This window comes from Scleropages formosus, chromosome 22, assembly GCF_900964775.1.
Source record: "Scleropages formosus chromosome 22, fSclFor1.1, whole genome shotgun sequence".
Taxonomy (NCBI): domain Eukaryota; kingdom Metazoa; phylum Chordata; class Actinopteri; order Osteoglossiformes; family Osteoglossidae; genus Scleropages; species Scleropages formosus.
Genome location: NC_041827.1, coordinates 2,616,398 through 2,688,486, shown reverse-complemented (window position 1 = coordinate 2,688,486; position 72,089 = coordinate 2,616,398). Strand labels below are relative to the sequence as shown.

Sequence of the window (72,089 nt, the reverse complement as noted above, 5' to 3'; positions counted from 1 at the left end):
TTACCTGAGTGTTGGGCAGTATATGGTTTGTGCCAAACATAGAACTTTGCTACCCAGGCCAAAGGGCTCAACTTTAGTCTAATCAGACCACAAGATTTTCTTCCAAATGGTTTCAGGTTTTGTTACATTGCTTTGAGCAAACTCCAGCCATGATTTAATATTGGCCTTTTTAAGAAATGGCTTCTTTCTAGCCACTTACATAAACATATTACATTTACATTTATTCATTTAGCTGATGCTTTTCTCCAAAGCGACTTACACTGATTCTTTCTGAAAGAAGCCAAATCTGTGGAGTGCTGAAGAGATTGTTGATGTCTGGAGAGGTCCTTTCATTTTAGCTAAAGATGTCTAAAACTCAGTCAGTGTTGCACCTGGCCTCTTGGCTAGTTCTGCGACAACTGCCTTTCTCGCCTGGTTGTTCAACTTGGCAGGATGACGTGATCTTGGAAATGCCTGGGTTGTGTCATGTTTTTTCAATTTTGTTAGAATGGACTTCACAGTACATGTAGCAACGTTCAAAGCTTTGCCAATATTTGCCATTCAGTGCATGTAAACACCCAAGGAGCACCCAATGGACGATCATTTAACCTGCCAGGTGTCTGAAGGCATTAAAACCATGACTCCATGTAAGGACAATCAAAATATACAAAAACCCACTCTCAACAGGGTTTACATTATATACTTCTGTCAGTGAACTTTTAGAAGAGGGCTTTTATTAATGCAGCCTTTAATCCCACCATGAGCTTTACTGCCTTTGTTTTCAATGGCTTACAGCTGATTAACCTTCTCCCTCTGGCCACTGCACAGGATATATCAAGAAAAAAGCTTGCTTCCACCCTTAGTAAAAGCCAGCCTACACCTTTGGTCGCTGCTGAAATGATGCCAATACCAATTTAGAATTTTGGTTACCTGTATTGTTCCATTGTACCCTTTGTAGGGTATTGTCGTTCACTCAGTATTTTCAGTTTATTTTACTTATCTCTCAGATTTCTTCATTAAAAGTAACAAGTTGAGCTTTCAGTTTACTAATTTATTTAGCTTTGAACTTTTGCTGAAGCAGTTCGGATGAAGTACTTTGTTGGAGAGAACAGCAGCAAGGCCTGTTCTGGGATTTTAACCAGAAGCTTTTTGCCCAAATTTAGTTCCTTAATCACTAAGCTGCCTGCTAGTCATTGTTTTCCTCATCATTAACAGAGACAATGAACTACATAGCTACTGAGAACCTGAATCCTCCATACAACTAACAAACAAGGGAGGCTCCAGGCTATCAGTGATCATCGTTGTTAATCATTAATATGGCCCCCGTTGTAGGTGGGCTGGGTGAGCTGTGTCGAGTATCGCCGGCCACGTGGTCTAAGCACACACGACCCAGCACATGTGCTGCACTGCACAGCGTGTCAGGTTATACCTGTTGCTCAGATTATCCCACCAGGAGTCCTAGAAGTGCTGCCACAGAAGGAGCTAAATCAGAGTTCCATTTCTGCAAGACCAATGGGCTTGAGTCTGGAAAGTCTCCAGTGGAGGCAGACTCAAATGAAACAAACAGGCCACAGAAAACTGTTGTGTGCTTTCCAGTAAAATGAATAATTTCAGCACTTGCCACTCAGGTAGTTAGGCTGCCATAAATCAGTGTCACACAAGGATGGGCTAACTAGAAGTCAGAGGCACCATTGCATGTGGGTGGCATGGTGGCACAGCAAGTAGGGCTGCTGTCTCATGGCACCTGAGTGGTGTGAGAGAATGTGGGTTTGATCCCTGCTCAGTCTGTGTGGTGTTTGCATATTCTTCCCCCCTGTCTGCATGGGTTTCCTCCCATAGTCCAAAGACATGCTGTTCAGGTTTCTCCTTTGTGTGTGAGTGACACAGAGAGAGTGTGTTTCACTGATACATGGATGAGTGACACATTGTAAGTTGTGTCTCTAGCAGTGTAAGTTACCTTGGTGAATAAGGTGTGCAGGCTAGTAACACTATATAGTGTCAATTGTGAGCCTTCTTTGGAGAAAAGTGTCTGCTAAGTGAATAAATGCATGTAGTTCTGCACTTCATTTGTAAAAGAATAGTACCAAAAATCAGAGTAACTCATGTTGCTACATAAAAACCTCTCATGGAGCAATACTATGCATTACAAAGAAGTGTTCATATTTTAAATATATTTGTTTGACATTTGTGTGGTGGTGTGGCGGGTTCAGCCAGCGCCCATTGTGTGGCACGTCCAGGGTTTGAGCCCTGGTTGGGTTGCATTCTGATGGACTGGCATGCTGTCCTGGGTGTGATCCCTCCCCCTTGTACCACGTGTTTCTGGGATAGGCTCCGGCTTGCCGTGACCCTGCTTGGGACAAGTGGTTGTTGACATCGGTTGTAGAACATACAGGTTTAAAGAAGTAGGAAATGAGTAAATTTTCAAGCAAACAAAGGAAAAACTGGTTTGGCTGGTCATCAGATCAGTGGAGTCATACCATCAAGTTCCGCATGCTTTGTTTTTTTCTTCTTTTTTTAGTCTTCAATAGAAGAAATCTGATTCACAGCTGAAGCATCTCCAGTAACAATGTGAACCAAGCTGCCTCATCTTACATCAGAAACTCCCTGGCAACCAGTCACCCATGTCACATAAACCCTCTTTTACATAATTAGAAATTTAACAGCAAAATTTCTTTGAACATTTTAATAGCAACCATTAAAAACAATAATACTCAAACAGTTGAATGGTAATTGATGATCGACTTCTTTAATTGAGTCAAGGCCTAAAATCATTGTTGCAGAATTAATCCTTTTTCCAGAGGAATGTAAAAAGAAAAAAAACACCTGCAAATACAGCAAAATATCTGCCTTCTGCACTGTGAGCAGATTTTTCCTGGACTCTGAAAAGACTGTTGCCAGTGGTTGATCAGAAATACAGATTCCTTACATATTTCAAGCATTAAGATAGATTGAGACATTGATTGTCTAAATGAACAAGCACTCAAAGAGAATATTATATTATAAGTCACACAAATTGACAGAAAAACAGGAGGTACCTTGGATTTGACAGGATCTGTAAATGTTAAATATTAACACTGCTAGTCCCTCAGTGTTATTTCTATCAGCTTCTTTTATTTTGTAATGGCTGGAATTACTCATGCATTAAACACAGAAGTCTTTCCTTTCACATTTCAAATTTAGATATAAAGCTGGGTTTTAGAAACCCCTTTCACCAAAAAAATGCAGATGGATCCAGCTGTAACTGGAGTAATGGGGGGGGAATAAGCTTAGATTATATAATGTGAGAGGGGCGCGGGGCCACGGTGGGTTGGACCAGGTCCTGCCCTCCGGTGGGTCTGGGGTTCGAGTCCCGCTTGGGGTGCCTTGTGACGGACTGGTGTCCCGTCCTGGGTGTGTCCCCTCCCCCTCCAGCCTTACGCCCTGAGTTGCCGGGTTTGGCTCTGGTTCCCCGCGACCCTGTATGGGACAAGCAGTTCAGAAAGTGTGTGTGTGTGTGTGTGTGTGTTATATAATGTGGTACAATTGTATTTATGTTTACAAGCAAACCAGCTTAGTGCAGTATCCTGATCTAGAGTAACCTTGCTATCGAATTTCCCTTATCAGTTGTAATCTGCATTTTTTTCCTTTTTAATAGTTCACAGAAGCATTAAAAGGTGACAGAAAATTCTTATGAATTTTAGAACTATAACAATGTTATTATGAATGGGCAATGGAAAAAAAACACATCTGATACAAGCATACACAAGTATAGAATAGTAAAACAGTAAAATTTAGAATTGAGGAGGCTGGGTATTTCCCTTCACACCAGCCTCCTCAACCTCAGATGTAATTACCCTCTTCCCAAAATGAATGATAGCAGCCGCAACAGATGAAACCTTGAAATGTTTACTCCATCAAATGGTGATATGCTTTCTTCCCACTGTTCCTCCATTTGTTTAAAGATGAATGACAGTAAATATTTATGACGACTAATTTCAGCATCAGTTTTAATTGCTGTATTTTCTCTGGTAAATAGCTCATATAATGGAGGATGCTCATACCTACCATAAGGAGGATTTCCATGAAATGCACATGGAGATGCTAGTTGTGTGTGGTGTCACACTGGTTTCTTCATTATGGGAAATGTTTGCGCATTCAACCAGCTGGAGAATCCAGTTAGTTTTGGCCTATAATGAGCTTTTGTTGCCCTGTTGTTCACTCTTTGTTTATATCATGCATAAACTGCACAATCACAGAAGCTAATGTGTGTGATTAGAAGACACCTGAAATGTACTATGACACAATATGACATTGAATCAACTTGAACGAATATTGAAATTCAGTGAACAATGAAGAACATCAGTGTGGACCACAAACACCAGTCTAGTGCTCCAGAGTGGGATTATTACCTTGATAAGGTATGAACCCAGTCAGTAATCCAAAAGGAAATGCTTTGCTAACCCTTCGGGCTTCTCCCTGGGTGATGATTCCTATCCCTGAGCCCGATGGAGAGAGGAACAAGGCCCCAGCCCTGCACCCAAACCCATCCAAATTAGCACCCTCCCATAGATACAGTGACAAACAGCAGACAACAGCTGCCCTGTTGCTAATGGAACTGTACAACTTCTGTTCAGGCCGTGGAAGTATAATATTTCATGCAGTAACCTAACTGCTGATTTTGTGACAACCACAGTGGAACCTTATGTCAAAGTTAATCCTAGGGTAGCCATACACACACGTGAAAGATATATGAATGAAAATACATATAGAAATACACAGCATAATAATTAAAATAAGGGGTTAACAAGGCTCGGCAGTTTTCACAAAGGACTGCGGGGCTCTGGGAAGTGGTCCACCATTTAAAGCAGTTCCAGGGTATTGTTTCCTCGGATGCAGATTACCGCGCCAGAGTGCAGAAAAGCATGGCTTTGCCATTAATTACACAGGGCTGATTGCTTGGTAGTCCTGGGAAAAGCTGTAAATTACACTAATCAGAGTACAGGAGAGCGAGGTTGTGATTGAAACAGCAGACCTGACAGTACGAGCACATTACCAGCAGAGGTAGCAAGCAGGGCGAGATCTGGTTACTGGGCAAAAGCAGCAACAACAGTTTTTAAGAGGATATCTCATTTTCTGTAACTCTATTGTTCACTCTGAAAATAAAAGAGCTTCCTTGTCTGCCTTGGTTGTTTGGCTCACAGACATTATAGTTTCTTGGATTACGAGCACAGATTCAGGGTGCATGAGATCCCAGGAAATGTCTATTTTACTCTAAAGCATTCAAAATCACTCAGAATCACTAAAGCAGCATATGTTCACTCCAAAGAAGGATATTTTTGGACAAGATAATTTCTACATTAATAAAAACACATATTTCAAACAGCATTCATTCTCTCTGCAGTTGTGTGCTTTCCTCACAGAAATTAAATAAACATGCAGTATGCAGTTAAGACATACAAAGACTGTAATTTAAAGGGGGGGTGCGGTAGCGCACTGGGTTGGACCAGGTCCTGCTCTCCCGTGGGTCTGGGGTTCAAATCCCGCTTGGGGTGTCTTGCGACGGACTGGTGGCCCGTCATGGGTGTGCCCCCTCTCCCTCCAGCCCCACACCCTGTGGGACAAGTGATTCAGACAGTGTGCGTGTGCATAATTTAAGGTGGCAAAGTGGTCACTCCATTTCCCATATTGAACTTAGTTCATCAGAAATTGCTGACCTGTTTTCATGTGAAATTTTGGAACACCAATTTTAGCACATGTTGAAATTCTGTTTCTAACTGACAATGACCTTTCCAGTTCCCCAGATTCTAGAATGAGGCACCGTAGAACAGATCCTCCTTTACCTTCTTTACCTTCTGTTACCTCAATCCTGTTACCTCCATTCTCACATCAGGGCTGTGAAATCCCAGCTCTGTGCAGGATATGTAAACTCCTCTTAAAATGGGAACCTTCACCGTAAACTGTTGAGAAGCAAGGTGGTTCTTACTTACTTTAAGACTTTTAAATTAGCAAAGAAGCTCCAATAAGAAGTTTTATTTGCTCGTTCTGCTATTGAGAAACTTATTTGTGGAGGGGATCTTGTTGTGGCCAGCAGTGAGAATCCTACAACACAGTACCTCACTATGTGCAGTGCTTGCTCCTCTCAGCTGGGCTGATAGAGGGAAAAGTACAACAGTTTAGCACCTCATGGAAACATGGTACAAGATAAATTTTATGGGAAATCTGATGTGAGGTAGTCCAGGACTGGCCCATGTTTGTTTCATGTTGATAAGTCACACGGCATGTCAAGTCGGGTTTGTATATTAAGCCACTTAGAATTATTTACCCATTTGGGGAAGGCTGGGCAATTAGTACTGGAGCAAGTCAAGGTAAATACCTTACTTTAGGGCATTCTAATGGGAGCAGAGATTTTGAACCTAGAATCTTTGGTTGTAAAGAGCTCCAACCATTACACTACTGGTACTGTATGAATTGACATTTATTAATTTAGCTAACAATTTTCTCCAAAGCAACTTACAATTATTAACCCATTTGTAAAGCTGGGCCTTTTTTATTGGAAGAATTTAAACCTTACTCAAGGGCATTACAGCTTGAGGTGGGATTTAAACCTGCAACCTTGGAGTTGGAAGGCAGCAGCTCTAACCACTATGCTACCAGCTGCCCCCCTTTTAGTCCATTTGGTGAACCTAGACAGACTTTTTGATGTCAAAATGGCTTAGCAGGGTGGTTAAGGATATGTAAAATATCATCAGTTATTGCCACGCCCACACCTTCGGACCAACACGGAACACCTGTGACTCAACGCAGACCGCAGCATAAAAGGCTGCGTCGGACAACCAGCTGATGCGGAACCTTGATCTGCCTCCTCATTAGCGACCTTCTCCAGCCATTTCCTGTTCCTGAACGCCTTCCCCGAACCCGTCCCTTGTTCCCCCGATCTACTGCCTCCTTCGGATTATCGACCTCTTGCCTGAACACTGACCTCGCCTTTTGGATCCTCCCTGTTACGACGTTCGCACCTCGAAGACCCTTTGCCCGTCCTCTGACCTCCTCTCTTGGATTTCCCCGAAGACACCACGATTATCGCTCTGCACTTGGGTCCGCCGCTTCCCTCTGACACGACCATGACAGTTATGGGATAAAAGCTTTGGCTCGGCTTCCGCTGAGCAGCAAAATTTTCTACTGCAAAACTTATAACGGAGGGGTCCCTCACATGATCTGTCAACAGCCAGTCCGAGAAGTTATTAAACGTGTGAGACAGAACTGACCCCTAGCCAATTCAGCTTTTCTTTCAGTTAGGAGTTACCTCGGCACTGTGGACGAATGAAGAAAATCCAGCACCACGTTTTGCTAGTTTTCACAGTTCATCAGCACTTATCTTGGTCCAGTTAGGATGGATTTCTATAAATTGCCCAGGTAAACTCAGTCTTTAAAAGTGGCTCCTCTGGGCACTACAAAAACCGTTCAGTAAATGTGCTCTCATCTTCCTGCCTTCCTTGCTCTGCTGTAACCTCAGCTCAAACTGCATTTTGAAGCCTGTAAATTTCTACTTGGAGCCCATCAGGTGCAAATTCCACTTTATCCCATTGTACGTTTTCAGGGAAATGCCTGAAGTTCTTGTTCCTGTTCCTTCCCATGTGCAGAGACCTGCTCTGCAGCCACAAAAGATCAAACCTCGAGATGTTTACGCGTTATCAAGCAGCTGACTGGTTCAGCAGTAAAGTGGTTTCGGGCCGCAGTGGAAACAAACATGTCTGTGGTCCCATTATCTGGGAGTCGGTGTGCTCTTTGACACTCAGAGCCCCCAGTGCTGGACACTTTTATCTCCTGAGGCCCACAGCAGGACAGAGAGCTGGGAGGAGAGCAGAGCACCCAGCATACCAAAGACGCTTACGCACACTGACGTGGAGCGCCGGACCTCCTGAATAAAAAGAACCTTTGAAGCATTTGTGTTCTTCGACTTTCGCCCCCCCCCCAAACTCTGAAGTCTCCGACTCGGGTCTCCGCTCTCGACTTGCGGAAAGGGCCCCAGTTATTTGTTTCTCCAGTCGATGGCGTGGGACACTTCCCATTGTTTGCCTTCCTCTGATATAACAATGGCTACTGTCTCCCCACTATGGTCGCTCAGGATAACACAGTGCCGAGATTAGAAGAGCACAAGGCCTAAGTGCGAAAAGCCTCCGGGAAAGCAGAAGTTGAATGGAAACATCATGGCTGTCTAATGACAGCACTCCATGTGCAGTTTTACACTGCTTACTCTGCCAGTTTGCTCACCTGCTGCTGATTCATGATGTGATCAGTTGTACAGCGGCCCTCGCCTAAATGACTCAACAGACTTCAAAGTTCTGTTAAAAAAAGCACAACCACATAACTGTGCTCTCACATATGGGGCTGTAAATCGGAGCTTTATTTTACATAATGTTCCTTGTTCTAAAGCGTTAGGTGAAAAATTGAATGGAGAGTGTCAGTGCTAAACAGAAAAGGTTTAGGATTTCTAGACATGGTTATGAGGTTTCCCTGTTTGCATTAGTCCCGGCCAACACTTGAGCCACAAAACAGCTTGTAATCTCCCTGCATCTCTCCTAATGCTGAATACAAGCTGTGATTTATTCTCAGAGGCCAGCATCTTTTTTAGCAATATTGCTAAAATGCCTTTTTTTGTAAGATAATCTTGGTCGGTGTTACTTGTCACGCTTCTGTGTTTGTTTGTATTACGTAAAAAAATGAGCTGCCCCCGATCAAGTCTTTCACCTCCATCTAAAATGGGAGTATTGTCCTTTGACAGGAAAAGTGCTTAAATAATTACTGATCCAACAGATGGCAAGTGGACAAGTAGCACTGGGCGTTTGCCCGTTTCCGTGTTGTGTATCTTGAGCATTACTGCTGACTTGCCACAATGCTTTGCATATCGTCTTTCACAACTCCGTTTGACTGCGAGCAGAGGAATAAAAAATACTTCTGCTGTTAAACATCTTGACCTACAACGTTGTAAACGCCATCAAGTGCATATTCTGAAACCTCACTGGGCATAATATTTTTAAATTGACCAACCGGGGTATAAACTAAAGGAAAACTGGCTAAATTGAGAGGTTAAGGACACCACATAGAACTTTCAGCCTGAAGTTCTCGCCTACGAATCAAAGTGCAGTTCTAGACTGAATTAAAAATGTCCACTCTTGTTTCACCTTGACACTCCATAAAGATTTATCGTTTATTTTGCCGTAACGTTCGGCTCCCATTGAATTAAGGTCCCCTGGCACAGACGGATTGCCTGAGTGGCTATATGGAGACCTGCTCCACTAACCTCCGATCTTGGGGCCAGGGTCACGTGGTCAGGGTATTAAGAAGATTGTCCAGCATGGGGATGGTGTGACACTGTAAAGCGTATTGTAGTAGATTTGTCATGCACTTTAAAATCAGCACTATGTTCTTTGGGTCAGTTTGCTTTTGAAAGTCCCAGGACTGGTATAGGTGTCTCACAGCTCTTGGACTTTGGCTTTGGAAGCGGGTTGGAATCCAGCTCAGTCTGTGCGCAATTTTGTTTCCTCGAGATGCTCCACAGACACATTTTTCAGGTTCATCAGTGACTCTAAACTGCCCACAGCGTGCAACTACATGTTACATTGTCCTATTTTGTGGGTGTGTAGATAATTGGAAGTAGCTAAGGGTACACACACACACATTTTCAGAACCGCTTGTCCCAGACAGGGTCGCGGGGAACCGGAGCCTAACCCGGTAACACAGGGCGTAAGGCCGGAGGGGGAGGGGACACACCCAGGACGGGACGCCAGTCCGTCGCAAGGCACCCCAAGCGGGACTCAAACCCCAGACCCACCGGAGAGCAGGACCGTGGTCCAACCCACTGCGCCACCGCATCCCTCCAAAATAAAGAATAAGCACTATGAAAAGCTAAGGGTAGTATATCCAAAACTGTAACATTCTTTGGACAAAGGCAACAGCTAAATAGAAATGAATAATAGCAACATAAATAAATAAATAGCATATTTTGCTCTGTTCCATATAAATGCAAAGTTTTAATGCTCATAGACTACAGCCCAACGACTACACAGGAAGTAGGTACCCATGGAGAATGTACACAACAGAAGGACTGAAATGGCCTTCATTGCCACCAGGACATTTATTCAGCTGTGCCACTGAATAATTAACCCTGTAATTATATCTCAATGCAGAATGTAACCACTTTCAAGGGAGATTAATTCTGGTATTTGCTATCACCAAACTGGTATGAGCAGTTCTTTGTGTATTTTGTTCATATGAATTTACCTTTTATTGAATCACCAATGGTGGGGGGTGCGGTGGCGCAGTGGGTTGGACCACAGTCCTTCTCTCTGGTGGGTCTGGGGTTCGAGTCCCGCTTGGGGTGCCTTGCGACGGCCTGGCGTCCCGTCCTGGGTGTGTCCCCTCCCCCTCCGGCCTTCCGCCCTGTGTTACCGGGTAGGCTCCGGTTCCCCATGACCCCATATGGGACAAGCGGTTCAGAAAATGTGTGTGTGTGAATCACCAATGTACAAAAGTTCACATATCTTTCTAAACATGGCACTTTCATACCTAGAATAAAGAGAAAAAGAGATGGGTGCTTTCATGATCACATAATATTCAGACTTAAAAAAAAAAAAAAAAAACTGTACCAGTTAAGGCAGCATAAACTTCTTAGTTTACTGAAATTAAGTTTAAACGAACGTAGATTCTTAAAAGCCAAAAGGCCCAAAATCAAGTTAAGAAGCTCATCTCAAGGTGAGCCTGTTCTTCATCATAATACAATCCTTGGCTTACCATGAAAAATAGCAGGTGGTTCATCCACTATGAACAAACATGGCTTTATGTTTCATTTCCTGTGCCACATCACTACAGGTGAAATCTCTGCAATCCCAGCATTCCTTAGATTCCCAGCCAAGCTGCTGCTCTTGTAGCACTTTGGAGTTCATATTACTGCACTGTATCCTTTTTTGTGTTTACACTGTTTATTAACCAAACACAGTATGTTTGTAAAATCCTGATGGTAGTGGTAAGCTAAGGTGCACAATGTATAAATCATAAAAAAGCTGAAAAAGGCAATGATTTTTGCTAAATGTTGTCTGTGTTATCAGCATGTTTAAGCATAGGTTTGATCAGGGCTCAGTTTGTATGTTCTCTCTCTTCTGTGTGGGTTTCGTCTTAAGGCTCTGGTTTCCTCCCACATTCAAGAGGGACAGCTGGTAGCATAGTGGTTAAAACAACTGCCTTTGGACCCAAAGGGTGCAGGTTTCAGCTTCACCTCTGGCTGTAGTACCCTTGAGCAAGGTACTTACCCTGAATTGCTTCAGTAAAATTACCCAGCTGTATAAATGGGTAAATAATTGTATCCTTAACATTGTAAGTTGCTTTGGAGAAAAGCATCAGCTAAATGAATAAATGTAAATGTAAGAGAAATGCATCTTAGGATAACTGGTGCTTGCTAAAGTGTGTAGTTACTCTATGATGGACTGGCATCCTGTCAAGGATGTATCCCTCCTAACTCAGCACCCAGTGATTCTAGAAGAGGTTCTGGATTGCTGCAACAAGGTCAGTAAGAGCAGAGGTTTTAACACTGACTTACAAACAAATCAGCTTAAGAAGGGAATATTGGCCCCTATCATTTTTGTAAGTTGAGGACCTACTGAAACTCAGATGACTCATTCTTTGACATTTGAGTTTTAAGAACTTTTTTAGCACAATACATGCGTTCTAAGAAGAGGCCTGGACCAGCATAGTATTCTTTATATAGTAGAGGCACCGCAGGTGAAGATATTAGAAAAGGAAAGTGACTATTAGCTTGGAAAAATTGATAAAGTGACAAAGAGTATTCTAGAACCAATTAGTATGAAGCAAAATTTCTTACCAAAAATACATTATTTTTTTACTATTTGGCTGAGGCTTTCATCCAAAACATCCATTACTTACCCATTCATATTTGATCCATTTATACAAATAGGAGTTTCACAGGCAATTCAGTGCACACTTGTGACTAAAATGTTACAAGGTATGACCTTAAGAAATAAAAATGCTCTGGTACCATTACACAAGGACTACAACTAGTGTTCACTAAATGCCTGGTGGCAAAAATAGCACAAACTGACTAGCCATGATCGGCTACTTTAGTTTAACATATTGATTGAAAAAACAATGTAATGTCATTAGGTGGAGATAAATGTGGTGTAGAAATGTACTTTGGAAGCTGACTCACCAGCTCTACCACATGTATACACTGCATACCTCTTGCTGAATAAATAGTGGCTGATACATACTCCTTAGAAGGAGCAATTCCTTATTTAAGAGGGAAATCCACAAATCTCAGAGGCCTTGATGAAGAGGCATAAGAACTTGTTTGGTCTTGGGAGACTACAGACACCCCTTAGATCCATCCCTTGTTGTAAAAATGTTTCAGTTACAATCTTGGGAGTCTGCTCCTTCTATGTTCAATCAACATTTACTTTGCATGCAGTTCAAGGAGTAAGATTTTATTTTGAAAATATATATCAGCATGAAATTATGTTTGAAATATGAAAATATACATGTGTTAGGCTAGGAAAGAATACATAAACAGAGGTATTCCCATTAATCAAACTGATTTAAGAAAAAAAAAAAAAACTTTTATATACAGAAAACTTTGCCATACAAAATAGTTTATACCTGTTTCACTGTTAAATTATACAGTGAGACAAAAGACTTGATTCATGTTGTCCCAGAGGACAATGTTTCCCTTGCGTCAACAGTGGCTCCATCGTTTGAACGCCAAGTATTGGGCATGCTTATTTTTCAGCTAGATGCACAATGCTGGCGCTCTCTGGACACCACCTACTCTTTGTTTTGGAATTTGTCTGTTTTTGTTTTTATTAGCTTTCAAAGGTATTGTAAGAATTTTAAGAGAAAAGAAACAAATTGCGGTTCCTCAATGTATGTCAGTTTATGCCAATTTCCCTCGCATTCATTTTGATTCCACAAAAGTAGCCCTTCCTGTTCTAATCTGCTGATTATTTTCTTTATTGTGGAGTGCTTCTCCAATCGGACGCTCCCCCGCAATCTCAAACAAAAGGTAAAGACACCTACCATCTACACTGGGGTCAAGTTAATAGAGTCCTGTTACTCCATTACAGCTCCCTCCTCTCCTTCCAGTCACAGGATTCACAGGACTGCCAAAAGAAACTCTACACTATTTGACATCTAGTATGCTACACCATTTCTGTTTGAGCCACGGTTTGTGATTCAGGTACACCACTAATCTGGGGCTCTCAGCTGTACCATTCTACAACTGGTCTTTGTGACAGTCAGCATTTAGGGTAAGTCCAACTAACCACCTGATGAATTTTCCCAGCAAGAATACCAACCAACCAACACTTGCCATGAGCAGGATTGCAGCAAGCCAGAGCCTTACCTGGCAACACAGGGTACAAGGGCAAAGGGACAAATCCTGGATGGGATGTCAGTCCACCGCAAGGCACCCCAAGCAGGGCTTGAACCCCAGACCTGCTACACAGCAGGAACCAGCTGAACCCACTATGCCACAGCACCCCCCACCCAGCAAGCACAGAGTTGACTATATTGCTTCTTCTGTGTCAAAACCCAACTGCGTGATTCCGTGGATAAAAGTCTCTATGCGAAGTCTTTCATCCCTTAATTAATCATAACAAGCAATATTAAGTATTGCGGGGACAGTGAATGATGTGTAAGAAAACTGAAGGAACTGCATAAAAAAATCTTCATATGTGTGCACAAATACACACCCAGTATTAAAAACCCAAATTATCAGTGCAGTTAATAATGAATTAACCTGGAAACAAGTGACCATTAAAAGCTTTTTAACTCATTTTCTATAGTCTTAAAAACATGGAATATATTAAGGTGTCAGTAAATAAGCTGAGCTTTCACCCAGCCATGCTGTTACAAAAATGTACTTTCCACATTCTTACATGTGGGCCAGAATGTAATAATCTTCATCCATACTTTTCAGTTAGTACCTCAGAATCCTGCTGCATAAAAGTTGACTTACCACACTACATGATTCCTCTCTTTGCATGCAATGTAGATAATTGGTAACAACCTCCAAAGTCTTCAGCAAGCTGATATAATATGGTGTTCCTGGTCTGCTTTCTTCTCCCCATCTTTCTCTGCTGCCCAATGATTTCCTTTCCTTGAATTATTTTGAATTATCCTTGAATCATTCCTCCCTCTTATAAAACAGGCCATGCTACTTCTGAGGAGCTACAAAACTCCTTTGGGTGAAGAGACCATGAATCATGTGTTGGGGTTTACTCCAGTCCTACAACAGACAAAAAATCCCTACTAAAAGCAGTGCTTAAGACTTTCCACATCTTGTCTACATACAGAAGAGCTCATTGAGTCATGCATTCTTGTTGAGATGCTGAAGATCTCGAATAAAGATAAAATAGGTGACTTATTTTCATGTTGACAAATATTTACATTACTAATATAGCAGATAAAAGAGCACTTTTACCCCAAAATATTAAAACATGGTACTGGTTCATGGTACTAATGCCACTGTAAGTAACTTAACATAAGTTGCCCTGGAGAAATGTGTCAGCTGAATGAATAAATGTAACTCCTACTTTGCTTTCACATTTATTCACTTACCTCTTTTCTCCAAAGTGACTTACAATTATTTACCCATTTATACAGCAGGGTAATTTTACAGGAGCAAGTCAGGGTAAGTACCCTGTTCAAGTGTATGTTTGCTGGTGGTGGAATCCAAACCTGTGACCTTTGGATCCAGAAGCAGCAGCTTTAACCACAACTAGTAATTTTAACTTCTGATGTAAATACAGGCAGCAAACTGAATGGCACACAATGCAACTCAAGCACACCTAGGCTTTTCAGAGCTAGAGCTAAGTGACAAACATACATTTTATGTACATTTTAGGATCCCTTCTGATTATGAGAAATAAGCCAACCTTCTCAAAATTCTCTTGATATAATTTCCTGTTAATGTTGCATAGCAAAAAGTGTGTCAGGCAGTCCTCTGTTATTGGCAGACAGAAGCAAATATGGCTTCTACATCATATACAGTAGCAGCAAGTACTGGTACGTGTTCTTATGATGTGTTGAGGGACATGTGGAGCATGACCTTGTCTAAATTTGATTATTTAGGCTAATTCACAGAACTGACCTTATTCCAATACTCCTTCAGGGGATATTTCTAGGGACATCTCAGTTATGTTTTCAAAAAGGTAAGGCCATTCCTGACATTTTGGTAAATTTTTTTTAGAAATGTGATGGGATACAAACTTACATAATAGACTATCCTATAACGATCATGTACATAAGTCATATGTTCTTCTGTCATTGTTCTGGCTACCCTGCGATGAACTTGTGTCCCATCCAGGGTGTCCCCTACTCAGCCTTGTGCCCAATAATTCCGGGACAGGCTGCAGACTCCTGCAACGCGGATCAGGACAAGCAGCTGTTGAAAACAAAAAAAAAAATTGCCCTGTCACTCGTTTCATTTCATTTAGATATATTAAAAGCGACCCTCCAAACATGATCACTTACAGTGTATCCTTCTGTAAGAACATCTGGCGCATGATCATATTATTTCTCTAAAGTATATTCGAGTGTTCCCAGGGACCACTCTCACTACCGTATTGATGGAAGGGTGCGGCACGAGAACAAGTCTTCTCAAGAGAAAGGGACAGGTGCCCAATTTGCTCCATTTGCCCCAGTGCAGGTCAGCCTGCATGGCACATCTCCCAGGTCTTTGTTTGGTTGTCTGGCTGTTATTGTTTTTATTAGCTTTCAAAGAGATTTCATAATAGAAGCAAAGAATCCTGCATAATTTCCGGAGACTTTTTAAAGTCATCCTCATCTCCATTTGAACCATACACAAGCATTCTTTTTCCTTTTCCCTGTCGATAATTATTTTCTTTTCTGACACGTGTACTTGGACCGGACACCTCCCTGCCGGCTCAAACAAAAGGCAGGAACATAGCTTAATTTATTTTCTTGTTAACAAATATTTATTTTACCAGGTTACCACAATAAACATTGATGAGCACATTTACTTTTTCTGTATTTGAATGCAAGGTACCATAAGGGCAGTTATTGTGCTACAGTTTGCTTTTATACCTGAAACTTTTAAATAATGTCTTAATTTTATTTACAGTGGATCTGAAGGTCTGAATTTCTTTCTGCAAAGAAATTGTGTTCAAGGTTATGGTGTCCAGTATCTCGTGACAGAATTTCTGATAAACGATATAATTCAAGTGAAAGACAAATAAAACAAATTTCTGAAATGGATGCTTTTCTGAAGATTTTCACTGATAAAACAAGAGGAACAACAGGAGGAAAACAAGAAAATGTACCTCATTAATTCTACATCATTGCACAACGAAAATAAGAAATGGCTATGAAATCTTTTTTTCCAGTCTTGCCATGTACATACAGTACATTGAAACTAATTAAAATACAATAAGCATGGAGCAATTATGAAACAATATCTTGGTTGTAGAAAGAAAAGTATTTGTTACTTTGTTGGTGAACTTTGTTTTGATGAACATCAAAAGTACAATGTACCATGATGAGGCTTGTGGAGTCTTTTAAGACCAGAACTACACAAACAACAAGTCTAAGAATTTAGTCTATTGTGTTGATCAGTCCTAATTCAGTGTCTTTCGGGTTATGTCCATCTGTCTGCATCTCTAAAAAGTCCATTGTAGCATCGTTTCACCCATCAGAGTGCTCATACTCATTCCGTGTTTCAGTACAAAGTACTAAAGAACACTGTTAATCCAAGGTTAGGGCCATTGTGACCTTGCTGTGATCTGTTTGCAGTCCAAACGTATCTTAATCTATGGAAATGCACCAATTAACTTCAAAAACAAGAAAACCAAGAAAAAATATTAACAGAGAAATATGCTTTTGGCCACAGAGGTCACATCATGCCCCAGTACCCAGTAGGGTTAATTCTCAAATAATTTCATAATCATAAACAAAGAGAAGGTTAATAAAAGAAACCGACCATAATCAGAAGCTTGGTTTGAGCGTGAACCCAGGATACAATGCAAAATATTCAGGATGCCTTCTGACCTTCTCGCACCGCATTTATGGGAATTTCTCTCTGGAATTTTATATTAGGAAAACAAAATAATACGTCAGGATTTGAGAGATCAGGCTCGACATTAAGTTATTGAAGTTTATTAAAATTAAATGCAGGTGGTTTCAGTGCCTGTAGCAAAATGATCATATTAATATTGTTAGACAAGGAGTGCTCTCGCTACGAAATGGCTGAAAGGGTCCACCACAGGTACAGGGGTCCACTGGAGAAAGAAAGGTGTCCCTTGTTCCAGGGCCAGGGGGCAAGTCAGCCCACATCTCCCACTTCTCTCATTACTCTTACTCGCTTTCAAAGATATTTCATAACAGAGGCAAAGAATCCTGCACAATTTCCGGAGGCTTATTAAAGATTAATGAGCGTAGCTAAGCATAATCTGGGAAAAGTATGTTTTGAAGAGCCCTGCCTGGGAAAGAAGTGCGGACTGGACGTGCGCGAGAGAAGATGCGCGCGCGCGCGGTACGTACGGTTCTGACCTCCCCAGGAGGAGCTGGTATGCGTCTCTTACGAGCCCTTCCGTCATTAGCTCGCATTTTTTTACGGAAACTTGTGCTTGGCCTTTATGCAAGGAAAACAACGAAATTTCAAAATCTCGGAGAGGGTTTAGTCTGTTAAGTTACTCAAGTTTATTAACGCGAGACCGACCCTGGCGGTTCATACTCAGTATGATACTGGTCGGGCGCCCCCTTCTGAACACCGCGCATCGTCACTGGTTATTTTCTCAAAGGTAAAAATGACAACTTTGCAAAAGCTGCAGCGTTTCAGTTTAACCCATATCATATGAGTGGATACACTGTTCGGAACACTTGAAAACAAAACATTATAGTGCATAAAATGAGTATTGAAATGAACCGAGGCTTTTTTGGGACCTTTTTCCATGGAACCGTATTCAAGGCACGCAGTTGCGTCATTCTCCTCTTAGGTCCAGCCCCATTAACGTCATGTCCAATAGGAACTCGACAAAGGCAGCAGGCCCCCGTACACACCTCCGAGAGAACCGCCCCGGCCACTCAGGAGCCAATCAGGAGAGACCAGGCAAACCTATATTCACCGGTTTCTCGCCGTCTCCAACTAGCATTTGAGCGGTGTGCTACACGACAATTTTTTAGTTCGGATAAGGCGCGAAACTGCTGAGAGACTTTCAGGTTTAGTCGGAAAGTTGATTTCGATGAGCTGTGGACTGTCAAGGCGTTTTTAGTATAACCGTATTTTATTAATAACTCGTTATTTTTAATTTGTACTTTTAGGCTCTATATTTTATATTTATATCCTCAAGACAAGACAGAGAGATATTTTAGTACTCAGAGCGGAGCAGCACTTTGAGCGGAAGAAGCCTGAAGGCATCTTAACTTCGAGCTTGATCATCATCATGGATTCGAGCGGCAAGGTAAGATGGTCTATCGCTACTAAAAAGGAAATGCGTGTCACTCACTGTGTCACACGGCGCCTTTAGAATTACTCTGTTAGTGAAGAAATCTGAATGAACGTGATCTCCTTTAGTGGGGCAGTCGGTGCCGTAACGTCGTTGTGTAACCTTGGCTACCAGGCACCACATTCTCCTGGCTTCGCGTTTCCGGCGAATTGCGGGCGAGGGGGCGGAGCCACGACGCGCACGTATCTCACGTCTCTGCCTTTGTCACGTCACCTATGGCGTTAGTGCGGAGTGGCACGTGAACGAGCTCTACTTCACACCGCTGGTGACTGAGTCCTGTCGGAGATCGGGGGGGGGAAGTCTTCATAGCCTGAGAATTACTTGATGATTTAATAGTATTAATGGGGAAGAAGTTCTTGGTTACACATTCCACCCAACTTTCCCCCCCACAGTGTTGGATCTCTTGACTTTACTGCATTAAAGTAATGTGGCCTGCAGGAATGTGAACTATGACACAGAAAATAGACTTGTCTAGGGCGATGCATTTCCTTCAACCGTGCCAAGATTTTTGTGACATCTCGCGACAGTCTCTTGCGATAACCGGTTCTGTCGGTCACATATTACCCAGAATGCTTGAGTACGGTCAATGATTGTGATGTCCTTGCTGCTGCGGTAGATGGAAGAACCCCATGCTGGGCTGTTGGCCACCAGAGACCACCTTGCCTTTGTCCAAGACAATTTACATTTGTTAAGACAGGTTCAGAAGTGTTCTGTAGGATATTCTAGCAGGAGTGGGATTGAGAGCAGGAACCTTGACAGGAGCACTATCAATCCCTACCCTACCAACTTGTCCATTGATCCCTGTGTGTCATTCTGGCAGGCGTGGGCTTCAAAAAAAAGTCTTGGTGTGTGGTTCTGAAGGATAAGGCCCAGGCTTTGGCTTTGCCTTGTACATCGGTCCACTGCGCTCTTGCGTGGCGCTCTACTGATCAGTGTCGTGAGATCATGACTGGTCTGCCTGTCCAACACCATTAACCTGTTTATATGGGCCATATTGTCATAGAAGTGTTTTACAACCCATCACACCCACATGAAGAATCCTACTCCAGTCCCCATTGACAAAGTCTAGGTTTTTGCGTGTCTGTGTGCCTGTGGGTGTGTCACAAGTATGGTACCTGTGTGCACATGTGTAAGGTCACATGAAGGTTTTTATCCCCTGCAGCCCTGCAAGAGAGTACAGTGGTTGGCAGTGCTTCCAACCACTGTGACTATACTAAAGTAAATACAAATGTATTTCTTACTCATTCTCTTTGAATGTGTAATGTTGCCCACAGCTTTAAGCAAAATGATCTCTCTTGAATTGTTAATATTAGCTTTAGCCCTGCCAAAAGCACCTGTTGTTTCCACAGGGCACTGCCCTGATGACTCACTATGAAGAAGCTGGTATGGGCATGGCTGTAAACTGAATTAAGCTTCAAGCCTGACTTAAAGGCCTTATTTTAATTTCATTACAATAATTGTTGTAAGTGCAGAATAAATCAGGCTTACACAGAAGCTTGTTCAGTACAAAGTTACATTTTACTCTACCTATCTAACAGGATGTTTTCTTTTTACTAAAGGAATTTGCGGTACTCTGTTTTAAAAGTGCAGTAAGTGTTTTGTCTGTCTGACATGTAGCCTTTTGGTCCCAAATATAGTCATCAGTTGCATTACTATTGTCCTCTGCTTCTTAACCAACGCAATGAAGGTTCTGGCGGTCGCTGTGTCTTTTCACTGTTGTGTCTGAAGGAGGGTGTTGTTGGTGAGGACCCACCTGAGTAAACAGAACTGATTAAAATTCTTGTGAGACATGACGCATTTGTGAGGGGTCTGTCTCCATCTTTCCCCCTCTGCCAAATCTTTTTTTTTTTTTTTTTTAAAAGTAGCAAGAAGGAAGTAATTGAGCAGCAGTGGAATCCCCCCCCCCCCCCCCCACTCATGTACAGCGGCATTAATCCGATTTCACCTTGGTTTTGTAAAAGCTTGGCACTTCGTCCTTCTGACAAATCTTAAATCTCTGACTATTCCAATTTTTCCCCCTTCGAGAGCCTTCATTTTATTATGTACAAGGCGGTGCAGCAGTAATGGCTGCTCTTTTCCACATGACTTCGCCATGGCTGTATGTCTTTTTGTGTAACTGTCAGTCTTGCCTAATGAGGTCTAATGACATTTATGTGAAAGTAAAAACTGAAGGGGATTAGGAATTGTGGGGAGAGCATAATTGAAAAGGGCAGATTAATTATGAAAAATACAGTACATCATTGCAAAGCAGCGGGAATGGCCTTCTGCTGGCTCGGGTCACTTGGCTTAGTTATTCGCATCCAATCGATGTGCTTAATGAGAGCCCTGTTTTTTCAGATGTCCTCTGAAGCAAAACAAGTTCTTCATTCTCCATCCAATGGGCTCAAATACCAGTGAAAGGATCCAGTGTGTATCTTTAACACATTTCTTACACGTTCAAGACTCATAGTGCATCTGCTTTCAGAGTTTACCTGTACAGTGACGATATGGGAACAGAAAAGCAGCTGTCCTCCAGGGGTTTGAACCTGTCACCCGTGGTTTTATACAAATACTGCAGGGTTTTTTTTTTTTTTTTTTTTTTTTTTTTTTTTTTTTTTTTTTCCCCCCCTCCCTTTTCCCCCCCCCACCAGCTGCATCCGTAGCACCATTGTGTACACAGCTAAGGTGGGATGATTAGCATCTCTGCAGGAAGTCACTGGCACACCTACTGCCAGCTCACAACCTTGTACTATGACCATAGCAGTAAAATCCAAGCCCTCTGCACTGGACTTCCAGGATTTCTAGGCTAGGAAGAAAGCTTCTGTAGGCGAAGACAATGAACAGTGCAGGTTCATGGAGACGACTCGTCGGAGAGCGTTAATTCAGAGATTGATTGTATTTCTGGTGGACAATAAATTTCCTCTGGGAACAATAAAGACATCCACCCTGATTGGTTGTATAGAGTCAGGCGAGGGGGGGAGCGTCAGACCACATCAAGTTTCCTGGTGAAATTCGAGGCAGGGAGCGAAGTGACGGTCTACTCCTGGCGCAGTTTGGCGCACAGATGGGGTGGGGTGTTAAACTGGATTTAGTTTTATGGCACCATGTTTTTTCCTGTTAATCTGCTGAGCTTGGGTTCCAAAAAAAAAAAAAAAAAGGGGAAGGTGCCCATAACTGGCTGTAAACACCTTTTAAAGAATAAAGTAAGTCAATGTTGGTATCTTCCAAAGAATATGATCCCTCATCAGTTTTGATGAAGAAATGGAGAAGAATCTCAGGAATCATCCAGCAGAGAAGTTTGGTACTTGTATAAATGACCAAATACCACACATAGTTGAGAACAGGAAAGACTTTTGTGTAAACATCCTGCCTGGCTTTAAGAACTTTTTTAAAACAACTACTCGGAGCATCTTGAACATGGGACGCTCCAGTTTGTTCACAGCGTCTTGCCCCATGGTTTCGTACAGCCTGACGCACAAGTGTTTCCTCTTCTGATCCTGGAAGTTGACGCTCCACTGAAGCTCATGTAACAGTCCCTTCACCGAAAAGCAACTGCTGACTCTTTCAGCAGCATTGCACCCAACCCTTTGAGACGGCACACAAAGGCCCCTTTCCCCTTAATTTCATCACAAATTCATAGTCTCTGTGCTCCCTGCTGATCAACGAGACAAAACAAAGCTCACGGTGACTCTGCACATCGCCTTGTTATATAAGCAGAGATTGTACAGCTAATTTACTTTACACAAGAGTTGCAGGGACAATGGCGCTGAGGTGTGAGCTGTCTTGGACAGGTGTTTGATGGCTTATTTTGGTGTTGCCACTGCTATCACCTATCTCGCTATGCTGTGGACCTCAGCTAGCCACGCGGCGCTGTCATTGTGACTCGGCAAAAAGTCACGCGCTCGCAAGCCGCAATGGAAAGAATGCAGGCCGTCGAAGCGTACGCGATATCTTTCACTTAGATGTAACTTGGATCCAGAGAAGTAAATAAAAAAAAAAAAAAAAAGCTTCACTTTAAAGGTGACCCACTACTGTAGAAACTAACTGCATTTTTTTTTATTGTTTTGACCATTAAAACGCATTACTACCCATCGTTAGCATACAGGTTTAGAGGCATTTAATACGAGATCAATTTTAAATCGACCCAAGGCCTCAAAATGTGTTCGGCACATTCAGTTCCGCATAGTGCTCGATTCTCGAGTAGCGCTGTGTTGCTCCAAGCTGGGACATGTCCACAGCCACACGATATGGATGTTCCAGCCTTTGGCAGGACTCCTGTTTCCAAGATTCGGGAGAGCCTCCAAAGTGTTGCGGAGGATGGAAGAACTGCTCCATGTGTACAATCGCACTTGGCTCACAGCCCCGGCGGGTAGGGTAGAGTTTAAAGTGTTGCTTACATCTGGTGCAGCGGTGTCTCGCGAAGCCCACCGATGTGGACAAACTAAACGTTTCTCGTCAAGGCTTCATGAGTCCGACCGAAGGTGGCCACCCTTGCGTATCCTTTTTTGGACAAAGGTAGCTGCTAAATAAAGGTCAATAAAGTTGGTTTTAAGGAAGCTGCCACTGCCAAACAGGATGGGTGTTGGATGTAGACGAGTTTGAGGTTGGGCAGGTTGTAAACTCGGAGATTGCTTTATTGGAATGCCTGCATTGCCCCCAATAAAGTAATTTTACTGAAACTGTATGACTGGTTTTCATGTGCCTTTTTGATTTTTCTCCATGTTTGCCGTAAGGATGTTTTCTAGCTGTTGCGATGCATGCTGGAGTGTACGGGTTGGGCTCCTTTAAGGACCTTCCCCGTGGCGCTTCGAAATCCCTGAGCGAACGCTGCGCGCACGCTGTTCTCGGACTTGTTAAACAACCCTGCTGCGGACCCAATGACCCCAGCTGTGCGCGCTCTCATTGGCCCGACAAGAGTCGCACGCTTGTACCAGGAAAACGCCCGTCTTCACACACATCTGCTCTTCCCCTCCCCCGACTGAGTGCAGAACAAAATCCACCTTCCGCTCCGTGCTGGAGCTGAGATGCAAAGGAAATCTGTGCCGAAATATCTACATCTGTCTGCATCTCTGCGTTCGTTCTTAATTCACTTGCTTCCAACGATGTTTCTTTTCAGGGCTCACGTGAACTGAATCGGAGCTCGGCATCAGTACTGGGGGGGGGGGGGTGTTATTTCACTCTGATCATCTCAGTAGGAAATGGGACAATTGCTGGGTTTGGGTTTGCTGTTGGACTTGTTCCTAAAGTGCCAGGATTCCGTTCAGGGATGTTTTCAAGGACAGCTGGCGTCGTCCCTCCGTGAGCCGTCTTTACCGGCTGCCGGGGAAGGGAAATCCACATTCCTCCCCCTCCACAGAATAAAAGGGTTCTCAGTGCCTTGTTTATATGAGCCCTCCCCCCGCACAAGATTGTGCTAGCAGTGCCCTGCGAGCTGGGCCCTGGGCGCGTGCGCGCACACCACCCACCCCCATTTATCGTCACTCCTAAACACGCCCCTCCTCAGTCTAAATGTGTAGCTCAGTGTGGCCCCATCCCCCATTTCCTTGCCACACACAGGGGTTCATTCCGTTCAGTCAGGAGTCGGGACCAGCCGACCAGCAAAGGAATGGGACTTCTGTAGGAGCAATAAAAGCACATCACGCTAGGTGATGGGCACACTACCTTTAAAGCCCCCCACCATGCATGGCATAATGGTGTGAGGAACTGTAGGTCGCTAAACATTGGAAATCACTGGAGGAAAGTGTCAGCTAAATGACTGCATGTAAAGTAGCGCAACCACAGCAGCATGAGCATGGACATCAAGGAAAGGCTCAGTGATGGAGGCACCAAAGCTTGGGGGGGGCGGGGGGTCAGTGAGTTCTACTGCTTTTCCCAGACCGTATTCAGTACAGTCTATGTGAAAGGAATATTTTCCACATGCTCCAAGTCCTCCAGCGCACTGGCGCCAAAGGTTTTGCGCAAGATGCTGTCTCTTTAAGAGAGAAACTGGATGCTTTAACCATATTTGGATGCTTTTGCCCGGAAGAGTATGATGTGTTCTAAGTGTGCCAATTTTTCAAACAAAACAATGGGTTTGCCCCTCACTGGTTACGGAACCAGGGATCACATGAAACGGTTACAGAACTGCAGAGATCCCCTCTGCACACCCAACTCCTTGGTGTGACGTAGCTTGTAGAAATGCGTGTGCCTTGGCGTCATTGCAGCCTGTTCCGCGTATTTCTGGAAACTGGCGATCAAGTTCGAGATGTGCAGAATCTGAGCCAGAATACTTTGAACAAGACCATAACCTCAAGCAGCTTCTTCCTTTACTCTTTGTGGCCTGTCTCCCAGATAAAGGGTCAGATCCTGAAAGGCCAATGGGTGTCCTGTTTCTAGTATGGGTCACTAGCGAGTTCAAAGTGCTCACTCCCGCCATGGAAGCTGCCAATGTGCAAGGTGATGAGGAGGGTTTCAGGCCCAGAGAATACAGAGTATTCTTAGCCATCTTGTCTGCCAGGACCCCCTTTTCTGGGACTGAATCGAGCGCAGAGGAACACGCATGGTGACTGACCGCAGGGGCAGTTTGGCTTGAGCCCCTTCCCCCCCTCCCAATGATAAGGTTTTGCTCATATTCAAATTTTGATTGACAGTTCTGAATTAAGTCAGCTGGTAACACGGTGGTTCGCGCTGCTGCCTGTCGACCAGAGGTCATAGGTTTGAATCTCACCTCCGGCTGTAGTACCTTTGTGCCAGGTACTTATCCTAAATAGCTCTGGTAAAATTACCCAGCTGTATAAATGGGTAAATAATTGTAAGGCACTTTGGAGAATAGCATCAGCTAAATGAAGAAATCAGTCAACTTGCTAATCTGTTTCAGGTTGTTCATAGATGCAAACATTTTAAAATGCAAAGAAATTGCAAACAATCCATTTTAACCACCTGTTTTTGTGTTTTGCAGCAAGTGACATGTCAGCTGATGCTGGCGGTGGGCACGGCCGTCATCGGCTCGCTGCAGTTCGGGTACAACACTGGGGTCATCAACGCACCTCAAAAGGTAAGGACGCTTGCAATGTTACGGGAAATGGGTGGATGGATTTACCCCTGTAGACATTTCCACCGTGAAGCCTGACCTGCTTGGGTCAGCCAAGGCACTCGGAGCTACACAGGAGAACAGCCTAATAATAGTTCTGGGGATCTTTTCCAAGTGCCCATGTGCTCCGAGACCATGTCAAATGTCTGAAGGCCATCAGATGTGCCTTCAACGTCATTCGAAAGGCCAGAGAAGTGACAAGAGTGCTTATTTTGAAGCATGTCAAAAAGAAACTAGTCATTAAGTTCTGCAGGGTTTTGATCTGGGTGTTATGTATTTATCCATTTATTATTACATAGCGTATGTGTCTCTCCAAAGTACATTACTATATCTGACACACTTATACACTTGAGAAATTTAGGGTATTTTGCAAAAGTTTACTGTAGCAGTTGTGCGGGGCTTGAACTGCTGAACTTGAGGTTCCAAGCCTACATCCTTTACTAATGGATATACAAATAAAGCCACATTCCAGACACCGGAACTAGGGGCAGTTCCAGTCTCTCACTAACTGTGCTGTGATCCGGTCGCACCTCGGTAGAGATTCGGGGAGGTCAGGGTCAACACTTCCTTCAGTGGGTGAGATGGATGTGTTGCTTCGGTTCATCTCATCACAGCAAGAAGTCATGAAGGTAGAAGTGGACTCTGATGTGCTGATTGGAAGAGCCATCTTTTTTGGGGGGCTGAGGGATTTGGATCTGCTGTTTCCCTCTAGTGGCACTCCCCTTGTTGGAGGCTGAGTAGTTCTTCAGACACCTCGCAGAGCCTTTTATTGACAAGGAGGAAGTTCCTCCAGTGTTCCTGGCCTTTAAATGTGAGGAAGTCCAGAACTGGGATTAGATGTTAAAATGGGATTAGATTGTGCAACCACGACTAACACGGATTAGGAAAGGAAAGGGCTGCACGTAAACATCTGACAGGTCTCCATCATGTGCTCCGTCTTATGTGAGCCACAGTTTGCCGAAACACAAATACAACTAAATCCGCCCTGTTTAAACCCCGGACTTCAACTCTGAACTATTATTCCCCACCAGCCTGCAGTGAAGGACGGTGTATCAGCTGGTGCAGGACTCAAAAGTAAAGACTTTGTCCATGTGTACATTCGGTGCTCAGAATGGTACAAACTTATTTCTCCTTGGAAGAGTTACGGGATGGGAGGTGTGTGCCCACCATGGTGAAACACTGTGCGTTGGGCCTGTATTAATTTGTTCTATACTTTTATATAATCGATGGAACCTGAGAAGGGCAATTAAAGGTATGTTTGATATGGAGGTGACGGGAACAAGCTTGGTGGGGGGAGTGGTTGGGACGACAGTGTTAAGTGGCACACTAATGCCACAGGGCTGCGGAGGCGCGTGACCTTGGGGAAGAGCGGCTGGGACACATTGTGCATTCCACAGGGAGCAGCCAGTCCACAGCCGTCCTGCTACTTGTTTGTCAACACCGGATCACGAGCTGGAGCTGGGGGCGGGAACTCGGCACTTGCCGAGCAGCTCACGGGACGTATAACAAAGTGCTGTGCTTCCCCCTACCGGCCAGGCATGGACCTGAAGGCATTGCACCACAGGAACTTGTGAAATATTTACATGTATTTCAGTCGAGCTGATGCTTTGCTCCAAAGCAGTTTAGTGTTTGGTTATTTACCTTTCTCAAGGGTACAGCTGTAGGTGACGTTCGAAACTGCAACCTTTTGGATCCGAAGGCATCAGCTTCCCCTGCTGTATTATGACTAGAGAGGAATTCTTGCAACAAGGAATGCCCCCCTCCACCCCAACCACTTCCACCTTTAAGCTGATATCCAGTGGGGTTTTTCAAACCTGTCTTCATGTTTGCTGAATCACGGTCTTTCTTCTCCCTTAGATTATTGAGATGTTCTACAATGAGACCTGGTTTGACCGCTACCAGGAGCCCATCACTGAAAATCAGCTCACCACCTTGTGGGCCATCTCAGTTGCCATCTTCTCCATCGGGGGCATGCTTGGGTCCTTCTCCGTGGGCCTCTTTGTCAATCGCTTTGGCAGGTATGGTGAGCCGTCGACCTTGCGCCCCATTCTTTCCTCCCAGATTTAGCCCTCTTTGTGCCTCCAAGTGAGAGTGATGTTGACTAAAGGAGCATATCTGATGGCCCAACTTCTTTACCCCACTGCAGGAGAAACTCCATGCTCTTGGCCAACTCCCTGGCTTTCATCTCTGCTGCCCTCATGGGCTTCTCCAAGATGGGAGCCTCCTGGGAGATGCTCATAATTGGCCGTTTTGTGGTGGGGCTCTACTCGGGACTGTCCACTGGCTTCGTGCCCATGTATGTGGGGGAGGTCTCACCCACCGCACTCCGCGGGGCCCTGGGAACCCTCCACCAACTGGGCGTTGTCATTGGCATCCTTCTGGCTCAGGTAAGGGTAACAACTATGACATCCTACCTCCCATAACTTTCCTCTTGAACAGCTTCTTTGGAATATCATTTATGCAGTTCCTAAAACCCACTGTTTACATAGCAGTGGGAGCACCTGCATGGCTAAAGACACCTCAGCAAAGGGGCTCTCATTCTTCTAAAAGTTTCTTTCTCTGAGATGTACATTGCTTTGGAGAAAAGCGTCTAAATGAATAGATGTAAATGTAAAAGCTACCCCGGGGGGCGGTGCAGTGGTGCAGTGGGTTGGACCAGGTCCTGCTCTCCAGGGGGTCTGGAGTTCAAGTCCCATTTGGGGTGCCTTGCGATGGACTGGTGTCCTGTCCTGGGTGTATCCCCTCTCCCTCCAGCCTTACGCCTTGTGTTGCCAGGTTAGGCTCCGGCTCCCTGTGACCCTGTATGGGACAAGTGGTTTCAGACTGTGTGTGTGTGTGTGTGTGTGTGTGTGTGTGTGTGTGTGTGTGTGTGTGTGTGTGTGTGTGTGTGTGTGTGTGTGTGTAAAAGCTACCCTGCTTCCAGTGGTCTAACAAACCTTTGCAATGTACTCCCTTCCCATCAGGTGTTTGGCATTGAGAGCATCATGGGCAATGCCACCTGGTGGCCCTTGTTACTGGGCTTTACCTTCATCCCAGCCCTGATTCAATGTGGCCTTTTGCCGCTGTGTCCTGAGAGCCCGCGCTTCCTGCTCATCAACCGCAACGAGGAGAACAAGGCCAAAAGCGGTAAGTCTTAGCCTTAAGTCAGCAGCGCACATGGCCACAAACTACAGAACCAATGTGTGCCAGGCACACGCAGTATTCATAACGTACACCAAAGGTATGTGGAATAGGACTCTTTCACACTCCTCAGAGTTTACCACAATCACTGACTGGTTGCACCCTCCCGTACCTCCCCAGTGCTGAAGAAGCTGCGTGGCGCCACGGATGTGAGCGCTGATATGCAGGAGATGAAAGAGGAAAGTCGGCAGATGATGCGGGAGAAGAAGGTGACCATCCCGGAGCTGTTCCGCTCGCCATTGTACCGCCAGCCTATTCTGATCGCCATCGTTCTGCAACTCTCCCAGCAGCTGTCAGGCATCAATGCTGTGAGTGTCACTCTGGTCCTCAGTTCCCAAACATGCATGCACGCAGTTCACACATCACTCGCATATAGTGAGTGATTCCCTACATAGCTCAAAAACTAGACAAATGTCCATATTTTAAGAATTTAAAATGCTATCTGGTTTACAGTCTATGGGATCAGTGTTTCTACAAGCTTAGTGAAAAACTGATACTTGCATGCAGACAGAACAACCATGTATTTGGCACACAGTTTACCCTGGTATATGTCATTCCTGCTAAATGTGACACCTAGTCTTTCTCTCTCCATCTTTCAGGTGTTCTACTACTCCACAGACATCTTTACCAAGGCTGGGGTGGCACAGCCGGTCTACGCCACCATCGGTGCCGGGGCAGTCAACACAGCCTTCACTGTGGTCTCGGTAAGTCGCAGGAAGGAAGTCTGTTGCAAATGCCTAACCGTCCAAGGCCTTAAGTGTCTTTACATAGTTGTTGACTTCAGTGATCCAGCTGGGGTTTCATGGAATGGTCCTGTGTCCATTACTACTGGATTAATTCTGCAATTTGATATGTTGGGCAACTATAACATGGAGGGGGTGTTGGCTGGACAACAGCTTTTTGTAAATGACAAAAGTTCCTTCAAGGACTGTTTGACTGTGGAAGTGACCTCTAACTCCTGCTCTCTTCCAGCTGTTTGTAGTTGAGCGTGCCGGGAGACGATCCCTTCATCTCCTGGGGCTGCTAGGAATGGCTGGCTCTGCTGTCCTGATGACCATTGCGTTGGCACTGCTGGTACGGGCCTCTAATCTGTCCATTAATTTACAAAAAAAAGAGGTCAAAGGCTTGATTTTCATTCCTTAATGACAAGCAGTATTCATAAATTTGGTTTATTTCCTCCACAGGAAACATTAACGTGGATGTCATACGTGAGCATCGTGGCCATCTTCTGCTTCGTGGCCTTCTTTGAGATGGGCCCGGGGCCCATCCCGTGGTTCATTGTGGCCGAGCTGTTCAGTCAGGGTCCCAGACCTGCGGCGATCGCCGTGGCTGGGTGCTCTAACTGGACGGCCAACTTCATTGTGGGCATGTGCTTCCCATACGTTGCGGTGAGGACCTTCATCTACATCAAACTGGCGATCCAAACTGAAGGGGGTCTGAGGTTCAGACTGATAAAGGGCTAGAGGCATTGACACAGGCTGTATTTCAAAGCATGCACTGATACTGTTTTGTACACAAGCTACATGTTTTCCAAAATGACCAAAGCAGTTCCACAGAACTTGGATACATTGCATGGTGGTGCAGCAGGTAGTGCTGGTGCCTTAATGCTTCTGGGCATAGTCATCTCACTGTGGAGTTTCCATATTCTCCCCATGTGCATGTGGGTTTCTTCCATGTGCTCTAGTCTTGCCCCACAGTCCAAAGATGTGTTTCATGGGAACTGATGAGTGTGAATTGCCTGTTCTACATTAACGAATGTGTGACTGCCCTGCAATGTGACTGCCCACCAGGGTGTACCCTTGCTCACACATGCTGCTTCTAGGGTAGGCTAGGATATATTGCCCACCATGACAGATAGCAGGGTGTGCTTGAGTCTCCTGAGTTGAGGGGCCTTGCAAAATTCCCAGGGTTTAAATTTGAATGAAGGCATATTCATAGTTTAACATGTAACGTGTAATCAAGTTACCATACAGCAACAATCCCATTATTACTTCTAAAACTGGCTTAGACATCTTATTTAATGTAGAATGCCTAGAGAGGTGGGCAGCCACTGGCCCTTGGACCCCCGGAGGTTTTTTCCCCCTCAGTTTTCAGGTTGGGAGTTTTTGCTCCTTTCCTCTGAGGACAGTAGGCATACTTATAGCACTATAAAACTACTATATTATGATAATCTGTAGTCAACTGTCTTTGTTTCTTTGTTCTGATTTTTACTTATTTTTCTTGCCTTATGCCTGTGTTAAAGCACTCTGTTACTGCACGAGAAGAACGCTCGATAAAAATGAATTGAATGTGTGTTCCCTTGCTTCTGTACGTTGTTCTGAACTTGTTCCTCTTCTCTGCAGAACCTGTGCGGCCCCTATGTCTTCATCATCTTCACTGTGATGCTGCTCGGCTTCTTCATCTTCACCTACTTCAAGGTGCCAGAAACCAAGGGGCGGACGTTCGACGAGATCTCATCAGGCTTCCGCCAGACAGCGGCCTCGGGTGCCGAGAAGCACTCCCCAGAGGAGCTCAACAGCCTAGGTGCCGATTCCCAGCTCTGAGTGGCTGAAGGAGCACATTCTGGATCAGAACTACTGATGGACTGACAGCACTGGTCACAACTCATTTCTGTTCAGTAGAAAAGGAAGAATCAGCCTATTTAGTTTGTTTCCCTCTTTGCTGTGGGGGGAAAAAGAAAAAAACTTGATCGGGACCAGGGTGGGAGGTGACTTTAAGGAGTATTCAGCCTTTTTTTTTTTTTTAATCTCTAATCTTTTGAAGGAGGATTGATTTCCATGTCTTCCTTCCTTAGAGCTTTGAAGAGCAGCACCGTTACAATTGGCGCCCACATCTTTCGCAGCTTTGCTCAGTTGGTTCAGTTTTGCAGTATATTTTCAGCACTCCGCCTTTCCAGATCCATAAGGTTTTTGTTCTTCTCGACAGTTGAGGAAGCAGACCTATTTATATTTACTATTTATTACGCAACTTACACTGCTCAAGACTTCATTTGCTTTTTTCAAATGATGTGATTTTTTTTTTTTTTTACAAAATACTGTTTCACATTCTTAGCTGTATGAATTAATATTTTAAACATTTGCTTGTTTGTATAACTTGTCCATGAAATGAACTAAAGCCTGCTATGATGGTGTGTTACCATTTTACCGTTGAATCTGTTACATATAGCAGGGTCTCTGGGGACCACTGTTTAGTTTTACTGTTTCAAAACAATTTTTTAAACATGTTTTGGCAATTTTTAAGGAATGTTTTCATGGTGGGGTTTTTTTTTTTTTTTAAAAAAAAAAAAAACTGAAGTGATCCTTCAGCCTCTGTTTCAGGGCAAAATGAGGATTGGGTTTGGCCTCTGCCCCTGCAGCTCACACCTTTACAACACCCATACAACCTTGTATTTGTTATGAAACTGCTAATGGCAGCACAAGCCACATTGAATGTATGAGGACTTTCTACTACGTTAAGAATGCAGAGCAGCGGTTCTGGACACAATATGCAACTGTCAAAGTCACCAGCAAATGAATGAAATGCTGTACATGAATGTAAGCCCCTTTGCTCCCAAAGAGGGAGGGACCAAACGTATGCACTGTCTAGCCTTTCCAGACTCTTCCCAGTGTCCTTCGTAGGTGGAGGAACACTGTGACCCCCAGTAACTGCACTGACCTCAGGACAGGACAACATGCAGTGAGACATGTAGGAGGGCGCGCAGTTGCGAGATGGGTTTCAGGGCAGTGTTCGGTTTTCTTTCTTATACCCGCTAACGGCTGTGTTACTGACTGTTCCAAGTCCCCCAAACCATCATAATGAAATGTCTCCAACCCAATGGACACTTGATGTTGTATTCAGGTGTGGACATAAGAGGACTATCTCTTACCTCCCCCTCCCCCAGTCCAGTTTCCCTTAAGAGACTGAAAATACTGTGATTTGTACCACCTTTTAGCAATGGGGAAACTCGAAATTTAGTAGCACCAAAGATGCAGATATGCCTGTGTTCATTTCTGAAAGTAAACAAACGTCACCGTATTAGCGGAGTCAAACCCATCGTTTTATCATCCACAGAAAATTGACTGAAACTAATTTTAACTGTCTATACAGCTTGCACCGTGTGTATCGTGTTTATCAATCCAGACATCACCCCCAAACACTTGTAAATAGTATAAACAGTGTGAAATACAGGTAGAGTAAGACAAAGCAAAAACGGTTTTGTAGACGGATGTGAATAGAACAGCCTTTTTGTACAGCACTTTTTTTTTTTTTTCTTGTAGTTCCAGGTTTCCATTTCTGCCTTTCTCTTTTGTAAATGTGTGTTTAACTGCAATTCCACTTTTACTGCTGTCGATGAAGGATATTTGGATATTTATTAGATGTGTAATTTATTAGTTTATTTTTCAATTTGGGTGTATAAATAAAAGAAAGCAAACCTTTGTACAGAGAGCAAAGGCAAAGAAAGATCTTGAGTGTTAAAATGTGCCAAGTTTTTTTTTGTTCTTTTGTAAGATGCAGTATGGTAGTCGGGTGTTTCAATAAATACAAAACACACATAAAAGGTGTCGAGGTGTTTTTTTGGAGGGGGGTTTGGTAACTAACTGGCTAAGACGGTCTGTATCGGCAGGTTGGAATTTCAAATTTGCACTGTTAATAACCATAGAATATCGGCATCTATTGCTGCCATGACCCCATTGTTTATTCCGTATGGTATGTGACAGTGGTGCTGCGGAGCATGAAGCAGCTGTGCCTTGTCCTGTGCGGATGGTGGTAGAAAATCTGTGTGTAACACCACCAGCTTGTGGCCACAAGAGGACAGTACTGACCAAGCATTGCATCTCACATTTTCCTTTGGAGAAAATTCAGCTAGATGACTACAAGTAAAGGGGGACATGGTGACACAGTGGCATGGTGGGTTGGGCTGGGTCCTGCTTGTTCTCCAGGGGGTCTGGGGTTCGAGTCCTGCTTGGGGTGCCTTGAGATGGACTGGTGTCCTGTCCTGGGGGTGTCCCCTCCCCCTCCAGCCCTACTCCCTGTGTTGCTGGGTTAGGCTCCAGCTCCCTGCGACCCCCTGTGGGACAAGCAGTTCAGACAGTGTGTATGTGACTACAATTAAATTATGTTAAGCTGCTGACCATTTTTTCAACCCATTTTACAGCTGAACAGTTTTATTAGCGCAACTTAGAGTAAGAACCCTGTACAAGGATACTAGAGCTGGAGGTGAGATTCAAACCTGCAACTTTTGGGTCCAAAGGGAGCACCTGTAACCCCTATGTTACCTGCTACCCTGTTACATGTTAGTGGACACACACTCCCTGGTCACAACCAAATACCCACAAACAACTTATAAAAACATTGTGAATGTATATCAGTGTAGTTAGAAATCTCTATTAAAGCCACCTCCAGCTAAATATCTAACCGCCTAAAAATGAATCTAAATTTCCAAAAACCTAAGCACCTCCAGCTAGATATTTCTATAGATATTTCTACAAAAATGACCTCCTGCATGATACAGATGCAAAAGAGGGTATCGCAAAATATTTTATCTAGTTCCACTGTTTCAGAGAAATACATGAACGTGATGAAAAAGTGATGCAGTACATACGGCAGCAACCAAAAAAAGGGTACGACTGCATTGCAGGGGTCTGCATGAAGCAGTAGTAATTAACTATAGACAGTATGGAGCTTGGGTGCACGGTGGCGAGGGGCTTGGCCGGGTCCTGCTTTCTGGCGGGTCTGGGGTTCGAGTCCTGCTTTGGGTGCCCTGCGATGGACCGGTGTCCCATCCTGGGTGTGTACCCTTCCTCTCCAGCCCAGCGCTAAATGGTTAGCCTCCGGCTTGCCGCTACCCCACTTAAGACAAGTGCTTTGAGACAGTGCGCGTGTGTGTATGGAGTTGTGCACCCACAGAAATGCTTTACTGACCAAGCCGCCAACGCACAGATACCAAAACGGTCACGGCCACAAATAACGCCTCCCACCTCACCACACACATCCCCAGCGCTCATTCTCACACATCTGGCAGCAGGCCTCAAGCCAAGCCACCAGCCCTTCATATCAGAGCATAAAATCACAGCAAAGATCAGAGCCCTGTTGCACCACACCAGGAACCTGTGATGTTTAAGTCATGAGATGTTCATTATTAAAAATAGTAAGAAATGGACACTCAAGCTGAAAATAACTGCAGACAGAAGAGTCTGTTACAGCTCAAACAGTGCTGCTCCACTTCTAAAACACACCGAATCCAAATTGCTCCAGCAGATACTTTTAATAATGATCTAGTCCAGTTTTGATCACCAGTATAATTGTTAAGCCATTATAATAGTTAGCAAAAACTCGACAGGTTTTGTGGAGAGCACCGTGCCGAAACAGCTTACAGGTCGACGCTACACCGAAAAGACAGCAATAAATAAAACCTGTAGAGTTTCTGATAAAACCAATAAAACCAATGAAAAAAAGTCAAGCTCTACTATCGAGCAAAACGCTGGGTTTGCGACAACCAGAGGAGGGATATATTGGATAGGAGAACACTTAACATTGGCGTGAGTACAGAGGTCGACCTTGAGGAAATCCAAAGCCACAAGCGGGCTTGAATACACATAACAAGCCACGAATGAATAGAAGGCCTTCATAGAAACCCAAAATGAGTTGCAACGGGCACCACACCTCTTGCGATGTGTGTTCTGGACACCTGCTGACTGACAATACACACCGAGGAGTGTGCCAACCACCTGGTTCCACCGTGCTCCTGGAGGACCCCAGGTGACTGGAGGTGTCACCATGGGCAACGATGGAGACGGAACACAGGAAATCTCACCAAACTATGAGAGCACTGACCATTTTGTGCCCTCCAGGGCCTCCTCACCGCTGTTGTGTGGATTGTTATGTCCCAGGGGACACTGCTTCCTTGTGTATTACTCAACTGGGAAGACCTTTGAGACCTTAAATGTTCTAAGCTGGACAAGCTCAGCGGCCAAACGCGAAGACACCTGCTCTCTGATTCCGCTATGCTGAGCGCGGTATTGGCATCAGGGCAGAAACGCTCAGCCTGTCAACAGTGGCTCCATCAGGGAGAGGTTCTACACATAGGCGCCACGGGGTCTGTAGCCACCACGACTTGGCGATATTGCCCATGCTGTCAGCCCCGTTCAGGTGGAGTCGCTTGATTTATTGGACCTGCTCGCCTCTGAAGGCCATGTGCTTTCAGTGACCTCTGGGTCTTTCTGTGAATGTTGGAGACTGTCAGCTATTTCCTGTTCAAGTTGGTGAATAAAATATGAAGTGGCAGGTCTGTTGCTGACTATCGAATAAGCGGCAGCTCGGAGCAGTCTGCAGAATCAATGGCGCGTCAAGGCAAATTTTAATACTATAATTTACAAATCTGGACTGAAGACTGCTGCAGGCGCTGAGCTCGGGTGCTATTTAAAGGCAGAAAATGCCACTAGGAGATGTGTTGAAGGGAGGCACTCTTGAAAAGCCACTATAGGACTTGTGGTCAACAGTGGGTGAACATCATCAGTCCACTTTGAATGCGTTTAGTAGGAACAATCACAGTTACATTAATAGCAGTAATAAAAGGAGGAAAGCAGTCCCTTTATCGCTGGAGGATGTTCACAAAGTTTTTGTTGTAAACCGAGAGAATGCAGCAGTGTTTACAGAAACTATTCAAACTCTTTGCTAACCAACCGTGTTAAAGGAAATTAAATCGTTGGCTTGGACCCATGTGCGTTGAGGATGCTAGTAACAAACAAAGTGGCCTGTGTTCCGATGGGTGGGAGTGATGGCTGGGGCCAATGCCCCTTGTTCATGACAGCAGCTATGGTCTCCAAAGATCTCACAAGTCTGTCTGAAATGCACAAAGACAGGAGTGTTAGGGTACCCAAAAAAACAAGTTGTTTGCTGAGTCAAAAGTTGGCTTGTTCAATGGAGGAGTTATGCACAGGTTTCTTCTCCATGTTTGAGGTGCGAGAACCAGCCAATTAGCTATCTATTTATAGCGATGTCCTCTATGACTGGAAACCCTAAATGCAGGGACAGTGATATCATCAGTTTTAACATTACATCACCTGCAAAGGGCCTTGGTGTTCATTTAAACCCCATATCAACTCTGTCACTAAGACTTGCTTATTGTACCTGAACAACATTTCTACATTAAAGCACTTTCTCTGGGCTGGACATGGAGAAGTTAGTTCAATTCTAGTAAAGATGGATTGTTTGGATGGACGACCAAGTGTGCACAAAGCCAAAGACACCAATATCACGGATGAAGAGGATTAAGTTGTAAGAGTTACTTCATGATGATGTGACACCCAAATTTTGCTACAAAATTTATACGAACATGAACTCACTGAGTCTAAAATGAATTTTTCTTGGAATTAATGTTTTTGGACCAGCATCATCAACTGGAAGGAGCCAGGTGCACAAGCCTCACCTGACCCAAGGATCACAAATGGATCTACTGGAGCTTCAGAGGAGCTGTGTGATCTTCTGGCTCAAATGCCCAAAGCCTGCTGTGGAATCAGTGCACTTCAGCCGTGCACTCTGTCCCCAGCCGCTACAATGTGGAAAGAGAAGCACAGGATGCTGCCCCATAGGTAACAGTTCCCTCAACCCCACAAAAACTCCTTAAAGTCATTAGCATTTTCTCCATTCTGCCAGCTGCTACTGAGAGTACAGAGCCATCTCTCAGAAATTGAACCTGGTGTAAATGTCCTTTTCTTGCTGAGGGAAAAAGAAATTACTTTCCAACGGAGATGATGTGCTGCACATGAAATAGCGCAGAGATCTGGAAGTTTATCAGTAGTCATCAGCTGTGTCAGAATAGCTGTCGCCAAACCAGGAATTCAGGGAGGACCTGTTAACGCTGTTCAGTTTGTTTGTGTGAAGGAGGCAAGAAAGCGTCATGTTGTGTCCAGCCCACTCTCAGATCTCGCTGGATTGCCGGTTTTACTGAAACACACTTGAGTTTTGACAGGATTGCTGTTCCCGATGAAGAAAATAAGAAGCAAGGCTCAATTTTTTTGTCCATCAAATTGCGACACACAGAACTGGCTGCTGACAAAGTGCAACATCAACAGGCATTTTTCGTTGACGTTAATGGCTATTATTCAGCTGACTACCACCGCAAACTACGGTGATCATTGCATCAACACGTGAACACAGGCCTATAATGTTCATTCTGCAAGAACAAGCGAAGATACAGCATAAGATGTGTGATATGAAAGGCAACAATGAATGAAGAGGTGAAGAGGAATGGAGCTCCTCTGTTCCACTGTGACAAGAGCGGTCATGTCTCTCGCTGCCTATACTGATTCTACTTACCTACTTAGTGTAACCAGTGTAACTTGGGCTTCACTTATTTTTAGACCTGCACTACTTGTGTGTTTCTACTACACACATAATTTCCTCTAAAGCAACATATGGAATTGATCATTACACACCTGTTATGTCACATGAGAAACACTGATCCTCTCTAAATAACCCTTCCGTGGTAAGACTAAGGGACAATGGCTTCATTTACTCTCAATCAGCACTGTAGACCTGTCAAAGATGCAATCAAATTTGGCATAAAACTGCTGAAGTAGAGAACTGGAAAGGGTCTCCAATTCCAGAACTTCTTTTGCTCTTCACACATTCTTTCAGACCCATTTACTTTCTCAGGATGAAAGCAGAGCAGCATCTGCCAAATAACCAGAAAATAAGACGACTGCGGGTCCGAGCTCCATGTGTTTGGATGTGGATGCCCTACCCTTGCTGAAGACACTGGGGAAGGAAACAGAGCTCCTTCATCAGGAGGTCCCTTCAAGGCACATTGAGGAGGGAGGAGAAATGGAGCTCAGCTAAAGGTCATTCTCCGATACACTTGGTTGATCAGGCGCCTGCCGGGAATAACTTTCAAAGGGAACCCAGTCATAAAAGCCATCGTGCATTTGATTTTTAAGTAAAAAAAGGGAATTGACATCTTGCCGTGAGACTATAACATAATACACCCCACTATCTCAATTCCAATTATGTTGTGCAATTCAGCTCTTTTATCAAGCAAAGCTGATGAAAGGGAAATTTAAGAAGCAATGAACACTGGAAGGAAATTTGTTGAGAAATACCTTGTGCTCCTCCTTTTTTTGTGACATTAATCATAGTGCCCGGACAGCATCCATCCCTAGAATTCAAAACAGTTTATCCAAAAGGAGAGTATTAAGAGTAAAGGCAGAGGTATTTGAGTAAGCTCTGAGGTATTTGACAGATTATGTACAGGAAAGACATTTCTGAGCCTTTCCACACCTTGTTTTGCCTTCGCTTTCAGATGGAAGCATCTGGGGTGGCACGGCGGGTAGCAGTGCTGTCTCACAGCATCCGGGTGGTGCGAGAGGCTGTGGGTTTGATCCCCTCAGTTTGTGTGGAGTTTGCATGTTTGCTCCCTGTCTGTGTGGCTTTCTTCTGAGTGCTCTGGTTTCTTCCCACAGTCCAAAGGCATGCTCTTCAGGTCCTCCATAGTGTGTGAGTGACACACAGAGAGAGAGAGAGAGAGAGAGAGAGAGAGTGTGTTCTACTGATGTATGGATGAGTGACCCAGTGTAAGTCACCATGGTGAATAAGGTCTATGGGCTCATAACACTACATCGAGTTCATTGGCAGTTGCTTTGGAGAAAAGTGTCTGCTGATTAAATGAATCTAAGTGGTGCACTGTGCTGCTACATGGCTGAATTACACAGTAAAAGATCACATAGAAGACAGGTTAGTTATCAGCACAAAGCTCCTTGTGAACTGAATCTTGTCATGAAGAACCATTCCAATAACTGTGACTTGGTGGTAGGCTCTTTGGGGGACAGACTAAGATGCTTAAGTTAAGAATCATCTGAATATCTCCTGAATTTAGATCTAGGAAGTCAGTCAACAGAAGGAAGAAGATTTATGCAGCAGCAGAGGACCATATCATATCCCAACAGGGCTGTGCTGTGAATCTGTCAAGGGACAAGCGTTCAACTGGAAGGAGCAGGTCATTCCTTTCCATGACTTTGTGAACACCTGGATTCATGATTCGAACCAACATATCTGATCCCCTTTTACACCTTCCGCTTTCTTTGGATTCAGTCAGCCCTCTCACTTTTCTAAAATTGGAGACTAGTGATGTATCTAACCCTGATCGCACACCATGTTTTACACTCGGAGTAGGAGTCGGAGAAACACTGTAACCTCTAGCCTATTTTAAGAACAGACATCTACGTAATAAATGACTCGTGACAGCGGGATTGAAATGCAGCGATGTTGCTGAGCATTACTTTGGCGCACATGGGCGGAGGGAGGTGGAAATAAGCCGATGCCTTTTGTTCCAGATGAAATACCACCAGCACCGGGACACAAATAAACCTGCTGGGGAAAAATTCCAAAGGTCCATGGGAGGAGAACTTTGGAATGTGACCAACAAGTAAGAATAAAAAGTGTTTGAATGCAAAGCCTAAAAACACGTTCAAGTTGAGCACAGCAAAGGGGGGGGGGAGCCGTGGTGCTCAGGGGCATCCTGAAAATGAATAAATTCCTCTCATAGGCCACTTAACCTGCTTGCTAAGAATACAAAATTAATTTATGGCTCGCGTCTCTTGTTACATCATTATGTTAATGAAAAGAGGAATTTTGCATTGATTAGAAACATTACATGTTAAGTCAGGATTCTTAATGCAGAACCAGAAGTCAAAATCAAAATGTACTTCAGTCCTGGAAAAGCAAGTACCCATCTTATAGATCTCGCAGCCCTTCTACATTTATTACATTTACATTTATTTACTTAGACGCTTTTCTCCAAAGCAACTTCCAGTGAACTCTATGCAGTGTTATCAGCCCACACACCTTGCTCACCGCGGTGACTTACACTGCTAGATACACTACTTACACTGGGTCACTCATCCATACATCAGTGGAACACACTCTCTCTGTCACTCACACACTATGGGGGGAACCTGAACAGCATGTCTTTGGAGTGTGGGAGGAAACCAGAGCACCCAGAGGAAACCCTTGCAGACACCACACAGACCGAGTGGAGATTGAACCCACGTCCTCTTGCACCACCCAGGCGCTGTGAGACAGCAGTGCTTATCAAATCAAAACTGAGTTCCCCGACAGGACCAGGACCTCTACTGACCGACCGACCGCTCTTTAGTGCAGGTTCCTGGTCATAATGAGCTACATCATCTGCTCTGCAGGGAATCGGGCTTCTTAACTGTGCACATATGGTGAATGACGCTATAGAGAGACAGCGTTTAGAGGAGGGAACTCAGCAGCCTTGAACTCTTTAGATCACTGTCAAACACTTTCTAATACACCTTTTAAAAATGCTCATCAACACTTCGGGAGCAGCATATAGCAACACCTTTTACACTGACCTCCCACTGCAAATGCTGAGAGGTCCAAGTCAACTCGGATCTAGAGTCCATCACAGTGCAATTACCACAGGACTGAAAGTGACATAAGGAAGCATAGTAATTGTGTGTTCTGCAAATGTCTGGGCTGATTCAACAAATTTTCATATTTGGGTTGACAATTTATATGAATGCAGATGTCATGCCCCCACTCCCACTCAACTCTGAGACACCTGCAGCTGATCAAGGAATGGGGCATGAAGGGCAGCACCAAACACGACTCAGCCTACTTGATCTGCTGCGTCAGAGCCTGTTGTTCTCGACTGCCTCCATGTTCCCTGTTCCCATGTCTGCCTGTCTGCCTCTTTGCCTTCATCTCCCTGGTTTCCCCGACCCACGGCTTGTTTTCTGACTTCGACCATTGGATTCTTCCCGAAACGACGTTCGCTCCTCGTTGACTCTGCCTATTTCTTGACCACGAGATTTCACCTGCCCCTTCAATAAAACCTGTGCACCTGCAGTTGGGTCTGTCGCCTCTCTGCCGTGTGGTGACCATGACAGCGGATAGACGTTCATTGAAGAGATTTTGATTCACTTCTTTGTCAAGGGCAAAATGTTGAGAATATGGAAAGTCAGTTGTTGAACTACAAATTGAGTTGATTCACCAATAAACGAGTATCGGCCGGAATATGTAACACTAAGAGTTTAAATAGAACAGAACTGATGGAAACCACCGGTAAAGATACTGCTTACCTTGTCTGAATATTCAACTTGGAAGGTATTTCTCAGACTCATGGACATTCTCAAACTCAGCTGCAGCAAGTATGATGGACCCAACAAACTGTGTAACGGTTACGAAAGCTGTGCTGTGCAGTAAACTCAGCTTTCTCATATACTGGATATAAGGCATGTCTCATACTGTGTGTCAACACACACACACACACACACACACAGACACACACGTATATAGCTTTTCTCCAAAGCACAGCATTACACTACCTGCAATTATTTGTTCATTTGTAGAGCTGGGTAATTTTTACTGGGTGGCACAGTGAGTAGCGCTGCTGTCTCATAGCGCCTGGGCAGTGTGAAAGGATGTGTGTTCGACCCCTCGGTCAGTCTGTGTGGAGTTTGCATGTTCTCCCACTGTCTGCGTGGGTTTCCTCTGGGTGCTCTGGTTTCCTCCCACAGTCCAAAGACATGCTGTTCAGGTTTCCCCATAGTGTGTGTGACTGATGTATGGATGAGTGACCCAGTGTAAATAATGTATCTAGCAGTGTAAGTCACCACGGTGAATAAGGTGTGTGGGCTGATAACACCACATAGCATCCATTGGAAGTTGCTTTGGAGAAAAGTGTCTGCTAAATGAGTAAATGTACTGGAACACACACACACACACACACATTTTCAGAACCGCTTGTCCCATATGGGGTCACGGGGAACCGGAGCCTACCCGGTAACACAGGGCGTAAGGCCGGAGGGGGAAGGGGACACACCCAGGACGGGACGCCAGTCCGTCGCAAGGCACCCCAAGCGGGACTCGAACCCCAGACCCACCAGAGAGCAGGACTGTGGTCCAACCCACTGCGCCACCGCACCCCTCTGTACTGGAACAATTTAGGGTAAGTACTTCGCTCAAGGATACTACAGCAGATGGCGAGATTTGGACCTACAACATTCAGACCTGAAGGCAACAGCTCTAACTACTATACTACCACTAAAGGATTTAAAAGTATCAGATTATATCTCTTCCATTTTGTGACCAACCTGTCTTTATGTCCTGTATTACTCAGTCAAACTAAACGCTGTGCTCTTTAAATTGTGAAAACACTCTCTGGGACAAAAAAATTACTGCAAGAATGTCTGTCTTTGAAAAATGCAGTGAACATCACTCACCTTTGAGTTAATAGACATTTCAGAGGAGTGAAATGTCTTGGGTGTACAAACACTGCTGAACCTTTCTCGATTCTTTGGCCAAAAGACTTCAGGTATCATTGTTTGATTGAACCAAACTGAGCCTGCAGGGGAAGGTCAGCCTGATCCACTGAGCTCCTTTTCTGAGAATATGGAACGATGTCACACTTGTAGTATATATTGATCAGAAAATATTATATACAGTGAAAACACACACACACTGGCTGAAGTTTTTTGTCCTAAGCAGGGTTGCGGTGAACTGGAGCCTTACCTGGCAACATAGGGGGCAAGGCTCGAGGGGGAGGGGACACACCCAGGACGGGACGCCAGTCCATCACAAGGCACCCCAAGCAGGACTCGAACCCCAGACTCACCAGAAAGCAGGACCCGGCCAAACCCACTCCACCACCGTGCCCCCCTGTGCAGCAAAAAGAACGATTATAAAAGAAGGAGACAAAAAATGATATATGTAGAAGGAATGATTGAAAACAGGGGGTGCGGTGGCGTAGTGGGTTGGACCACAGTCCTGCTGTCCGGTGGGTCTGGGGTTCGAGTCCCGCTTGGGGTACCTTGCGACGGACGGGCGTCCCGTCCTGGGTGTGTCCCCTCCCCCTCCGGCCTTACGCCCTGTGTTGCCGGGTAGGCTCCGGTTCCCCCGTGACCCCGTATGAGACAAGCGGCTCTGAAAATGTGTGTGTGTGTGTGTGTGTGTGGTTGAAAACAAGGGAAGTTGCTTTGGGTGCAGAAATCTTCTGTAAAGTTGCCAAGGGAGGGTTTGAAAGAACTCAAGTACCACGGGAGGCAGCTTTTCCTTAATACTCATTTCAGTTTCTCCTTTTGTTCCGTGTTCAGCTTGTTGCTGTGCAGCCCTATAAATATTTCCCCCAGAGCCTTGGAACCTCTTTGCTAAAAATATATCAGTGGCCATTTGCAAACCCGTGCCTCACCAGCACCGGTTGTCTCCGCAGTAGAAAAAGTGTGTATTCCAGACATCTAAATTTAATAGCAACACGATACTACACAATTTCCAATAAATGATGATGGTTATGAGTTTTATTACTGCTATTATTTATTTTGCCAGTTTTTCTCGCCCTCAGTGGGCTAACACAACTCCTGCAATTTCTACATCCTTGACTGCTTAATATATTTTGTTTTCCCCTGTTGTTTTTGTTTATATCTTTATGTAATTTTGCTGTTTTTATAAAATGATTTCAGTGTATGTGTGGGAGTGGGAGGGTAAGTGGAGAGCACAAGTAAAGAAGCAGTTTGAATTGGGGAGTCAAGAAAGGTTTGTGCAGAAGCTTAAACACACACACACACACTTTCAGAACCACTTGTCCCATACGGGGTCGCGGGGAACCGGAGCCTAACCCGGTAACACAGGGCGTAAGGCCGGAGGGGGAGGGGACACACCCAGGACGGGACGCCAGTCCGTCGCAGGACCCAGTCCAACCCACTGCACCACCGTGCCCCCCTTGGAAGCTTAAACAAAGGAACTGAATTGTGCAGACAACATACCAATAAATTTTATATGCAAAGGTTGTGGGGGGGTGGCGCGGTGGGTTGGACCGGGTCCTGCTCTCTGGTGGGTCTGGGGTTTGAGTCCTGCTTGGGGTGCCTTGTGATGGACTGGCATCCCGTCCTGGGTGTGTCCCCTCCTCCTCCGGCCCTATGCCCTGTGTTGCTGGGTTAGGCTCCGTTTCCCTGTGACCCTGTATGGGACAAGCGGTTCTGAAAGTAGGTGTGTGTGTGTGTGTGTGTGTGTGTGTGTGTGTGTGTGTGTGTGTGTGTGTGTGTGTGTGTGTGTGTGTGGGTTGTAGATGGTTAAAAACCAAAAATGTAAGATAGAAATATGTTAAGTGAAAATGAAATGTCTAAAAGGAAAAAGAATCGTGTGCTAATAATTTGATTCACCAAAATGGGCAAAAGTGCAAATAAAACTAAAGCAGATATTTTTGTATTTCGGTGACTCTTTGGAGGTGGAATGTTTCTGGGAGAATGTGCAATGGGGACTGGTGGCGACAGCAATCTGTGAGGTTGCAAGAGAATCACACACACACACACACACACACACACACACACACACACACACACACACACACACACACACCTTGTCCCATGCAGGGTCACAGCAAACTGGAGCCTAACCCAGCAACACAGGGAGTAAGCCTGGAGGGGGAGGGGACACACCCAGAATGGGACACCAGTCCATCACAAAGCACCCCAAGTGGGACTCAAACCCCAGACCCACCAGCAAGCAGGACTCAGTCCAACCCACTGTGCCACCACACCTCGAATGAAAGCAAAATTTTATATATATATATATATATATATATATTTGTCTATTCTACACTTCTACACTATGAGCCATTGAGAACTGAAGCCAAATTCCCTGTATATGTGTATATACTTGGCCAAATAAATCGCATTCTGATTCTATACAAGTTTGACTTCGGAACAAACAAAAACAGTAAAAACTACTTTTAAAAGGTATAGTCTTGCCGAGTTCTTCAGCTGCAGCTCATGAGCAGCAGTAGAGAAGTTCTCCACCACTGTCTGCTCACTCAGAGGCTGTCAGTTAGTATCACCATCAGTCGGTCCCTCGGTCCCCTCCATCAGCAGCCACTTTCCTGCTGGAGACAGTTCCATGTTTGGCCTTTGGGCTTGGAAAGTGTGTCAGTGAACAGACAGAAAACCATTCTTCTTTTATGTGAAAAATGAGAAAATTCATTGAGAAACATTATTTTGCTAACGGAATATTATACAGCAGCTATGCAGTATATATACAATAACGACAACTTAGACATTGTATAGAAATACATGCATTTCAAGATGTCAGAGGGAACAACGATCAATGTCCGGTTTTTGAAGAAATGTAGACATTGCTGCAACCTAGTTAATGACACTGAACCACATATTAATACTAGAGTAAAATGAGAAAACCATCAATGTCCATGTGTTTAGCAGGCAGTGTAAATATAGTCCAAGGTGAAAGAACAATCAGAGTCCACAGTGTAGGAACAAATTGATCAACGTATTGGTCTTTTCAATATGGCGCGTGATCGTGAGTAAGTTGTTTTGCTGTGTTTGGTCGATTCATTTCAGCTTAGAAAGAGTTTAAGTCTGAAAATTCTAGTAAAGATGGACTATTTTGATGGATGACCAAGTACGAACAAACCAGACAGCAGTACCATTGAGGAAGAGGATTAAGTTGTACGAGTTACTTCATGATGGTCTGACACCCATTTGTAAAGGTTTCTCATAAAATTTTTACGAGTCTAAAAAAATTAAAATGTACTTTCCTTGGAATTAATGTTTATCAACCTTGATCATCTTCCCTCTGCACTTTTATGTGTGTTCAGCTGGAACACGGTGAAGGCAAGAATCTGTTCACTTGCAATAACAGTGTCCATTACTGCACATTATTTATTTTCACTCTTGGGGTAAAGTGTAAAAACACAATACTGGCATTTAAAGCGCTTGCTGGGAAGCAGCTAGCCTTATGCAGAACATGTTAGAACCGTTCATATTTGAAGCATATTTTTCATAACTGCACATATTCTGAGAATACTAGGGAAATATGGTATAAATGTGCACGATGGGTGGGGGTGCGGTGGCGCAGTGGGTTGGATCGGGTCCTGCTCTCCGGTGGGTCTGGGGTTTGAGTCCTCCTTGGGATGCCTTTTGATGGACTGGTGTCCCGTCCTGGGTGTGTCCCCTCCCCCTCCAGCCTTACGCCCTGTGTTGCTGGGTTAGGCTCCGGCTCTCTGCAAGCCTGTATGGGGCAAGCAGTTCAGACAATGCGCACGATGGACACGGTAAATGAAGCAAGGTTATTTCCAGACACTACCGAGACTTTTCTCGCTATGCTCAGCATTATATTGTGTTCCTAACAATAAACAATGAGTAGTTTACATTTACTCTTACAATTTGGTGCAGAAAGTGGACTCCTGGGACTGTATGGGTAGCTGTGGAGTCTCTGAGTGGAACTTATTATGGGTTGGATTGATTGATCATGGGTGCAGCGGTCTTGGCCGGGCCCCGCTCTCTGGGGGGTCTGGGGTTCGAGTCCTACTTGGCGTGCCTTGCGACGGACTGGCGTTCCATCCTGGGTGCGTCCCCTCCCCCTCCAGCCTTGTGCCCTGTGTTGCCGGGTTAGGCTCCAGCTCGCCTCGACCCCGCTTGGGACAAGCTGTTTCTGACAATGTGTGTGTGTGCGTCTGTGATTCATCATGTCAGTAGATGATGGTGCAACACTTCTTTGCAGCTATTGCATGCAGTTTCCGCTTTCAGGATTTCGGGTTGTTCAAAGGTCCAAGCTGTTTACTGCTGGCTTTCGAAAGAAGATTGTATCATCATTTGGATGGTGCATCTGGGCTGTTACTACCCTATCTTACAAACATCCCACAAACAGAGAATGATAGACTGAATGGTGGTGTTGTGGTCCGAAGTGAAAACTCAGCACCTTTGCAACGGCAGCACAGAGGTGTGACGGGCAGCATTGGCGCCGAGCAGCTCTGTACCCTGATACTAAAGCTAGGTTTAAATCCATCTCTGTTTCGTGGTGTTAACATGGGTTTCCTCCTATCGTCCAAAGACACGTACGTGTGATGACTGTGGATCACGCTGTGATGGCCCTGCATCCCATCTAGGGTGTCTCCGGCCTTGTGTCCCGTGCTTCTGAGGATGGGCTTCAGACCACCTTGATCCTAAATTAGACAAGTGGTTTCTTAAAAAATGTATCGGTGGAAAAGGTGGAACCTCTTTGCAAGCCTGATCTCATTTAGACAGGACGATACCGTTCGACTCAAGAACTGACTATAAACGGGAGGATTGCTTTTATTCTCTGAAACCGAGTTCTCACTTTGCATTTCAGCTTTGAATTAGTTTCTTTTTTTGTGTTCTGACATATCAGGCCAATTTCAAAAACTTCAAATGGCCTTTGCCTTTTAATTTTCAATTTGCCAGAGTGTGTATGGACATCATGCCAAGAATTCAAAAGCAAACTGGAAATATGAATTATCCATGCATATTTCAAATATTAATTTCAAGTCTTTTATTGCGTTGTTTTTTCAGCCATGATATTTCATAGCTGAACATCCCTCCATGTGGACACAGGTACAGATACATAATGGTTGGCAAGTAGGAAGTAGGAAGAGAGGTCAGCAGAGGAGGTTCAGGCACAAAGGGTTTGTCCAACTTTCTAAGTTCGAAAAATAAATTGTTATTTAACATATTCAACATTTAACTTCTGAAATGAATGAATCTCTGATATTTATCTTCGGTAAATTTCACGTAATGCCTAGCACATCTTTCCCTTATCCTATAGGTGTGAGGATGATTTTTGAGAGTTAGGTCTTAAGGTGAAGGTTTACAGAGGTGGGGTTGTCCTTGGTAGTAGGTCGTGGTAGTAGTAGTGGTTACAGTTTACGTTCTTCATTAGCAAAATACATTGGGATTTGGCCCAACTATGAAAAAAATATTTTTTGGTGGTAGAGTTCATCTGCAGGATCAGAGCTTTAAATAATTTCTGAATGCCAATTTCATTTCTGTAGTATCCTGTGCAGTGGTGCTCAACAGGGAGATTCTTTTCAGGTTCAAAACTGCGAGTGATATGAAAAAGAGAGAGGCTTGAACGGTGATGACTTCAGGCACGGAGTTGATTTTCAAGGGCACAGTGCAATAGGTAATAAATACAGACGGTGTTGCGGCAAGGAGACACGGGTACTTAAAGACGTAGCGATGGGAGGATGTGGTAACACGAAGACTTGGAGTCATGCCAATTGGAGAATGGGTGTAAGGCACGGGAGCACAGCGGCGACAGTGAGATGGGTACACAAAACCAGAGGATTCTGGACAGAGCTACTCTCACAGCCACTCACCATGGTAAACACTCGTTAAGAATCCACAGCCTTGCAGTTGTCCTACTCTTCTTTTAAAAAGCTATGACTTTTGTCAAGTGGTTAGAAGATCGATTCCTTGGGAAAAGATATGCTGGATCTGCTAAATGGCCGTGAGCAGAGCCTCCCGTGGTCACAAGGGGTATTTGCTCAATGGGGTCCAGACAGCATTTGCGTTTCTTCGTTTAGCAGACGCTTTTCTCCAAAGTGACTTCCAATGGATACTATGTAGTGTTATCAGCCCACACACCTTATTCACCGTGGTGACTTACACTGCTAGATACACTACTTACAATGGGTCACTCATCCATAGATCAGTGGAACACAGTCTCTCTGTCACTCACACTATGGGGGAACCTGAACAGCATGTCTTTGGACTGTGGGCGGAAACCAGAGCATCCGATGGAAACCCACATAGGCACGAGGAGAATGTGCAACATGTTCTGCTGGGTTATTTGTGTTCTCCTGGTACTTCTTGAACCGGAACATCAACAAAAATATTTCCTGCAAGATGAGTAAGCAGATGACTTACGATTGCGCAGAGTGGGGCACAAACGCAGATGACTTACGATGGTGCAGAGTGGGGCACAAACCCAAGTACCATCAAGTTAGAATTTCCACTGCCATAGCTGTCATCTGTGGAGGCTGTCAACAAGTCAGATGAATGTGAAAGCAAGAGAGGCAGCAGGCAGCAGTGTGGTTAAGGACTTGGACTTGTGCCCTATGCTGACTGTCATTCTGATGTCATGCTCACATTTGTACTTTTGAGTTATACAATTAACCCGAAACGCTCCAGTGTAAGGAGCAGTGTAAATATGATAAATAATAAAGTTTATAGTGCATGTTACATTCATTAGTACTTCATAAGAAAATCTATTTTAAAAAGTGTGTAGCGATTCATACAAAAGCAATGCTTTTAAAAAAAATAAATAAATAAATATACACACACACACACACACACACACACACACACACACACACACACACACACACACACTTTCAGAACCGCTTGTCCCATACGGGGTCACGGGGAACCGGAGCCTAACCCGGCAACACGGCGTAAGGCCAGAGGGGGAGGGGACACACCCAGGACGGGACGCCAGTCCGTCGCAAGGCACCCCAAGTGGGATTCGAACCCCAGACCCACCGGAGAGCAGGACTGCGGTCCAACCCACTGCACCACCGCGCCCCCTTTTTCCCCGTATAAATAAATAAGTAAATAAAATTATCTAAAAATTGTGGACATATGCCTTTTACCTCCTTTTGTGGCTGATCAGTACAACAGAATGATTTACCAAGGTAGCATTATTACAGTGTTTTTGTTAAAGAAATCTGTACACCTGAACAAATGGAATGATCATTCTGCTGTGAATTTTACTACATTAATGAAACTGTACTTTCCCTCATAGAAATCTTTTTTTTTCTTTTTTTTGCACTGTGAAGAAAGGATCTCCTTTCGTCCACATCAGTTTTTCTCTTCCTCAGAGCAGTACGCTCTATTTTGATATTCTATATATATACAGTATATATAGATATATGTAAAAAAACATGTACTGTATTTTACATCTCATTGCTTTAATATGGTGGCACACCAAGTAGCGCTGCTTTCTCACAGCGCCTGGGTGGTGCGAGTGAACATGGGTTCGATCCCCACTCAGTCTGTATGGAGTTCGCATGTTCTCCCTGTGTCTGTATGGGTTTCCTCTGGGTGCTCTGGTTTCCACCCACAGTCCAAAGACATGCTGTTCGGGTTCCCCCATAGTGTGTGAGTGACAGAGAGAGTGTGTTTCACTGATGTATGGATGAGTGACCCAGTATAAGTAATGTATCTAGCAGTGTAAGTCACCGCGGTGAATAAGGTGTGTGGGCTGATAAGACTGCATAGAGCTCATTGGAAGTCGCTTTGGAGAAAAGTGTCTCATAAATAAATTTAAAATCTGCATTGGCTAATTGAAAAGTAGTAACATGTTTCATAAGAAAAAAAATATGACAATGGGTTTAGTTACTGCATTTCATTTTAAAATTAATTTTTGCTCCTAATTAAAACATTTAGTGTGATAAGCGAAAAAAGTTGCTCCAGCTGCAAAATAGGAGACTCAATTGTTTATTTTCATTGCTGAGATACCAGCATATTCATGTGACATTTTTCAATGAAATGGTATCAGATTCTCACATGTAACCAAAATTGAGCATTTACATCATTTTGGTTTTCCCACAAGAATATACACCCCCTCCCACCCCCGAGCGCCCTTTCCTTCTTAATAATTTACAGTTCAACAACTCATTAATTCAAAAAAATGCAACGTTATACTACACTCGTATAAGAACCATATTTTTATATACCATGTTTTTGTTCCAGAAGCAGCTTTTCCAAAGGAAAACGTCCAGCAGGTGTTTTTTAAACAGAAAATATTAAAGCTTATATTGCAAGGAAATAAGGTTGTGCATTTCATACAGTGAAGCTTGAGAGGCAGTGAGTGCAAGCATTGACAGAGCTGTCAGACAAACGGCTGTTACCATGGAAACTCAAGCATTTTATTCTTTCTTTTTTCCTGATAGCCTGTGCTATCTTTTCGAGATGTTCGCTTAGTGTTACCATTAGTGAGCCCGACAGACACGTACATGTATGTTGCTGTCTGAATGGATGCTGGAGCTCTGGGGTTTCATCAAGTGTGTCGCTGCATACAGTGTTGATGCTTTCGGTACAAAAGCTGTTGAGATCTGTCTGCTCACCAGTAAAAACCACTCTCTGTGAGTCGCGCACAGAAGAAAAGCAGGAAGCTGGGGGCTTTTTGCATTTCAAGCTGGTCATCGTATCTGGGTCCATGTCGGAGATGCCACTTGTGGCCTTTCAGTGTTTTAGAAGTCTCTGGGGAGGTTGTTATGTCTTCAAACACATAGAGAGGGGTTGGTGATGTGGATGGTATTTACATGTTTTCAAAGGGGTCTTTGGCTTTGAATGTGCAGCCTCAGGTGAAGCCCTACAATGATAAAGAAAAGAGGAAATGGGAGGATAAAAATGCGGACAAAAAAGGGCTGCACACTGACTCCTGGATCATTGCAATCAGCATGGTTTAGGGTGACAATCCTTGGCTGTCGCCTAAATCTGATGTTGTTAATTGAGCTCCTTTAGGATCCTCCGGTTGTTTTTGTCTGGTTTCACGTTGATCCTTATTACAGGGTTTTCTTGTCTGGCCATTTGTACCTCGGACAAAACTGAGCACGTTAAACCCATTCGTACATGAACATGTTCATTTAATGGGAAAACAGGATTTATCTGTGATTGTGTTATGCACACATTTTTTTCAAAAAAAATCTTTCCATTGTTTTCAGTTGACATTCAAACATTTATTCAGTGAAAACAGGGAGCACACCAGGTATGTGATCACAATTTCATCTTCTCTGCAGGAAATGCGAAAACATCTTTCTGTGATAAATTACAAGGCTGCATGACTGAAACATGGATACAGCCTTTGTGATCCATCTGAGGGATCATTGCTGCTGCCCGAGATGTATTTGACTTGCCGAAGCGTTCCCATGCATTTCCTCTACTTGTTTCTCTGCACTGGCCGGATCAAATTTAAGACCCTGGTTATGGCCAACAAATGCATCAATGGAATTGCTCCCAGATATCTACAGGACTTGATCATCCGCTACACCCCGACCAGACTGCTACGCTCTTCCACATCTGCCCGCCTGGTGGTCCCACGTACGAAAGGTAAAGCACGGAGGTTCTCAGTTCTGGCTCCGTTGTGGTGGAGTGAGCTCCCTCTCTCACTCAGAACTGCTGAATCTCTGTCCACATTTAAAAAGGATCTCAAAACTCATCTCTCCCAGACTCACTTTGCCTATCATCTCTTAAGAGAATGTCAGGTGTAAATGTTCATGATCAGATCAATCCTTTACAAAGCCACTCACACACACACAATGTCTACAACCACTTGCCCCAAGTGTGGTCACGGTGTGCCAGAGCCTAACCCTGCAACACAGGGCATAAGGGGAGGGGACACACTCAGGACAGGATGCCAGTCCATCACAAGGCACCTCAAGCAGGACTCAAACCCCAGACCCACCAGACAGCAGGCCCAGGCTAAACCTGCTGCACCAGCATGCCCCCCCATACAGAGCCACTCCTGCAATGTAATGTAAATGTTTATACACACACACACACATTTTCAGAGCCGCTTGTCCCATACGGGGTCACGGGGGAACCGGAGCCTACCCGGCAACACAGGGCGTAAGGCCGGAGGGGGAGGGGACACACCCAGGACGGGACGCCAGTCCGTCGCAAGGTACCCCAAGCGGGACTCGAACCCCAGACCCACCGGACAGCAGGACTGTGGTCCAACCCACTGCGCCACCGCACCCCCTTTAAATGTTTATACGTATCTCAAAAAAAAAACTACTAGGAAGGTGATTAGGCATCGGCGATATTCTAGTAAAGTTTTATGCAGCTACTTGTGTGATGAATGTTGGTGCTGGTGTGGTGAAGGAAACAAACTAATTGTACTTAAGAGTCACGCATCTGCAGCTACGTCTCTTACTGCTGATGTAATGCACAAACTGTATTTTCTATGAGATGTACCTCGCTTTGGAGAAAAGCATCTGCCAAATGAATAAATGTAAATATAATGTAAATGTCATTGAAATCCAACAGAATAAATCTCCAGGAGCTGTCCTTGTAGCTCTGGATTGTTGTCAGGTACTGTTGTCCTTTCCCATGGGTTGCTGTGGATAGCAACTCCCAGCCTCTCAGAACCTTCACAACACGAACGACTGACCACGACATCTAGTCTGACGTCATTTGGCTCTTTGTCATGTCCCATGGGCCTGCGATCCTACTTTTCGGCTGTACTCGGAGCCCATGTGATGTATGTTTGACTATGGACATGGATCTTGGCCTTTGCCCCTAGAGGTAAGGTAGACAAAACAGTAAGAAATGCACTGAGTTTCTTTAACCCAATACTCCCTCCTAAGATCCCTAGGAAGAAAAAAACTTGAGCTTTCCCCACTGTAAACCTCCCATCATTCTACTGTAACGTCTCAATCAACACTTTCAGTTGATTCGCTCTTTCAAATATTCAGTGACGGGGAGTTTGTTGGGGGCGCGGTGTTGCTGCTCTCCATGTCAACCTTCACAGGTGTGATACAGGCGAAAGCATTGATGCACTTCACCTCTATCACCCAACGCATGTTGGTGTGTGTGTGTGTGTGTCCTGGAACCATCAGCTGTGCTGTATACCATGGCTCGTTCTTCTCTTTCTGATGATCTAACTACCAGTCTATTTTGAGAACCTCCCAATGAATATTCAACTCGATTTCCAGATGAAAACTTGACCCATTTAAGTTAGATTTAGACCATACATAGACTTGGAAAAATTTTATGCAGTCATATTTCCATGTAAAAAGCATCTCCTAGAAATATGATTATCAACAGATATGGTTTATATTATTTTTCAGCGTAATAAAGCTTCAATACGGCTGTGAATAGAGTAATACCTCGCCCTACGCCATTTTGTGTTGTGTCAATTTCGACTTTCTGTCGGTTTTTTGTTAAATATATATGGAAAAATACAATTCGTCTTCAGTCGGCCGAAAATATTAAAAATTGTTAAAAACTTAAAAATCACTTAAAAACAATAAAAAAGTGTAAAATCAAATAAAAATAAGTGTTAAAATATATCAAATACACACACACACTTCCAGAACCGCTTGTCCCATACGGGGTCACGGGGGAACCGGAGCCCACCCAGCAACACAGGGCGTAAGGCCGGAGGGGGAGGGGACACACCCAGGACGGGACGCCAGTCTGTCACAAGGCACCCCAAGCAGGACTCGAACCGCAGACCCACTGAAGAGCAGGACCCGGTCCAACCCACTGTGCCACTGCGCCACCGCGCCCCCGCATTTCATATATCAAATAATATATTGTAATCTATAAAATCAATTAAAGGCTTAAAAATAAAAAAATATTGTCTTATTTACCTGCCGTTCGGCGCTGATAATGTTGAGTTTTTATGTTTTGTTTTGTTTTTTCTTTACTTTAGCATTAATTGAAGTGTATACACTTAAAGGGGATGCTTATTAGGGGTTTATAGGGGGTCTAAATCTGTTTTTAAGGGGTTATTTCGTTTTCCGTCGTTTTTCGACTTAAGTTGCGCTCTTTAGAACCAATTAACGACGTAGGGCGAGGTATTACTGTATTTGAATAGCTATACGTTGACCTTAAAAGCCTTTTTTAAACTAGAATGTCCAGGATGGCTGGTCAGCCACAGGCACTAAGACCCCCAGAGGGTTTTTTTCTCTCCTGCCTTTCATTTGGGAGCATTTTTTGTTTCTTTCCTCCGTGGCCAGTTGGCTTATAGCTTTAATAATTTCATAGTTATTGCAGTAATTTCATGTGTAGCCAACCTTTTACTCATGTTATGTCTCTGATCCTTTGTTCAGTGCTTCGTGTCACTGAGTGAGAAGAGCTCTATGAAATTACCTTGAATTTCACTGACCTGAACATGTGCACTTATGCAATCATACATGCTAAGAGTCAATGGGAAACAAAACATTATAAGTGTCTGTGCCAGTTATATGTGCTATGGGCAGGAGTTCAGCACCCTGGGCTTCATCACGCAGGTCCTGCAATGGGGTCCCTCTGGAGCAGCGTCCTCACTGCAGCGGTTATGGAAACATCTTGAAGTTTTGGGCTGCTGTGATTTAGAGGAACAAAACCTCGGTGATTAACGGCAAACTGCGACAGCACGGGGAAATTTATAGGGGCCGTTTTGGTTTTTTAACAGAAACCGAGTGCCTCTCGTCCCCCTTCGTGTTTGCTCTGGAAAGGAATTTTTCTGTGGTTTTGGCAGATGGAGAAACATGGTCCAGCCCGCACATAAACCTCATTTGTTTCCTGGCGCAACTATCTGTTGCCCTTGAAAGATTGCTCATGCTGTGTTATTTTTGTTCTTCCTGGTTTCCTGTACTGTCAGGAGAGAATGTCCGTTGGAAATTTTGGCATTTGAACGAGGCATCTCGTGCAACATAATTTAGAGGACTTGGCTTATATTTTAAATGACACGCATGCAAACAGACATCCACATGACATTTCACATCATTCTCTCTGAGAGCTCTTCCCATACTGTCAGCAGTGAGAACATTATACAAGTCAGATTGTGATGTGGTCCACAAGCTGAAGTGCTCTATAACGATATGTGAATGGGTCTTGCACTCTTAGGTGAAATAAACTATATGAAAGCATCTTTGAGGCCATAATAATGAAAACAAAAATAAGTGTTTATGCGTAGCGCTAGCTGCAAGTGAATATCCCTCTCAGGTTGCAGCAAATTACACAATACTATTTCATACAGGTTTTAATTTTATTTCTGAGATCTGAGTATTTTATGTCATTTCCACCTCCCCCCCCACCCCAACCCTTAGAAGCCCATCATGAGTAAGGCCTGTTATTTAAATTGCATGTCTATTATTCATGCTAGGAGAACTGTGAATCTCATCCATGGTACATACCAGGCTGAGTCAAGAGAGAGTTAACAAGAGATGTGTTTCTTGGAGACACCGATTGGATGGATCGTGGAGTGAGGAGCAGGTGAAACTACAATGGTCTCCAAAGCTCCATGCACAAACCTCAAGGGTAGCTTCGGTGGTCTACATTCTCCACATACCCACCCAAGAGGAAACTACAGGTACATTGGCTTCTGGCTTGAAAATGCACCATTCCTGTCAGACTCGGATGCTGCTTTCAGTGTTATGTTGTACTAAACTATTGCTTTCTCAATCTAAAATATATGACTTATTGACAAACTGGTTGCTGCTCCTTCATCTTGATTATGCAACAATTATCCAGGAAAGGTCTGAAAGTACAGGGAGTGATTAAGTCAGTTTCCCACATCACCCCATAGCGCTCTTCAAACCATGATGACACTGCCTGTATCAGTTGACTTGCTCAAGGTCACTTGACCTGTCAAAGCACTGGAAACAAGTAGGATGTCTCTCTCGCATCGTGGGTGCAAAGAAATGAAAGGACAGTGGTGTAGTGTCGCTGGAATGTGGGTGAGATTCTGTAAGTGCCACGGTAGCCTATGTTAATTTTCTGAAGTGTGTTTCTCAGGATAGGGGGCGCGGTGGCGCAGTGGGTTGGACCGGGTCCTGCTCTCAGGTGGGTCTGGGGTTCGAGTCCTGCTTGGGGTGCCTTGCGACGGACTGGCGTCCCGTCCTGGCTGTGTCCCCTCCCCCTCCGGCCTTACGCCCTGTGTTGCCGGGTAGGCTCCGGTTCCCCGTGACCCTGTATGGGACAAGCGGTTCTGAAAATGTGTGTGTGTGTGTGTGTGTTTCTCAGGGTGCAGTGGGTTTGGCCAGGTCCTGCTCTCTGGTGGGTCTGTGGTTTGAGTCCTGCTTGGGGTGCCTTGCAATGGACTGGCATCCTGTCCTGGGTGTGTCCTCTCCCCCTCTAGCCTTGTGCCCTGTGTTGCTGGGTTAGGCTCTGGTTTGCCGTGACCCTCCTTGGGACAAGTGGTTTCAGACTGTGTGTGTGTGTGTGTGTTTCTTTGTCCTACCTTAGGACTATGGGGGTATAAGTGTTTCATGGATTTCAGCCAGACTGGCCATATAGATAGTGGAATTCCATGATACAGTGTGTTAAAATCATAAAGGATGAACATCTTTTGCTCTGATGTTCACATCTGTAATGATTCAGCCATCTCTTCTTACTTTCTTTGTCACTCAAATTCTATTGTGATATTATTATTGTTGCAGGGATTTACGTAATGGAGGCAGCACAATGGCGCAGCAAGTAGCACTGCTGCCTCAGGGAGCCTCAGCTGTTTGGGAGTCAGACTCCAGCTCAGTCTGAGTGGAGTTTGCCCGTTCCAACTGTGTCTGTGTAGGTTAGGGTTAGGGTTAGGATTCCTCTCATAGCCCAAAGACATTTGTTTCAGGTTAATTGGTGTCTCTAGAGTGTCTGTGCGGACACCACGCAGTGGACTGGCGTCCCATCCAGAGTGTAACCTCCCGAAGCCTTGGACTCAGTGACTCTGGGATAGGCCACAAACTGCTGTGACCTTGACCAGGACAAGTGGTGAAAGAAAGTGAGCAACCTTTACATAAATATGTTTGAATATTGTAATATATTGTTGTTTTATGCAGCACCATGGTCCTGGAGGAACGTTGTTTCATTTCACTACATACTGTACAGCTGTATATGGTAGAAATAACAATAAAGCCACTTTCACTTTGACTTTGGAGAATATCCCCTTTACTGCAACATCACTGTAAACTTCACTGTTTTTGGTGAGTTTTAATTCTTAGTGTATTTATATTTGTTGTCAGCTTTATGAGTATTTTTATTTTCCCTTTTTACCAAAGCTGTTTCCGTATCTATTGGCACCAAATGTTCATAGAAGCTTACTGTCTCATGGGGACATTCTGAGGCAGGAAGGAAATGGAGAAGAAGGACACGGAAATAAGCTGTATTGCTTGTAGCTTTCTTGAACACGGTTACAGTTCCTTTACACTGGGTGAGATGTGGGGTGATTACTATGGCAACTGTGGTTTTTAGGTGATGAAGACTCAAAGAGGCAAACACGTGATGGAGTGTGATGCATGATTTGTTACCAGAGTACAGTAGAGGAATGGTGCACTACAGAGGGCTTTTAAACCCCGGGCATTGAAGGGGGGGGTCGGGGTGGGGGTGGGGTGACAAAATCGCTTACTGTGTGGAGCACCTTTCTCAGCGATGGAGCCACACAACATGGGACTCTGGCCTCTTCCTCCTGCAGATCAATCACATAAAGCACATCTCATCAAATATACATCAAAACAAGCGTGGTCTCCCGGTAACAACATCTGAGCCTCCCTTCTTTCAGGCTCTGATCGGGTTCGAAAATGAACAGAATGAAAGCGCCAAGGCTTTTTTTTTTCTCAATGGCAGTCAAAAGACAGATTTGCTTTTTTTCTTTCCTCTGAGACTTTGAAAAAAAGTGCATAAAGAGACTGGGAATGTTCGTCTGCATTGGTGGGGGCTTTGCATGCACTTTGAACGGGTGAAGCCTTCAAAGCATCCATTTCCCAGCACACTTCTTTATTCTGCAAGATGCTAACTGGACCCAAAGGCAAACAACTTTTGGTGCACTCAACTACAGGGAAGAAATTTCAAAAGAAGGTTCCAGTTTTCTTTTTTTTGGAAGGATATAGTGGTTGTACAGACTTTTCCCTTCCAGTGGTCCACACAGCTGATCTTCATTTTCTTCAGTCAAATTCTAGAGGTTTCTTTGTGACCATCAAGTGTAACTCTGGGTATGTGATGTGCATTTGAGTATAAATAACAAGTAGGTGAAGTAAAGGGACTGGTGACATCTGGAGGTTGGATGCAATTCAGTCTGACATTTCAGTACAGAGAAACAGAGAGAGACTGAGTGAAGGAGAGAGAAAATAACTCTTTTCAAGTTTGATAGGTCCCCATGAACCTTCAGATGGTCCCAGGGGCTTACTACCTTCCCTTTCATATTTTAAGGTCAAAGCTATTTAGTTCTAGCTGTTGATACCCAGGATTGCCGGTGGCATATGTGTACGTCCAGAAGGGACCAGTGATTCCACCCACTCAATTCTCTCCGTCACGAGGTGTGACATGGTAGCCACAAAGTGGTTTCATTGGCCAACCCACAGAACAAATACTATGTAGATTATCCATCTATCCATCCATCCATCCATCCATCCATCCATCCATCCATCCATCCATCCATCCATCCATTTTCATGAACTACTTGCCAGTTCATGGTATCCATAGGTTGTCCTAGAATCATTGGCAGAAGGCAAGAGGTGTTACACCCAGGGTAAGATGCTAGTTCATTGCAGGGCAGCCACACACAGTCCTCCATTTAGATGCTGCAGGTAATTGTCGCCAATTCACCTGAACGGCACATGTTTGGACTTGTTGAGGAAACCAGAGCACCTGCAGGAAGACAAACAAGGGAAGAACATGCACACTCCACACTGAATGCAGATTTTAATGTACTCCTGAACAATCCATGTGCTGTGAGGTGGCAGCACTACCTGCTGGATCACCGGATGTCTACATTTATCATCAGCCACCTAATAACAGTGAACCCTGCAAGTCCTCTCCTCATAGCTGCCCAATGTGTCTGAATTTGGGAAACTGGAGGTGGAGCCAAATATGAGAGATTATGTTGTTAAACACAGCTGATGGCTTGGGAAACTTCATCCAGGTTGTATTCAAAAGGACTCTTCAGAGATGCTCTGCACTCATGGAAATGCGACGACCTGATTGGGATTATGTCTGTTAAGAGTGGCAGGAGTGGACATGCTGTTCTCTTGATCCATGTACATTTTCAGTCAATCAGTGATCTGTTTTTAAACTTCTATGGAAGAAAAATGTGTCTTTAGATGAGCTTAATAAGGTTGTGCACATACAGACAACGCTTTCAAAGTGTTTAATTTAATGCAGTCTTACTACTTTCTTCCATTTTCAATATTTCCAGGAACAATTAAACCTCCTGGTTTGTGTTATAAATTCCATGGTCTTGTGGGAGGGTCATTTCTCCCACTCTGTAATGTATCCGGAAATGGATTAACGTGGGCTATTTTTTCTCCGGGAAAAAATAGTGTTGATTGAAGCCAGGACACCAGAAGTGTCTTATAAAGTCTGCGATCCAGCACATCATGGGCTAGGTCCTCCGCCACGCCGATGAACTGTGTATAAATAGAATCAGACGCAAATTCACCATTTTGGAACATGAAGCATATGACAGGATTCTAATACAGTCCCCTGTGTAGAGCTGCTGGAGGGATGACATGCATAATTCACAAGGTGCACATCAGAGCACCACAGCTCTTCGCAGCACAGTATCATGCGGCTCCTGTCCCGGCTCAGGACCTGTGTTAAGCGAAATGCAAACAGGCTTGTTCGCCCGGCCATGGCGGCACATGCCTGACCAGGCATATGAGGAGGTAGGTGGAATGCAAAACATTCATTTCCATTTCCAAGAGCGAGACATGAGGACACCAAAGCTGAGAATCTCATCTCACATATTTAGAGGTGAAACAAATGGACACAGCAGGCAGCGGACCCATGTGTGATGTCCAAAAAAGGGGTGTAAGCGAAGAAGGACACTAGCTAGTGAGCAATTCACAGAAAAGAACTAAAAAAAAGTGCAACATACACACACACACACATTTTCAGAACCGCTTGTCCCATACGGGGTCGCGGGGGAACCGGAGCCCACCCAGCAACACATGGCGTAGGGCTGGAGGGAGAGGGGACACACCCAGGACGGGACGTCAGTCCATCACAAGGCACCCCAAGCGGGACTCAAACCTGAAACCCACTAGAGGGCAGGACCTGCTCAAACCCACTGCGTCACCACGCCCCCCACCCTTGGTAACTACAACGGTTTTATTTGTGTTTGGAACAGCTGAGCTCAGGAGCGTGCTCTTCACCATAATCCACAATTACTATTTATCTGATGCGCAAGACTAATATCCCAGCGGAAAAGAGATAGAAGATTATACCTGTAGGGTTAAATACAAACTGGACTTTATTATTTCATACTTCTGTGTAAATGGCTTCATTATCATCAACGACATTTGCGATAACAGCAGACATGGATCATTATTTTTTTACAAATATCCCTTCTCCAAAACTTGAAGGGGACTGCAAATCATTTTATGCCCTCTGAGCGGGGGTAGGAGCTTTTGATTTTTATATATTGTTATGGGTTTCCCCCCTTTCTAAAATTTCAGCTACATCATCATTGGCTCCCAAAATCAACACTCATTCCCTTTAATGGGAACATGGATTGTTATAATAGTTTAAATTCTAGTCTACAGGTCAGGCAACCTGAATAGATCATTTATTTCATCCAGCCTTTCATATCTCAGGATTTGTGCACAAAATATGAGATTGAAAATTAAATTTAAAATGCTTATCTTTCCGCTTTTAAAATACCATGGCAACAGTAAGAGCACAGCAGTACAATGTTTATTTTGCCTGTGCTCCTATTACAGAACATGACTGATGAGTCTGAATATTTTTTCCTGTGTAAATTCTTTTCAGTAGCCTCAGTCAAGCACTTAAATTTGAGATGGTTGCCTGCACAGAACATCCTTATGTGCACAAATAGAATTGTGCTGCAGTCAGTCATAGCTGAGGGCAATGCTTCATCAATATTTAAAGGCAGGGTGTGATTCTTTTTGGTACGGGCTGATGCATAGACATGAGGCTGGACTCCTTGCTCACTTGTGTTCAGTATGAGCTGGAGCCTCCAAGGACTCAGGGAGAGGTCCCATGAGACCATCTATAAGCAAACGGTTCTGTCCCCTCTAATGCCTTCTGATACGGGACCCCAGAATCGTAGCGGAGGAGCCGAGGGAGAAGCTGAGCATCGAGTGAATTGAGGAGATCAACACCGGTGTGTTTAACCTGCTAGTATAGGGGCAATACAGGCAGGGTGGAGTTTGAGAAGATGCAGTGTGTGGTATGCTGTGTAAATAGAGCTTCATACAAAGGAATTGTAATGGATCCTGGCCATCTTTAGGGATGGGCACATCCAGGCCCTCCTTTGATCCATATAAGACTTTTGGGGGCATAGCACCCACAACATAATGGATATCCTGCTGAACTGTGAAAATCCTTGCATTCCTGTAGGCCATATAAAGTGCTGCTTGAAAGTATGTGAAGTCCTTGCGTCCCTTAGTTTTACCATGAAATGGGTATTTAATGAGAATCGGTGTTTCTCATGTGACATAACAGGTGTATAATGACCAATACCATATGTTGCTTTAGAGAAAATCATGTGTGTAGTAGAAACACACAAGTAGTGCAGGTCTAAAAATAAGTGAAGTCCAAGTTACACTGGTTACACCAAGTGGGTAAGTAGAATCAGGTAGATAAATAGACTCAAGGGTGTAAATCATGGTCATTTATTAATTTCATAACTTCTTAAGATTTAGATTTATAAGTTTATTTTAAAATTTTTCTCCAAAAATAATGACCATCCCAAGAAGGTTCACACACTTTCAAGCAGCACAGCAGCTGGTTTTCTGGAAGAAGTCATTATAACGTGTGCTGCTGTAAGCTGTGAAAAAAAATACCACTGTGCTGCTTAACTAATATTTTTTTAGTTAAAAGTATAACCATTCATATACATTTCTAAACTGAACTTATTTGAGTTCAGTTGGGTCCTGAGCGGAAGTATAATGGTTATGAACACGGACCTGTAACCTAAACAGACCAAAAAGAATGTTGTACTCCTTGAACACTCCTCAGAATTCATACCATGTGTGAATTATGTTATCTAATAGGATGTTGAATTATGGCATGGGGAGAAGATGACCATGATAGGAACTCCTTAATAGTTGCTACAGGTCATCTTCTACAGGTCAGTTTCTAGAACAATGAAGACCAAGTACTACCCGTTTGGTGGACAATGAAAAGCAAGTTTGATGACTGAAAATCACGGGGAGCCTGGGAAAGGTATCATGGGAAAAGGCAAGCTCAATGGATACTCGGTGATGAATTTTTTTTTTAGTTTTGGGGGATTCTGTTACTGTTGATGGGGGGCTGCGGTGGCGCAGTGGGTTGAACCAGGTCCTGCTCTCTGGTAGGTCTGGGGTTTGAGTCCCGCTTGGGGTGCCTTGCGGTGGACTGGCGTCCCATCCTGGGTGTGTCCCCTCCCCCTCCAGCCTTACACCCTGTGTTGCCAGGTTAGGCTCTGGCTCCCTGCAACCCTCTATGGGACAAGCGGTTCAGACAATGTATGTGTTACTGTTGACACATTTTCTAGGTGTTCCCACTTTACAGGTCATTTTACCTATTAATTTTTGCCTGCTCTCTCAGTAAAAACATATTTTTATTTGAAACCTCCACGGTAGTGTGCCTCTATCCCACCCATATGGCCACCTCCACCCCCAAACAGTCGCAATTAGGTGTCCTAAGGGCAATATTTCTTCCTTCTGTTTTCCACCAATAACAGAAACCCCTTCAGAAAGAACTCAAAGCCAAATGCACAGGTTTTGGTGCAAATTCTTCTCAAAACAGAACTTGGTTATTATCATGAAAAAAATCAGCCCTGTTTTGGACAGTCTGCTAGCTCCTGGCCTTATGTACTCTTTTTGCTGCCCTGGATAAATATAAAAATCAATTTATTTATCAGATGCACCAAGACAAGCCAGTTCAGGGTTTCACTTTTTCACGGTGGTGAAAGAATGTTACAGATTTCTTGTAGTCCTGCTCTGTTCTCTTCAGTAATAGTGATGATGCACATAATTCCTCTTTCCGTTTCAGTGCATCTTCAGCTCTTTCCACCAAGGCTCAGCCTCCCTGTTCCTGCTCCACTGTGTACATCCCCTCTACTACGCCTCAACCGTATGGTCCATGCAAAGCTCCACCATCCACCCCCAGCCATTCGTATAGTTCCACCTACAGTTTTTCCCTGGTCTCCTCACAGCGTACCTACTTCTGGCTTCTCAGCTTCTGGCTCCTACTAGGCAGAGTCTTCAGGAGAACTGCCTTCTGCATGGCTGGATAAACCAGCTATGGGCTTTGTGCCTGGAGACCAAATCAAACCACAGGTCCCCCTGCAGCAGGGGCTATGTAATGGGCTTCTGACCCCTATTAATGGCCCATCACAGAGCTGCTGACTCACCGCTATCCTGCACAAAAGGAAAATTGTGTTAATAAGGCTCTTCTTCAGAAAGACATAATGCTACGTGATGAGCAGTTGCAGAGACAGGAGCTTCATTACTACGAAACAGCCCATGACTCATGCTAAAATTATTGTTATCAGAGGCAAAAACTTTTTCATTAGACTCTTTTCACCCCTGAACAGCACTACTTTACATTTCGGTGAGCGAAAGCGTAGGGGAGTGGAGTTACGTAATTAGAGCACTTCATAATCTGAAGTGCAAGGGAGATAATCACCATAATCAATACATATTTTATTGCATGGGTAAAGTAACAGGCTGGGATGCTGGTGGTTTTCTGAAATAAAAAAATCCGGCTGGCACTGATTATCGAATCACTAGGCAGTTAAAATCCAGGGAATTAATTAGATAGATCCTGCTGGCTGTCTCTGAGGCATAGCTGTAAATGTCAATGAATCGTGCGAGGGGCATCATTTCCTGACTCCACAGTGCGGTTTTACTGACAGCCTTGTGTGTGTCAGTCCCTGACCCTTACGTGCAGCTACGCATCATGACAAAAGGATCCCTGCATGAATCTGATTCATGTCTCTGCCAATTGTAAAATGCTACTCCGACCTTGAGGCTAAGCCCGGATGTGCCTTTAGTAACTGTGACTGCCGGCTTCGTGCTGAGTTACCATTGCATCTCGATTTTTTTTAAAGATGTTAACAAAGGTGGACATGTGTGAGCTCTAATTGGACATGATCCGCCGGTCCTGCGAAAAAAAGGTCAACATTCGAAATCCAGCACCTCCTCACCCTTATTCACCTGTTTCACAGCGGTTGTGCTTTAAGACACATCAGATGTTTACAACACACTTGTTTGATCCAAAGGTATGTTGTTTAATTACTTGCTGATGCTCCAAAGAATTACAGTTCTCCCCATTTATACAGGTGGATGTTTTACTGGCGTGGTTTCCTGCAGGAACCTTCATAAATACAGGCACACTGATCCGTGCCGCTGTGCGTCCCCTTTTCGCCCCACAAATAGGAGTGCCGAACCACCACAGGACATCCTTTGAATATCTAATGACTTACTGGATATCTTAGAAGTGAAAAACCTGGCAGCCAGTTAAAGAGAGACGGAGGTGTGTTACTAGACGGACTGAACATCACACATTTATTATGTCCCCTTAATCCGATATGAATTCCGCCTTTTGATACGGGGAGTTGTCCTGTGAAGTGTCATGCCTGACGTGCTCAAAGTAGACCTCAAAAGAGAACGGCTGAACCTCATGCTCTGGGGCTTCGACACAAAGAGCTGGAATGCTGGAAAAGCAAGTGACAAGCGGTTCTTTCAGGTGGGGACTGGAGACGCCCATGGGCTGTGCGTTGTGCATTGAAGCTCGAGCTTTACTTTTCAGTTCAAAAGTTGGGGGGAGGCACATCATAGCTCATACATTCGTTTTGATAGAGCGCAGCGGCAAATGAAATCTTTCTGAAGGAGGGGCATTGAGAAGGCTTTATTCACAACCTGTCATTGCCTCCTGTCTTTTGGTAGAAAGCGTCGAATATGTGAGCACAGTCTTGGTCTTTTCTCCGAGGAGCCGGAGCTCAACAATCCCTCCGACACGTAATCTGTTTTTTCACAGCAGGCAGAAAACCACTTCCCAGCTTCCCATTAAGCTGGACTCTCTACTTGCATTCCCCTTGCACTGTCTCTGGGACCATTTCAAACTCCAACATGCAATCTGGACCTCTGAGTGATCCCTTCTAAAGCTCCTTGCAGTCTGAAACCCTTTGGGAGTCATGAGAAAAGCACCCAGTAAACTGTGTTGTCACTCCAATGAAAATATTTGAAATAGGTGTGCCGGGGGTGAAAGGGGACAGCAGGAGCACAAGTGTCTTGTTACTTGGTTGAAGACACTTTGGAGGGGCAGATGATATTACATTTATTTATTTAGTAGACACTTTTTTCCAAAGCCACTTCCAGTGAACTCTATGTAGTGTTATCAGCCCACACACCTTAGTCACTGTGGTGATTTACACTGCTAGATACACTACTTACACTGGGTCACTCATCCATACATCAGTGGAACACACACACACACTCTCTCTGTCACTCGCACACTATGGGGGAACCTGAACGGCATGTCTTTGGACTGTGGGAGGAAACCAGAGCACCCGGAGGAAACCCACGCAGACAGTGGGAGAACATGCAAGCGCCACACACACTAAGTGGGGACCAAGCCCACATCCTCTCACACCACCGAGATGCTGTGAGACAGCAACGCTACTCGCTGCGCCACCGTTCCACCCCGTATAGGTATAACCGTCTTTGCACAAAACAATGATATATTCAATACCACCTAAACTAGAAGTGTGACCCCATTGTATTACTGGACAGGCCTACAGCGGGTACAACGTAGGATAGAAAACCCCCAAGGAGGGTTTACTGCTTCACCATGAGAGTTAGTGTTATACAACATTAGAAGATATGCTTCATTTACTGTATTTGAGAGCATGATGCTTTAGAAGGGACAGGTTTCACACTCGCAAATTTCTGTTTACTAACCGTATTTGTGTCTCAGCACTGATGTGTAGAGGCTTCTGCAGGGACTAAAAGGTTACGTCGCAATTCCTTCAGGGTTCAGATTGTCGTCGTCATGTAGCGGGATGGTTTGGTCACCACATGGGAGGTGTAAGAATGTCAGCTTCTTTCTAGAAGATCAGGAGCCTCTAGAACCCTCTGAGGATGGAATTCTGGACTGTCAATGACAGCATCAGCCTGGGGATCCAAGACAGCTGGAAACAACAAGCTTAAGCTGAAAATTCAGAGACAGAGATGAAAAGAACATGTCCACTTCAGGCTCCGTGGGGCTTTTATTTTAGTGGCTGTTGGAGAGATGCTGGTTGATGCTAACTATTCAGTGGGGGCACTTTAAACTGTGGTTAACACATGTCTCCTGAAAATAGTCCAAGATAATAAAAAGCAAAGATACAAAAAAAGGATTTGGAACTGAAAATGATCAAAGTAATATTTATTTTCCTAATAATCTATATAAACTGGATTTCATCACACCAGATTAATTCATTTCATCAGTTATTTTGGTGTAGCACCTTTTTCAATAGACTTTCTCGAAGTACATGACCTAAACTAAGGTAAAAAGCAGAGAGGCGTGCATCATATAGCAAAATATTACATATATATTTAAGCAACATCTTGTTCTCCTAAAGTGCTGTCCAAAACACATCCAACATTCAACTGTGAGTGTAGTTTTTGTTCCCTATAATATTATTTTCAAGGACACAAAGGCCAGTGAATATCAAGGAGGAAGAAAGCACAATCAGTGCAATCCTCTAGTCATATTAAATAGGAAATAATCTATATTATGTCTTCCTACTGCTGTCTAATCTAACCACAGGGAGCGGAAATATACAGACTGTGCAGGTTAATCAGGTTTATTATTATTAGCATTATAGTTATTATCATTATTGTTGTTATTATTACAATTTTACAAAACCAAATGTGATCATAATGGGAGGGCAGGGTCACTTGCTACACAGCTGTGGGTGGAGGGATGATGACATGTCATGTCATAAACCTCTGAGCTAACACAGGGAACTGCAGTGTCCATTCAAGGAAGCTGAGGGTTTTTCGTGAGGGGAAGATTAGGGGAGGTCACCCCCCACTACCTTGAATCAACATGCAGACATAAGGTTGGTACAGCATTTCACTCCTCAACTGAAGAACTAAAAGACAATAATACAGTGTGCCAACAGAATGTCGTTTCAATTAAATGTGTGATGCTGTCATTGATATCGGAGCCGGTATGGATCCAGAGTCGATGGGTTTACCTTATTTCAGTCTTAACCCAGCTGTCATGCTCCACAAAAAGCACACAATGTTTTGCCCGATTGTCAAAAGTTATGGGATAAAAGGAAGTGGAATAAAAGTATGACAAAATTTAATTAAATTAACTGTTTTAAAAGAAGGGGGGGTGGGGGAGTGGCACAGTAGCGCAGTGGATTGGACTGGGCCCTGCTCTCTGGTGGGTTGGGGTTTGAGTCCTGCTTGGGGTGCCTTGTGATGGACTGGCGTCCCATCCTGGGTGTGTCCCCTCCCCCCCCTCCACCCCCTTGCCCTGTGTTGCCGGATTAGGTTCCGGCTCCCCACGACCCCATATGGGACAAGCGGTTTCAGATGGTGTGTGTGTGTGTGTGTGTCTTTTAAAAGAAATTGTGGCAATTCTACCTGGGGATTTTTTAATACTGATGATCTCCAGCATTTGGAAAGACGTGAGGTCCATGGAAAGTTACTATTGTTTTCGGAGAGTTTAACTGTGTTTCACCTCTGCTGTTCCAAATGCCAGGTGCACTTAGTTGTTGTTTTACCTGAGAAGATGCAGAGTGTAGTGAAGACCATTGATTCGGTTGCTGATCGCGCCCTGATTGCCACATAGTATTTACTTCTCATGGATGCACTCATCTGAAAGACTTCAGGCCAGAAATTGAATCTGCACCACGGTAAAACATTCTGCCATCATCCGGTGACTTCTCCCACATTTCCTGACCTGTCCACCGGCATTCGCTAAGATCCTGGCACCTACCCTGCCCACGCCTGAGACGGCTACACTTGGCATAGAGTGAAATTACCCTGACAACTGTCCTCGCCATGGATGGTTCCAAAAGCAGCCAGACCATCTGCTGAACCATCCTCATGCAGCTGCTACGTGCAGGAGTGATGCATGCTGGGAAAAAAACTATACGTTTTCAGGTGGTGCCGGGGGCAAGCTTGCTGATTAAAAACAAGGTTGTCAGCTTTTATCCGTGCATCTAATTTGATTGAAATCTCTATCGATTTTTTTCAAGTATTGATTACGTGAAGAAATATTCAAAGATGTTGAGAACCTACACAGCATTCCCACATCCCGTCTGCACCGGATCTGTCCCAACGCCAGTTTGCTGTCTCAAAGGTAAGAAGATTAGCTGCCTCTTCAGGCTGTCAAACAAAATATATAAACAAGAAGAACTAGTTCTAGAGCGACTAAGGAGAATCTGAATGGAGGCAGAGACCGAAGAGGCTTCTGGACCGACAACCGGGTTGAAGGGGCTTTATGAAAAAAGAACAAGTGTTTTCAAACGCGGACTGTAAGACCACAGTTCCACACCATGTCATGGGGAAAGTGCTGCCTTGGGCTGTCTCTATAACAGTAGCAGGAACATGGGGCGGGTAAACAGCCCTTTCGTTGCAATTACCGTTTTCATTAATTTGCCCTCAAGCCGCACACTAATTCAATCCGTGACACCAGAGCGCTTTTCCTGCAAGCCTGCAAGTGGAGGGTTCCTTCTTAAATCAACTAATCAGGGGAAACCCACCCACTGGGCATGGGTTTCAAAAACATCACTTTAATTAATGCTTGCTGGTACATGCATCATAATAGCTACATTTATATATTTAGCAAATGCTTTTCTCCAAAGCAACTTCCAATGAACTGTATGCAGTGTTATCAGCCCACACCCCTTATTCACCAGGGTGATTTACACTGCTGGATACACTACTTACAATGGGTCACTCATCCATACATCAGTGGAACCCACACACACTCTCTGTCATTCACACACTATGGGTGAACTTGAACAGTGGGAGGAAACTCACACAGAAGCAGGGAGAATATACAAATACCACCAAGGCTGAGCAGGGATTGAACCCATGTCCTTTCACACCACCCAGGAGTACTACTCACTATGCCACCATGCCACCTAACAAGTACCTGGAAATCAACCCGCATTATACACATGAAAGAATCTGATTGGTTGAAGTGTGTGTGAGCATGTGAGGAGGAGAGGGTGTGAGCGCACATCTGTTTAAGAAGGAGACACGTGGCAGACCAAGTAGGTTTGCATGTTTACAGAGTCAATATTCTGTCAACAGGGTGGACTATGGACATCCGTTTGCATCTGGAAAGAAAAATAGATATGAAGGTTCTTTCAAAAAGGGGGCGTGGTGGTGCAGCAGGCTTGGCTGAGTCCTGCTCTCTAATAGGTCTGGGGTTCGAGTCCTGCTTGGGATGCCTTGCAATGGACTGGCATCCCATCCTGGGTGTGTCTCCTCCCCTCCATCCTTATGCCCTATGTTGCTGGGTTAGGCTCCAGTTTTCCGCAACCCCACTCGAGGTAAGTGGTTTTGCACAGTGTGTGTGGGTTCCTTTGAAAAGGCATTCATAGCCCAGGAGCTGAAACTTTCAGCCTTTCTTTCCATACTATCAAAACACCCTGGAATTCAGAGAGAGAAGAATAAATTGAACAGATTGGGTCATATAGCCACAGCGGGAGTGAAGAACTTAACAACAGCACTCAGGGACCGAGAAAGAAATTATGCACCAGGGAAACTTGAATGCGGTCTCTTCTATTTGCTCTGTGGAATAAAGTTTCATGTACATAAAAGAAAGGGCTATTTGTGTCTTTACAAAGAACAGCTGACAGCCCCTCTCCGCAATTTCCACAGGAAGAAGGTTATAAGAGAATCTGAACTATGAACAAAAGTGATTTGTTTGCCCAAATTTTGCATGGCAAAACAGAGAAATATGTCTTTGTATCTAGGAATGCATCAGTAAAAATGTCCCCGAGTTTCACAAAACAATACCCGCAGTCGTTTGTTCTGAGTTGCAGAGCACAAGACGCGGGTCTGAAATTCAAGACAGTTCTGAACATCGTCCCACTTGTCAGCGGCACAAAAAAACAAACAAACAAACAAAAAAAAAACTGTACAGTCTGCTTCTTCCAGGTTGTTACTGCTAAGCACTGGTGAGCGCTCAAATTAATTGCGCTTCTCATGGATAAATAAATGAAAAGTGAATGGTGTGCTTTTCCATGCCACTGGAGAATGCCAAAGACCCCAAAGACCCACAAAGAACGTGACTGCCAGCAGCGCAGTTTTTAACTACTTCGTAATGTTTAAATGCTGTATTATTGCACACTCACCAAGAGTCCTTGCTTCATTGGCGATGGACACAGGGTATGGGCCCTTGGGGTTCAATTCTTGTCATTTTTTCTTTCAAGATGCGGCATTGGTGTCATGATTGCAAATAAATGCTCAGTTTCTGGGTAAATGATGCACGGGCACACTGTAGCTCGTGGGAAAGCTTAATGTGCCTGTCCCAGAAGCTTCGCTAAAGGCCTTGTCTCGCTGATGATCACCATGGGCTGTGAGCCTTCACGGTTCAATTCTTGCCACATTTGTCTGCTAGAGATGCTACGCCGGTGTCAGAAATGCATGTGACAGACTTCTTCTGGCAAAGTGACGCATAAGCACACTGTAGCCTCTGCAATCTGGAAAAGACATCAATTTAATATTTACTGTTTTAGGGGGATGGGGGGTGTGGTGAAGCAGTGGGTTGGACCAGGTCCTGCTCTCCAGTGGGTCTGGGGTTCGAGTCCCGCTTGGGGTGCCTTGCGACGGACTGGCGTCCCGTCCTGGGTGTGTCCCCTCCCCCTCTGGCCTTACACCCTGTGTTGCTGGGTAGGCTCCGGTTCCCCGTGACCCTGTCTGGGACAAGCGGTTCTGAAAGTGTGTGTGTGTGTGTGTG

General features: G+C 44.4%; 1 protein-coding gene across 1 annotated transcript; it reads left to right on the top strand.

Moving 5' to 3' along the window:
- The first annotated feature begins 18,119 nt into the window (after nt 1–18,119).
- slc2a1b (solute carrier family 2 member 1b) lies at nt 18,120–33,253 on the top strand. The gene is made up of 10 exons (XM_029247641.1): nt 18,120–18,443; nt 25,405–25,500; nt 27,394–27,554; nt 27,683–27,923; nt 28,500–28,662; nt 28,837–29,024; nt 29,316–29,420; nt 29,689–29,790; nt 29,901–30,104; nt 31,059–33,253. The coding sequence occupies exons 1-10, from the start codon at nt 18,426–18,428 to the stop codon at nt 31,257–31,259; spliced, it is 1,479 nt and encodes a 492-aa protein (XP_029103474.1). The 5' UTR covers nt 18,120–18,425; the 3' UTR covers nt 31,260–33,253.
- The last annotated feature ends 38,836 nt before the right edge of the window (nt 33,254–72,089 follow it).

Excerpts from the sequence above, each read along its gene's own strand:
- slc2a1b (XM_029247641.1), top strand. Across the intron at positions 27,924-28,499 it reads TTGGCATCCTTCTGGCTCAG|GTGTTTGGCATTGAGAGCAT; the intron begins GTAAGGGTAACA and ends CCTTCCCATCAG. Across the intron at positions 29,791-29,900 it reads CCATTGCGTTGGCACTGCTG|GAAACATTAACGTGGATGTC; the intron begins GTACGGGCCTCT and ends TTTCCTCCACAG.